Consider the following 72,089-nt stretch of genomic DNA (forward strand, 5'->3'; position numbering starts at 1 on the left):
CCAGTCTAATTGTGTAGGTGCTTCATTTCCGACGACACATTCTTTTAATACGACGAATGCACATAAGTATGGCGCCTGCAGATTAAACTGTGAATCATCTTCATCATCATTATGATAATCACCACCACTGTCATCACCGCCACCATCACCTCCACCATCACTATCATTATAGTACTCATATACCTTTAAGTTGCATACAAAAGAGCTACCAGTCTAACATGTACGTGTTAAAGGCATCGTTTAGCATTGTCAAATCTGAGATGCATGGCCGTACCGTACGTGTTATCAGTGTCTCTGATATGATGTAATATTGAACTTGAGCCCTAAAGAAATTGCGCTTCAAAATGATCATGAAGTGCCTCAAAAAAGTAAAATATCTTTGAGTGACCATTTTCTCCAATAGACTGTAGTGTTACAAAAACCGTTATGAAAAGGCAAAATCTGATTTCAATTTCCAATTATAAATATCTTGATAATCAGACAGGCGATCGGCTTGTAAAAGTCATGGGGATCGATCCTGACTGACCTAAGGGTTTACAATTATTATAGTAATGCTGTGAATCATCCGCTTCATCATCGTCGCCGTCGTCAACACCATCATCAGAGTTGTCGTCATCGTCATCAACATCATTTCCATAATTATCATTATCATCATCATGGTAAACCTAACTTTGTGGAGGTGGGATGGCTCAGTGGTAGAGCAGTGGTCTCGTAACCTAGTATCCCGGTTCAAAGCCATGCGAGTCGATGCGCTATATAGTGCCCTTTGGTAAGGAATGAATCCTCATTCCTTGGAAAGGGTTTAAAGCTGTCGTTCCCCTGATTGCTTACTTACAAGCATTATACACATGCTTCCCTAGTTCCTTAGCAGTTGGTAAAACAAAGCATTAAACGTACATCTATGTTGTATGCAACAGTGCTACCAGAATATGTGTTGCGCAGAAATTCCGACTACATACCCCTTTAATACGAGGAATGCGCATCCTGTCACGTCTTTAAGCTCCTGTCGTCGGAGTGCATAGGATTGGTGACATTAAGTTTGACCTCATTATACGTATCTTCTCTTGACCTCTCACTGTGAAGCATGCTTTCTTCAAGGTTCTACATGTATGTGGAAAGCGCGGGGGTGCTTTCTTATATGTGAAAGGGACTACCGGATGATATCTTCGAGATTATGTGTGAACGGAACTACGGGATGTATTCTAAGGTTATATGTGAACGGGAATACGGGATGCTTTCTTCATGGTAATTCTTACAGAATGGTACACCTTCTTTAAGGTTATATGTATAAACTGGACTCCGGGATGCTATCTTTAAGTGTATATGTTAATGGTACTGCGGGATGGAGTTCCTTTTATCTTCAAGATGCAATTAACTGTGATTTCCAGAAGCTGGGCCTTTGTATGTGTTAACTTAAAGAATATAGGTAGTCATCAAGGGGTTTCAAAGAATCAACTGCCGTTCAAAGTTACATGTTTATGAATGGAAAATAAATTAAATAATCCATTTTAAACTGTAGGTAAATGTGTTGATATATTTACATACAGTTCACTGTTCAATAGCAAATGTACATTTAATGTTGTTATATAAAGAGTGCAAAGGTTTGTCAACTAAATATTATTTAAATACTTCTTGGTGGTATCTTGAAGTGCTTTACACTTTTCTGACACTCCTTTTAAGTGTAAACAGAAAGTATTTATAACCGTTTAATAAATAATGTATACAGTTTATCTTAGTTTTCATTATTGATGACTAACAATTGATAATAGATTTAAATCTTATCGGAACAATTAAACTGAAAAAAGTGGAATGAACTAAGAAATAAAATGCGCTCACCTTCGTGAACTTGATAGACCTTTAATATATAGGGGTGCATAATCCATCAAGTCTACTGGGAACATTAGCTTTATCCTTGAATGTGAGAGAGCTAGTGAGAGAGCCTGACCCTGTACAAGCAGCTGCACGGACACGTTATATACGAGGTCCTAAGTTATACGTAATGTAAAAGAAAGATATGAACATGATTAACGCGAGTCGATTGGTATAGTCTGATCCTTGAGATGTAGGTAGCCATTGTCCTTAATGATGTCAGTAGTTCAGGGATTTGATGAGGGTAATGGGATAAGAGGTAACGAGAGAGAAGTGTAAGAGAGAGGGAGAGAGAGAGAGAGAGAGAGAGAGAGAGAGAAAGAAAGATAGAGGAGGCAAGGGTAGAGAAGAGTGATGGCGAGAGAGAGAGAGAGATAGAGATTGAAACGGAGAGAGAGAGAGAGAGAGAGTGTGTGTGTGTGTGTGTGAGAGAGAGAGAGAGAGAGAGAGAGAGTAAGAGTGAGAGAGAGAGAGAAAAGCAGGAAAAGAAATGAGAGGGGAAAACAGGAATGTCGACAGAACGCTATGGAAAGAGAGAAAGTCCAACGAGATCACTGAAATAAAATTTCACGTATAGCTCGAATAGAAAACATTTTGACAAGGACATTAATCATAACGAAGCTATTTCTTTTATCCTTCAATGTTGTTAAAGCTAATCTTGAGCTCTGGCATAAGAATCGTATTTTGAGAGCAAATAGTAGGTTTTTGCGTTTGTTTCTAAAAACAAAAACTTACTGGGCATCATCTTCTTTGCTCATTACTCAGCCACTTCACATTTTCTACCACTATTGTTTCGCGCATGTCAATTATTTGTAATCTTGAACATCCAGCGTAAGTTTCGTTGGATTCCAGTAAGAATTTATTTTCCATATTTACCAAAACTTAAGTCAAAATAAAGGAAGGGATGCTTCTGAATGCTTAAACTTTTTTTTAAATTTAAATCATGTTAATGGTATTTATTTCTTACATAATAAAACTTCACCCACCATCAATTTCCACCAATGAAACTAACCTGATCTGTAAAACGGATACACCTCTGTTAACGTAATCGCGTATGGGATCATGAGTTCAGGCGAGAACAGAATATTATAGACGAACGAGGGGGGGGGGGGGGGGGGGGGGTAAGGGCAGCCTCCCGATAAATTCGAAAATTCCAATATTGCAACTGTCACGAAATTTTTGGAGTCGAAATGGTCTGTCTATTTTGTCGATTTTTGATGATATGCGTGATCACGATACTACATCCCCAGAAAATTAAAAAGAGGAAAGCTGATATTCTGGCAGGAGGGGTCAGCCCCCGGGGTCAGCCCCCGGGGTCAGCCCTCTGCAAAGATTGTGCCCGTACGTCTATGAAGTAGTTCTGCTAAAGAATGAACAGATAATTAGAATCGCTATCTAAAGCTGATGTGAATGTTGAGTCTGTCCGTTTGTTTTAGTTTGTGTTGTTTTGTTTTGTTTTATTTGTTGTTCGAACCTGGAGAGATTCTGTTCCATATGACAAATAATAAGAACATTTACTGCCCTTAACCTATGAATCAGTAATTCCACAAGAGAACTACTGCTCGAGGCGACTATCACATCTAATCTACCCATTAAGTTATGGCCTGTGGGTAAGTCTTCCTTCTTACGGAGACAGTTATCAAATAATGGCCCCTGTCCCTTTTCAAACCTCAACCTCCTCCCAAAGAAGACGTCGTGATAGGGCAAGAATTTGCTTTAATGATCTCAAATCAACGGCAAAAGGCCACCGTGTCAACACCGGTATATCACAAGAAATCGTTCTTCCAAAGCCAAACATCTCTCACTCATGTCAATAGTCATTTATATGACCCGCCAGCTTGCTCTCGTTCTTTAGGAGATTTTCAATTGGAGGTGGAGTTATCATCATCAGAATTCCATCTCTTCTGCGTAGGCGTCAACGCTCAATTGGTGGAGGCATACCCTTACTTTGAAAGGGGTTGAAAGGGGACGAATCATGAATAATATTTGATGCCGATATTTAACATTGACAGATATAAACAAAAACCAAGAAAAACATGGCCGAGTGTGGCTGCTTCCTGGCTTGATCTGCATTCACGTTTTTGTTTTTTTTAACGCGCGCAGTCCTGTTGTCGCTTCTAACGATTCTACTTCAGCTGCATGCCTTGGCCTGACGTGATTGTCAATACTTTCGATAATACAACAGAAAGCATTAAATCTGTAAAAAAAAACCTTGTGCGTGATCTTTTGAAATTTGACAATGCCACAATATGTAATCTGAACATGGTTTCTGTAGGCGATACAGTACGGTCTTGATATTACCCGTAATTTGATTCTTTGCAAGTCGATCTTTGTGGATGTGTTTTCATCAGCTTCTGTTAACACTTTTGTCTGGCGATATTGAAAAGAAATCAAAATCCCACTGTAAATGAGTTACAGTAAAATCAACTTGTCTTATGAAAATGATAATATTCAGATGTCATACATGGTTTAACGACTATTTGAAATTAAAGGGACTCTATTTTATAATCATGAACAAACCTATCCTTTTTTTTCAACAAACCTAACGGCAATTAAATTGTTTTCCTCATGTACCCCTCCTCGTCAATTTTAACTGTCTTGTCGCTCCTATACTATTGTCACAAGATTGTATGTCTACCTTACCTTTAAATGATGAACGAGTTTACGCAAAGTCTGTAGCTACCGATGCGAAATCCATTACCCCAGTAATAGCAGTGTTCACCAAGATTTCACTCGACATTCCCGATGTCATGTATGAACCACGCTTGAAATTCCATGCGTTAGAGGCTAGACCGAATGTTATGTTCATAATTTCGTAATGTTGGTAAATGGATTAGGCCAAACTTATCTGAATATAGAAGGTTGATGACCGCACAGCTTTAATTGTTAGCGGATTTCAAGCAGATCAATAATTTTAACTAAACGATCCTCTACAACAACCGATTCGATTGTTTTAAGTTAGTATACTGAAATTTAAAACAATGAGGCTCTTGTCTTAAGTCCCATTTGCAGACCGAAAAATGAAAAGGTTAAATTCCAATGGCATTCGAAAGACACTTTTAATTTAGAACTTCCCTAAAAACTACATTAAAATGGCTTTTAGTGGCAAAATAATGACCATTAGTAAGTTGTCGAATCGACTTAAGGGATTGCAATCACCTAAGTAATAGTCTGATTTTCGGACCCCTTTACCGAATAGTCGTACGTTTTGTGCACAACGATTCAATCACTTTAACTTTGACAATTCAAGTAGTGGGTTATTGATGTAGACAAATGCTCGTGTACCCTTTCCAGTTCATGTTATGTATGTTATTACCAAAGAAAAAAAAAATGTTAGTCAGTCACTTAATATTAGGGACTTTTAGATTCGCACGAAGACAATGGGGATTGCTACGATCGACGTCCTTTTAATGCACTGCCTTGAATGGCGTCACACGTATCAGTCCACGCAAATCTAAAAGTCCCTATTGTCTGACAGTCAGTTTGGAAGGTAAATGGGTTCCCTTGCAAAATTTGAATACGAGGACACTGCTGATATTTAATTTTACAGATAGGACATACATGACAAATTCATAATTCCTGCAAAGTTCTACAGAATTTAATGTGTGCTGCAAAAGGGACATAGTATCTTTAATTAATCATGTATATACTTTTATCTTTTGTTTTTCAGATAAATAAGTCCTCGTCACCATGGCTTCCATCCCCATCATCAACCTTCCCGACGATGATGACGATTCACCCGTTGTCTCCCCTCCTTGCCTACCAAGCATCACTTTCGACGGCGATGACGACGATGTCACCATGCCGACATCGATGAGAGAACGGACCAGGACATCATTGACTACGGTTAAGATAATTTCGGATAACATCATTTCGACTGGAGACGTAAAACGTAGACAATCTATAATCGAGATCGAAGAAACTACCGTTACCCAGCAGTCCTTTGCGATCGTACCCAAGCTACTTTCGGACGACTATGGCCTTGTAGTCCCACCTGTATCAAATCGACGTCGTATTTCGGTCGTTCAGTGGAGGGATATCAACTCATCACTCTTCGATAACAGGATCAAGTTTGAAGATATTAGTTCTGATGATGATAAGATGACGAATAGCGTCATCAGACCAGGATTACGTAACATCGAGGATACTTTCTGGGATGGCAAGAGGGCATTGATTCCTGACTATGACGTCATGGAAAGACTTGATCAGATTGTGATAAATGTAAGATGATATTTTTAATAGACCTAGGTACCCTCCCGCCCCCCCCCTTTTTTTTTAAATCTTGGAGGAGTCTACTTTTCATGGATAAAATTTGTATCCTTAAGTGTATAACGGATGATCGGGCAGCATGAGAAGAAGAAAACACTGATAAGAAATGCAGTCGGTGATTCGACACATTCTCCGAGCTTTATATCATCGCCCAGTGTACAATATTAGGATCATGGTTGTGATTAGGTCGTAGTTTAGGTTTTGGTTTAGAGTTACGTTTAGTGTTTTGGTCCGTGGGCAATTAAAATTAAGAATTCGGTTAGTACATGTGTTAAAAATTGGCCACGGAGCAGTTGGACAAGTGTGTCGTACAAGTGCAGTTTCCGCCAAAGACTACGAAACATCCATATTCTAACTATGAAGACGTCTATTTACACCCGCGTATTTCACAGATGAGTTTCATAACAGTTTGTGTGATATTTCAGACGTTCATGTTTGTCACTATTCTTTTACCTTTTATATATTTAAAGGGTCCAAAGATACCACAGACCGATATGCAATCACTTGTTAACAAGCTAACCGATACGGCTACAGGAGAACTTGAGAAGTTCAGAATCATTTTTCGCTGGATCTCACACAACGTAGCTTACGACAGTGTGTTCCTGAACACCGGGACAAGAGCCGATCAGTCTCCAGCTACTGTCTTACAAACAGGTGTAGCCGTATGTGAAGGATTTACAGAGCTGCTCTCCGAAATGTCAAAGTAAGGAAACGAAATAGTATATCGAAATTGCGCTTTCTAGAAATGGATTTTAATTAGCTTCTTGACACATTGGGCCATTTATTTTACTCGACGTAAGGTTTTGTGAGTTTAATCCTAGTATGATCTAGAGTTTATTAAAAGGAGTTGGACCAAATTCGAAGTTCTTCGTTTCTGTTAAACATAATCCACCATCAGAATTAACCGAGTCCGCATTATACTCTGAACGTTGAAGTTATAGTGACGACCCATTGACATGGCTGACAATATTGGCGATATTGATTCCGAGACCTAATTATCAGGATCAAGATCTAGAGAACTATGAGAAATTCAGCGATCAAATGAATTATGAATGATACAATGGACGAGCAGGAGAGTTCCACATGCCTGGGAAAAATATCTTATCTCCTTAGAATAATTTACGATTGGTGACATGTCGTAAAGCGATGATGACTGTTTTAATTCTTATTATTATCATGTGCAGGTTAGCGGGGATTAAATGCGAATCCATTACTGGGGTTTCTAAATCGATCGGGTTCTATCCTGGAGCAACAGACTACCTACTGGAACAAGGAAGACACTCATGGAACAGAGTAATGATAAAAGACCAGTGGTTCTTCTGTGACGCGGCTTGGGCTGCTGGCGTATCAAGTAAGGATAATTATAATCACACATTTGGTCCGGCTTCGAATGCACCGGCTTAATTTGGTCAGTTTTAAGAGTTACTGATTTTTAAGTTAAAAGGGTTAGAGTTAGCGTAAGGAGTTGTGTTTGGTATAAGATAGAAGTTGAGAGTTTTTTAATTATAGAATATTGACTACGGAGCACTTTTCGCTGAAGCGTGAGACGTAGGACCAAAAAGGAATTACCCTGCATTTATACATTATCGGACCAGCTGTCGAAATGCCGTAAATCTGTTCCTGTTTGACGATATCATCATAATACTTGTAATTAATTTAATACCTTTTAAGTTCTAGTTAAACCTTTGTTATTTAAATATCATGGACATTTTCATAGCATATTGCGTCAGTAACATCTTTAATGGAACGAACCCTTTTGCAAACACTGTGTCATTTATGCGTAGATTGATATTAAAGGGTTATTTTGCCAATAAACTTTTTCAGCCATCGTAAATATCACTGATATATTTTAAGTTCACCAACTCTCAATATTCTTCATCTATTTTCCATCCCTTTTACAGATCGAGGTGCAGATGGAGCATATACCTTTGAGCGTCGATGGGGCGAGGGCTTCTTCCTCGCATACCCTGATCAATTTTCCGCCACGCACCTCCCCGTCGAAAACGAATCTCATCCCGACCTGGAGCCTTGGAGCAACAGCATCCAGATCGGTCGTGCCGCATATCAGTTTAAACTCGAGTGTCTTTCACATGACAAGGGTGTCATCAACATCACAGACAACAATGTTCTGATCAAGATCAAGAGCGAGTATCCCCTCAATGCTTTCTGCAGGTTGACTCGAGAGGATCACGCCGGTGAAGAGATTGCAAACAGCATTATCCACTGGTGGGAAGACGGTGTCCTCACATGTCGCATCGAGGTCCAAGAGCCTGGGAAGTATGTCTTCACAGCATACGGCACTTTGCCTCAAAATGAATACATCATCGGTGATGACACCTTCTCCAGCAAAGTTGCAGAGTTCTATGGAACTCGATTGATGTCATTCACCATAATAGCGGAAGGAAAAAGCACAAGTCCAACTGTACCGATTGAGAGCGGTGAGGTCTGGGGTGTTGATCCTCGATGTCTGCAGAAAGGTTTCTCAGCAATATCCCATCTGGAACCGTTCGTAGATGCCATCGATGGGCGCGCAACGATAAGCTTCAAGCAGATCGGAGATCTCGTGCCAGTGGTGTACCATCTCTCTCATCTCGACAACCCGGAAGAAAATCTGGAAGATCACATCTACATAGAGACAGTTGGACAAAGGTATGTTTGTCATATTGCGTGTCCTCGACCTGGAAAGTATACGCTTATCCTGAAGCTAAAGTACTCTGATGCAAAGTTTCACCATGCCGCCTCCTACATGATAACATCAACCAGGGAATTCAAGGGCGGTGACGACGCCCCCATTACGTTTCCAAGAGGACACAATGGAATATGGGGACCCAACGACGAGTTCTTCAACATGGGTTTGACCGTAAGGGGACCAGATTCATCCACAATTTCTGCGAAAGAAGGCGAGTGTTATTTTGTTGTTCGGTGTGATAAATCAAGAGATATGGAGATGAACTTGACACTCAAGGCTGGGGGTTCAGACAATGAGCTTAGAAATGGTCACGCGTTTGTTCAGAGTGCCAAGGGAAAGTCCACGACAACTGCTTCCATTAGTCTGCGTCTTTCTGAAGCAGGCATGTACGAGCTAAAACTATTTGCAAAATTACATCCAGGAACTGACACGTCCTATGTCGGTTCTTGGTTGGTTGTATGCGAAAGGCCCTGTTATAAATCACTCTTCCCGAAAGGGGCTGTAAAGTGCGGTCCAACAGAAGAGTTTAACAAACACGGTCTTGAATCGGACGAGGAGGCTTTGCTGGAAACCAATGAAGGGGAATGCGAGATCGAGGTAACATTAACAGAGGAGGTTTTCCTAACATTTTCGTTGAAGAGCGGAGATTCGGAAAAGGATAGTCATCAGGGAAAGATGTTTGGGGAGATGATTAAACGTGATGGAAAGACGATCGCCACGTTGAAATTCAGACTCCACGAGACAGGTCTCTACGCGTTCCGTCTCTTTGTGAAGAAGACTCCTAAACAGGACAAGGCTACCTACGTAGGAATGTGGCTCATCGATTGTCATGAGGTATCAACAAAGGAGCCGTACCCTCCTCGCAGTGGTCTTTGGGGCCCTAATCAAGTATTCCACAATGCAGGAATGACCCTTGTAGATTTGGAAACAAGTCACATCCGACTTCCGAAAGGTGAAGGACTTCTCTGCATCAAGCACAGCAGCCAGAGGTCTGCGAAGAAGTTGTCCTACCGGTTGGACAAGAACAATACCAAGTACGACGCCACCCGCCTCATCAACGCCGAGACTTGTTGGTCCCAGAATGGTTCCGAGATCCTGACTACCCTTCACTTTCTGTTTGACCAACCCGGTATGTATGCGCTATTGGTCTTTGATGGCTCTAAGCAATCAAACGCCCTTGCCGGTAACTGGTTGATAGAATGCCAAGAGCCAACAAATCAACCTTTGTTCCCTGCACACTCCGGGATGTGGGGGCCTTCGGAACACTTCTTGAAGATGGGAATGGCCATTGAGAACATCGAGACCTCAACGGTCCATACCGATTCAGCAGGAGAGTGCCAACTCGATATCTCCGGATCTATCAACTTTCGCGCCAACTTTCATCTCTTTGAAGATAACAAAGCAAACAGACTGCCCAAGGAACATGTGACAGTAAAGAGCGCCAACAACGGCAGAAACATGGTGCAATGCTGTGTCAAGCTTCCACATCCTGGATCCTTTGCGCTCCAGTTTTACGCGGCAGAGAAGGGCGTCAAGACACTTAATAACTGTGGTATATGGTTGCTAAATTGGTGGAAAACAAGATGATTGTTATATGAAGTTGAGGATCTATTCTGCATTTGTAACAGTATCAAGAAAGCTTATCAACATTGTACATAGTTGTGTGTGTGTGTGTGTGTGTTTCCAGAATATGCAATTTGCGAATGTTTTAAACAAAGATATAAATATGTTTAGGAAGTTTCCCGATGTTAGAAAAATGCATGGCGTGTTCATATACATATATTTTGGTGTTCCGTCCATAAGATATGATGAATTTTTGTGTACCTTTCCAAAGGGAACTCAAATTCGTGTAAAATCACCGTTCTGCCATATCAGAGGTTCATTAACGCTAAATAGTTCTTTTGTACAGATGTATGTAGTACAGTGCAGTCATACAAGTGCGCATATACGATTATAGAAAAATATTTGTTGGGAGCCCTGCCAGTAGGGGGAGGGGGGAGGGGTGGGGATCAACCCCAAGCCCCTTTAGAACCGGTATTGCAAGTGTGTAATAAATCATAGGAATAATGCCGGGGAATAATGTCACACAAAGATTTCCAAAGCTCGTCACTATACCAATTAAAATCGTGAATCCCGTAATCATTTGGACTGTTATTGATCCTCCGCCGACCGACGGTCGTGCTGGAGGAATTATGTTAACGGGGAGTCCGTCCTCGTCTCGCGTTCTCGTTTCCGCGATATCTCAAGAACCGTAATGATAGTAATTAAATATCACCATAGAAAGAAAATCTGATTACATTTGTAACTAGTATGTAGATCAAATGTCAAGGCTTTTAGTTTCATAGAGATATGTCACGAATAACTCCATCCATTTCCTATATTGAATTTAGGGCGGAGGCATACAGGAGACGTAGTCACTTTTGTCTTATTGTTATCATTATTATCCATTTTCAAAAGTTGATTAATATGTTGCAAGTACCCGATTCAACTATTCCTGCCTCTAATATATAATCTGAATAAAATGTTCAATTGAATATTCACAGAGGGAATGTTTATTTGTTATTTGTATGGATACAATTTCATGTCTAATTATGTCCTCCATTTATAGTTTCATTCAGTATATACACTAATCATGAAACGAAATTGAAAGATCAAACAAAAACCACTCATAAACGCACATACGCACACACGCAAAATGTTTTTTTCCTACTAACTGGCCACAACATATATTACTTCAGAGAGAGGAAACAGGATATTTTCACAATATTGACACCATTCACGTTTCCTCCAATCCGGTATTATTGAAAATAACACTTTAGATCAACTTATGCAACTATAGTTTCATGCAGTATATACACTACTCTCTATATTAACTATGAAACGAAATTGAAAGAACAAAGAAAAATCACACATAAACACACATACGCATACACGCAAATTGTTTTTATTCCGACTAACTGGCCACGAAATATATTACGTCAGACGAGTAGAAAGCAGGATATTTTTACAATATTGACACCATTCACGTTTCCTCGTATATATCCAAGTATTATTGATACTAACACTTGAGATCAATGCAACTGTTTTTCCAGTATTTACCTCTTTTCTCACCCGAGCATTTTTTTTTATGGGAAATTCATATAAAGCGAAACTATAGTTGCCTGAAGTGTGCAGAGAAGTAATACTTTAAAAATGTCAAGCCGTCGATCGCGATCAATGGAGACTGCTGATGAATAATGGTCTGCAAACAGTGAGGATAAAAAAAGATCGTAAAATGGAGTTACCGGAGCGAGACACGCACAATGCAGATTTCTACCATGCATGCTGTCGGTGGAGAAGATAAACTTTGTGGTTTCTGCACGCAGGTAGATTCATAACAGTCAGTACTGTGTCTGTCAATCCAGTCGACAACAACATTGTGTGAATATGATTCTGTACGACTCAACATTCTCGTTGGAGTAAATATGTTCAAAATAATGATGAGCGGATCTTCGTAGATTTAGACCAAGTATGTGTCTCTAATTAGTACCGCCAAAAACCGATTGTACAAGGGACAAGAGTGCCTCGGAACTGCAAGACACCGGTATTGCACACGGGCCACTGGAGTTTTTTCGTGATACAGGTGAGTACTGTTGTCACGATGATGATGTCGGATTCTTAATCCTACTTACCTTGGGCTAATGCCTAATGATAGTTAATACGTACAAATATTTCAGTCACTACGCACTGGACTGCTTCGAGACAACCGGAAAATTACACTAAGTCATGCTGATTGAGTTCAGTGTGATACGAATGAATTGTATTAATAAACTATGCCGATAAGCTATACAATTTTCAAAATTCCAATTGCATATTGATTGGGCCTATATGTTCGTGAGTAATGCTAATATAACTATCATTGATTACAACTTTCAAATCTTGCAATGGATAGAACTTTAAATACAAAAAATAGATCACAATTACATGCGACTTTAAGCAGTAATAAAGGTATTTGCGACTTTAAGCAGTAATAAAGGTATTTATTCTCGCTTTCAATCGACAAGAGCTTTTTTTTTTATTTTTTTTTTTATAAATGTATCGTTTCCATGCTCTCGTTCTTTCATAGTCTCATAGATCATAACAATGCAGTTTTAAAATGTTCAAACTTTTCTTTAATTTTGTTAATAAAATATATATCAAAGTAGATCTGAAGAGTATTCGTTATATCGCATTTTCCTTGGAGATAAGAAGCGCTTCACATGGACCGGTTTACTAACATTCAAATTTGACGCGTACTGTTTAAATAAAAGTTGTTATTGACGACCCGAAATTTTGCCCGAGGCTTGTCCGACTTAGCAACAATTAATGGATGCAGACTGAATTCCGTGTACTTTATTTTTTAGTAACAGATCAATTGAATACCTCGTCACTAGGTCCCAAAGAATAAAACATAAATTTGAATACATTAGTAAACTGGTCTAGTTTCTACAAACCCATGCATTGCAACCTTGCATCGATACACTTAGGGAGCCTTCTCTCTCTCTCTCTCTCTCTCCCCCCCCCCCTCCCCTCTCTCTCTCTCTCTCTCTCTCTCCTCCCCCCCCCCCCCCTCTCTCCCTCTCTCCCTCTCTCTCTCTCTCTCTCTCCCCCTCTCTCTCTCTCTCTCTCTTTTTTGCTCTCTCTTTTTCTCTCTCTCTCTCTCTCAGGATGTACAGGAGTGGATTTCCACACTTGGGGAGTCACTTCACTTCGTTTCGTTTCGTTTTGTATAGTTTAAATCCACCTTCAAAAACAATTAAAATCCCCTGAAAATTCTAGCAACCACTACTTTTGAGTGCATTAATTTTAACAAAGTCTAAAATTTTACTGTATTCAACTCCTAAAAAGTGATCCCTATAGTTACTCGTAAAGGAGTGGTTTCAGTCCTCTGCGTAACGGAGTATTTTAATATGTGAAGGCATTTTGGCCTATGAAAATTATGGAAGACACTCGCGAAATTCTCGTGTTATCTGTAAATGATCACCAGTGTTATGAACATCAAAGAACAAGAAGTATCAATAATATAGGAAAAATCATAGAAAATGAAAGAGGAAGTTTAAAATGATATTAAAAGAAATGTCGCTTAGAACTGAAATTGAAACTCTTGTTTTGAGGACAGGTAGGCACGAACTCTGTCAAATGTAACTATTATAGAGTTTCAAAATACTTCACGATTGTATTTCAATAACAATCGCATTTGTTTCAGTTTTATTTTACTCACGGTTGCGGAGAAAAGTACAGAACTCTACAATATATAACACCTCTACAATCAGTTCAAAGCACTTCTTACAACCCTGTCAAACCAATGAGGATCCATATCAGGTTGATAACACACCGTACACAAATTACATTATCTCAATTTTGTTTGTTCTCATAGGTTTTTATTCTCTTCTCTCATAAAAGAAAATGTTACATAATTTATAACATTTTATACAATAATACAAATAATCTTCGCATAGGCCTAAATAACTAAAGTGAACTCTAACATTTCCATACAAGGTTACAAATAAATTCCAAAATAAAATATATTTTTGCAATTGAAGCTACACATTGACAGAAGAAAAATATTTACATAAACAAAATTACAGTTACACATTTTAAACAAATCGCACATAAAGTGTTTTAATTTCCTCGATTAGCTTGCATATAAATTTCCAATTATTTCTTTTCTTTATAATAATAATATGGATATTCATATAGCGCTGGTATCCGCCAGGCTCTGACGCTCATGGCGCTGTACATATTACTTTCACAAAAATATAATTTTCTCAACTAAAATAAAGTAAACTAAAACAACACAAATTATTACGCTACATTGACATGATTAAATAGCACTGTTTAGGAAGAGATGGGGGTTTTTGAGCAATTTTGAAGTCATGAAGGGCAGTTAAATTACGAATACTAAGTGGCAGCTTATTCCAAAGGGATGGACCAGAATGAAAAAATGCTCTATCCTCCCAGGAACTGCGCGTCTTAGGGACAACTAATAAGGAGGATTGAGATGAACAACAATAACAATAATAATAACAATAACAATAATTTTCCATTTTTTCTTTTTCGAATGGCCAAGAATCGATTGGTTCGAAGCCGGTTTTGTGGTGTAACTGAGGTATTCGGACAATTCAAGGTTATTACTTTTAAAAGTGGGATGAGGAGAATTGCCATGAGAATTCTTGTTTTGTTTGTGTGTGACATAGCACAATTCTAACGCTGTGATATTACAGCCACACCAACGAAGGTGACAAAGACCGACTATATGCAAGGACAAACATTGTCGGTATAGACAAGTCGGTCGGGTTGGAGTCGGCTTAGTAGTATGGCTGACGTATAAGCATTAGGCCAGCATAAATATTATCATAAAAGTTTGTAATACCTTACGAGTCCTTGATGATTTGATATATTGCTTGAAAAACAGACCTGGTATTTCGATTTAATACCTTGTCAATTAGACCATCATTTTCTAATCCTTTCAGAATGAATTAGTTTCAAACTCTTATACATGACTTTGACGGAGAAGAAAACTCAACTCAATGCGTTTTCCCCATTCATAATTTCTATTTTATGCTCGAAATTTATACCGTTTCTGGTAATTCTTCAATCTATAAACATTATAAGAATATATTACCTCGCTATAAAGCATTCTTCTGAATATAGTGATTCATGAAAACTAGAGCAGTACAGATCATGACTATAAGTTAGATATAAGTGTATTATACATCGTATATTTATAAACTCATTAGTATGAAACTGCGTAAATAGGATAATCACTTTGTATCCCAGGTTTCTCCCTATCCGTGTTCCTTTCTTTTTCTTTTTACTTTTTCTTATTGCTTATCCATAAAGGGGGCAGGTGCCTCACGAACCTTTTTAGCTACGTCATTGTAAAACCAATATTTAAACTACCACTTATTATCATTACCGTCATTAAAGACACGCACGATCACTTCTTGCCTGGTAAAATCATTCATGCACAATCATTTAGCATTGTAATGAAGAAAAAAGCGTCAATTTATATGAAACACCATTAGCATGCCAATAAAAAAGAACAATGGCGCTTATTTTCAATATACACTAATCAGTATTCATGCATATCATTTGAGCATATAAGAACTTAATTACTTTATTTATTTATTTATTTCTGATATTTAGACAGGGTGACTCATTATCACCAAAATGGTGGTCTTCCATGAGTTTAATTCGCATGATGTAAAATTGATGTGCCATTTACAAAACCGAACAATAGCACTAAACTCCCATATTCAGCATTGGAATATATCAACAAAAAGCGCTGTTCTGAACGGAGTGACTCACGCAGACCAAAGGGGAACAAAACATTAGGTTTTCTTGTTTTTTTAACTGATACGATGTGTACATACATGCGATGAGGGCAAAGTACAAATTTGCATCAATGGGTGTTTTTTTTAAAGGGAAAGTCCACCCCCAAAATAAGTTTGTTTCGATAGAGGCAGAATAATAAGAAAATCAGGTGAGTGAAAGTTTGAGCAAATTCTGAATGAAAACAAGAAAGTTATGAATTATTGAAGTTGTGATCAATCAAATACAAATTGGCAACTCTGTGACTTATTATACGAGCTCTCCTTCATTTGCTTTGTGCATAATATTCCATAAAATCATGTTTTCTTCGTTATTGATGACGGAATATATATTTGTTCCTTGCAGGGGGAGTATAGAAACATATTTGCAATTATTATATTTAGGGTGCATGTATGGTTGAAATTTTTCTTGAGGGAAAATGAAAATTTTAGATTTTTTTAGTACTGAGCAAATGGAAGTTGAGCTCGCATGATACGTCATAGAGTTGCCAATTTGTGTTTGATTGATCATAACTTCAAAAATCGTAACTTCCTTATTTTTAATCGGAATTTGCTCAAACTTTCACTGACTTGTTTCTCTCATTTTTCTACTCCTATTAAAACTAACTTAATTTCAGGGTGGACTTCCCCTTTTTAAAGTCCAGAGCAGTGTTTCACGAAACCGCTTTAAAGTACAAGGTCATTGATTTCCCTTTGAAGCGCGTACAAGGTCATTTACACGCGTTTTCATGAGATACTCTAAAACTGAAATGTTAAATCACCATTTAAAAGGGTTGAGGAGTGACCACTCTTTCAATATGTCATATTGATACTTTTTACCTGCTAGATTCAACCTTTATAGTGTTGGATCCAGCATGTTCAAAGTGGTAATCTACCATTTTGAAAAAGGGTTCACTCCTCAGCCCTTTTAAGTAGTGATTGAACATTTCTATTTTTAGAGTGTAAACTTTACACAAAATATCGGTTTCTTAGTCACAATAGACGACCCGCTTTTCTTACTCACAATACCCGTGATATGCTATTCTTCCTGCTTCACACTTATTTTCTTTTATTCAAAAGACGGAATGTTGTGAGGTATCACTTCCCGGATTACAATTTCCCCTTGAAATGACGACATATGTCAACAACCCAGTACAATTAACTCTTATACTAATATCTCCAGGACGCTTTATGATAGTAACCATTGGACAATTAATTACAACCATGACAAAAATTATCGAACGATCAATCCATATGACACAACTTTCGGACAAGTACCCCTTTATTATAATATCCACAAATCAGGACAATTACCATCCATGGCAGTGATACTCGGACAACCAACCCATAATTATGACAATAAACCTTCAGACAATTTCCCCTGTGAAAATAAACCTGGACCATTACGCCTAACAACAACGACCCTCGGTCAAAAAACACATATGGCAATAAACCTCGGACAACTAGCCCCACACGACTACTCCGAATTCAGAGTACTAGTGTATTTCTTCCAATAGAAAGTGAATTACACTGTATCGTAAATGAATCTTGTAAATCCATTACAAGAAGCTAATTTTACTGCCCTTAATTAATATCATTTACAATCTAATAACGCGTGAATGTCTGGTTAATACTTGAACTATAATAATTATACAAGGACAGGTTTCGGGTAGCTGAAATGTTGGTTAATAGATAATTGACTTCCAACACATTATGTACGTGTACGTAATGCTTCTCAAATTAAATACGTATTTCGATGTATTCTATCCACACATTTCGGACTAACCATTGAGTTTACACTTGGCAATTACCCAACAACCAGACGAATTTGATTAGGCCCCACCAAATACTTCCCTTTTCATACCATAATATTACACCTATGTAAACTGCGATTTGTGGCGAATTAAAGGGATAAACTGGATTTCCTGCAAATTAAATTGTACAACATTGTGCGCTCACAAGAGCCATACGAATAACCACAATGCAATGATATGTGGTAGTGGTGGTTATTTTACCTGACTGCTAGGAAAGCATAAATGCTTGTGTTAGTAAGCAACCAGACATCGGGAACTAAGTGTGACGTCATCGTGCCGGAGGTGGCTGACTTTCGGAAAAATTCTGAAAATAAGTTATTTTATATCCATCAGTGTCATTATCTTAGATCAGAATCATACAAAATAAAAAGTTTTAACACTACTATAAGCTTTCTGAACTATTATATTCTTTTATAAATTTCATTTTCAACACAAATGCAGGTTTCTCGGCTGTTCGCTGGCTTTTATAAACAAGAAGAACATACTAGCCTAATTTAAGCCTCGGTCACAAATGCCGTTACGAACTGCTACGAACGCCATACGAACTATTTTCAGAAAATGGAAATTCGGGAAGACAATGGAAAAACAGGGAGATTCGTACGAAATTATCGCTCGTACGAACCTTTGTGACCGTAGCATAAGAAACGATGAATATACAAATCGACAAGAGAAGAAGGTGAATAACCCACAAATAGAAAGTACGAATTATGAAATTAATCATCTCGGAGAAAATTTACATGTAGGTATCGTAGTGTAAATACCACAGCAAGATCATGTCTTTGAAAAAATTAAGATTGATCCAATTTGATTGCACGTCCTCCGATCAATGTACGGAGTTGCAATTGATATCAAACTCACGTTACGTTTGGATCAATTTTTGATCAATTTCAAATCTGGCTGGCTGGAGTTGTCCGACATTGCAACACAATGAATCGTGACTTTTGAAATCAGGTGAGTGAATTAATTGGATGCAAAGCTGTTGCGGTGTACGAGCGACAAAAATTGGGAATAGATATCTGGTGAACAGGTCTATTCATAGAATGTTGGGTGCATGAGGAGTGATAATCTATTTGTCATCTCTTTGTTCATTTAGGCAGATTGATAGATATAATTATCTTCCACCGGCAAATTCTAAAATGTTTTATCTCTTTGTTGATTTACGCGGATTGGCAGGTATCATCATTTGAAAGGACATTCCGAAAGTGTTCCATTTCTTTGGTGGTTTATGCAGAATGGTCATTTTCTAAAAGCATCTTCTAAAGGTACTTCATAATATTTGTTGATTGACAGGCGCAGATTGACAGAAGTCTGAAAGCAATGATTTTTTGTTGGACGCCCTCTTTCTACCTGTATATCAATGGACAGTGAGAACGTGTTGGGTGAGGTAACAAGTGCGTCTTCATCTTCAAAGTCAGAAGGTAGGTTTGTATAAATGCATTGCCACAATTTCTTAGATACCCTTCAAAAATCTACATTAGTGATGAACATTTTCCAAGAATGTTTTCAAAACGAATATTTAATGTGGTAGAACTGTGTCTGTAAATCGTGAATTTCATACATGTGCATGTACAATATGAAAAAGAAAAAAGTGGAGATTTTGAAGCAAAACGAGCAATATGGTTGGGTAATGATATCGTATTAAGTGTCTGAGAAATTGTCTGCTGTTCTGTAGTTTACGCGATGGTTCAGTGGTAGAGCAGTGAACTCTAAACCGCTAGGTCCTTGGTTCATGACCCAGTGATGCGCTATAGTGTATCTTGATGCTTACAGCATAAATCCTATTTTTCCAATTTTCACAGATAGGACTTCAACTTCAAGAAGAAGGTCCAAGAAAGTATTAAAGTATGAGCCAGTTCACGGTTGCAGTCTGAGCATGAGCAGACAAAGGTCATTGCAGAACAAATGTTGAAATACACGGATACAAAATACTGGATACGTGCTCATGAATACGTGGATACGTGCTCACTCCTAGTAATTATTGTGTGAAAACAAAGACTTCATGACAAAAAATATTACCTCAGGCAACTCCAATAGCCTTTGCCTTTGAAACATTTACATCAAAGTGCCGGTATTACGTGATCCAGTGAAGAATACTGTAGGATATGCAACAGTCCAAATATATAGAAATTAACCGTGAGTAGATTTCTTGAAAGCCTTAGCGATCGCGTTAAGTATTCATTATTAATACATATTTGTTCATTCTTCAGGACCCCTTGATAGCACCACACCCATCCCAAGTATGGACAACACAGCAGTAACTGCCAGCGTTACAGTGGTATGCTTGATCCTGGTAGCTGTGGGTATCACAATCCTGCTCTTCTGCTTGTATCGGAGAAGAAAACAGGCCAGTAACCAGAAAGGTAAGTGGACAGCTAGAATTGGAATGATAAGTGGTGAAATACGGGGGGGGGGGGCGGTCGGGTACCTGACCCCTCCCCCATCAAGTAGCAAAAATAAAAGGGAATAGAGAGAGAGAGAGAGGGGGGGGGTATAGAGATACGAGGAAGGGGAGAGAGGGGCGGATGGGGAGTGAGCGAGAGAGAGAGAGAGAGAGAGAGGGGGAGAGAAAGAGAGAGAGGGGGAGGAGAGAGGGGAAGAGAAATATGTGGGAAAGAGAGGGGAAGGGAGAGAGAGAGAGAGAGAGAGGGGAGGGGATACAGTGGCAATGTGAAAAGAAGGAGTGTTTTGTTGGCATTTCCGTGGCAGAAATCAACTTAAAATCAGAATGCTTTGAATAATAAGTTAAAAGAGCTGCAGATCATACAAAACAACCTCACAACCTCACAATCAAATCAATGGACCTTGAAATAGAATCACATAATAGCAATTTTTGTTTACCTTACACTAATATTAGCTTATGAACGTGTAAACAATAACACAAGATATTACAAACACAACTATATTTCAGAGGGACCTTGAAACAATGAACACGGAAATTTCTAACAATCGATTGGTGAAGAAAAACAAATATGATGGAAATAATACATTGCCGAATAAAAACCCATTTCATTCGTAGGGTAACTATTATTATACAGGCATGCAATGACATGTAGGTCCTTTTCATAGGCTTTACACCCGACAATAGTTTTTTTGTTTGTAAAAAGGTCTCGAAACAGTGCAATCAACATTATTAAAACCTTTTCAAAGTTTGAAGAACCAGCAAAGATTTTGTATTCATAAGTGCAGAAGCAAAATGTCTCGTAATCCATTGGTAATATTTGGTTTAATATTTACAGGGCTGAAGGAGGACGACCTAAAAGTGGCCATGGATCTAGTACAATGCGATCAGGTATACACAAGTTAATTGATTTGAATTTGTTTAAAAGGTACGATCAGTACTTGTAGTAGTTGTAGTAGTAGTAGTTGTAGCAGCAGCAGCAGCAGTAGAACAGTAGTAGAAGCAGGATTTTATTGATGTTAGTATTAAACTTTTTAGAGTTGGAGTACAGGATGTAGTATATATCAAGTAGCCCTACAGTCTTGATATCTATGTACCTTTCCATAATTCTGAAAAATGAAGAGCATTTTTTTTTTAATGCACTTCCTGCTATTGCATTGCCTTTCCGGAACCGATATGAAGAAAATTACACTTAAACTTCCTCTGATATATGTATGTTTTAAAAAATGCACAGGAAACTAGTCATGTAGTGTATCTGATTAAATAGGATCAATTTAGAAAACCGATGAATAATTTGGTAAGACCCCAAAATATTCGTCAGATTTCTCTCATTTTTGGTCTATCATGACTGCAAAGAATTGGAACAAGGGAAATCTTTATTACTCTATATCTTTGTAACTCATGTTTCTCCTTTCTAGAAAGAGTTTTCCAATATGCAACATTTTTTTTAACTTGTCACATCCCTACGTACACAATTATTTCCTTGTTATCTCGACTTTTGGCATTATTACAGTACTGTATACATGGTCTTCTATTTGTACATGATGATAGAATCGAAATATTCGAACCAAACCAAAAAACATCGGCAATTTTGAAGAGAAACAGCGTTTCATGTAATTTGCCTTACTGCGGTCTGACTGCGCCGGGTTAGCGCATGATCGCAGTGCGGTTTACTGTTATAGTTTCCAGCGGCGAAGTATGGGTCTATATAGGCATTTAGGGCACATTGGCAGGGAAGGGGGTAGCGGCGCCTGTCCTACGCGTTGGGAAAAATGCAAATAACAATGACACTGAAGAGAAGGGTGCGGGACGGGTCCTTTCATCTTTTGTCACGTTCCCTTCTCTCCCATCTCTCTCTCTCTCTCTCTCTCTCTTCCTCCCTCTCTGTTCCCTTTCTTTTTATTTGCCATTGGGGGGGGGGGGCACGTTTCTCTGTCTCCCCTTGCCCCTATAGCTATGCCACTGGTTGGTTGGTTCGATTTAATTCAAGTCTTAGTTTATTCCCTCATAAAATTACATTCTTTCATACATTATAAAAACTTTCACCCTGTTTATTTACTTTCTTTGTTTACTTACCTTTAAAATGTTCGCAAAGATTTTTACGAATCAACCCTCGGCCTCGTTGAAATGTGCGAGAATGAAAATGCGAATATGATTTTCTATAAGAAGGACAATACAGTTTTGTTAGTTATGGATTACTGGATAGTCTTTAAGATCATGTTGTCGAATCTTTATGCCATCTCGTTATTTGTGTTTTGGTTTGCAGATAAAAGTGATCACCACTATGAGTTCCCATCCTCGCCTCCGAACCTTAAAGCTGACCCTAAATCCTCAAATCCGGGTGATGCTCAAAGTAGCGACCCCTACGTAACGCTCGCGGGACAGTCCTTACCCCACCACTACCAAGGGCTGGGTCAGAAGTCCCCACTCCCAGACGACTCGGACTACGATCTACTCATGGTGTCGACGGAAAAAACCAACAGCGACTACTATTTCAAGCTCGAACCAGGGTCACTGAACAATACCGGACTTCGAACCGGAGTTCAGTCAGGGGTTCGACCAAGGGTTGACCCGACGTCGACGGATCCCGAAGATGCGTATGATCTGGTCCAAATCATGAACACGACGGGAAACAATGCAAACCAAAATCAAAATGAAGATGACGTGACTAACCGCAAAGACTCAGGCGAAGGTGATGATGATAACCCGTATTATTTTAAGGTGGGGGGATCTAAAGGAGGAAGCTTCCATACCGCTCAAGTATCCTTCCGTGATGCTAAGCAGCCTCATGGTAAGGGTCTTCCTTCAGAGAAAGGCGACGAGGCAAACCGGAGGCCAGCAATCGCTGCTAAACCCGATTTTACCACGAAACCGAAGGGTTCCGTCGATGAAAGCGCCAGCTACGACAAACTCGATCGATCGGCCATCCCAACGCCAAACTCGGAAGACATCAATGCGAACGAATACAACAAACTTTTACCGCGGTTGGCCGTCCAGTCAAACAACTCGGATCCGACGTCGAGTGACGGTTATCTGAAGGTGAAAGTAGGGAATGGCACAACTAGCGTCCACGATGAAGCCGACGATTATGACAGTCTCAGGGAGGTCGACGACTACAATAAGCTGGACAGGGGAGTGGAGAGAGAATTTGACAGTCAAGTCGTTTCGGACAAGAACTCGTCATCCGCCTAGAACAGACTGCCATGATGATCGACACACTGGTTAAAGACGCACTATCATTATTTAGCATGCTATGATCAGTACTCAATGTTGACGGTGTGGTAAAAAAATATATTCAGGAACTTGAAACATGTATGCATGTGTTATGAACAGTACTTATCATTTAAATAGGGAGACGTTTGTGGCCTGAATTTGCCGGTGTCACTAATTTTATATTGTAAAGTTGTTCTGGGGATCTGCGGAAATATTAGGCACTTGTTGCTACTACTTTCACTTTTCCTGCTTGTCATTATTATTTATTCATATGTAAACTTGACACAATCGTAAAGGCTTTCGAGAGATCATCCCGAGGGTAATTTCAGTACTCTATTTTATACCCTACATAAATCATGTATGCAAAGTAAATTTCATCCATAGAAATATCATTTTGCAAATCATATAAGTCAAATAGTTGGTATCCAAATGCTCGGGCGAAATACATGCTTTAAATAAAATACTTTAATAAGCATGCTTGCTCCAAGTTGTTTTCGAAAGTTTTGCGACCATGATTTGTATAGTTGCCTTAGATTTCTTTGTTCCTATTATGGCGGTTTAATTGCCGCATTACAATAATGTGTAATATATGAACAAGGCTTACGAGGTAGCAATTAAGTCTTTTATGCTTGTTGTTTAGGGTGATTTCTTCGTGACGGGCTCTTATCTTGCCATAGTTACAGTGTCTCTTTTACATATACTTACATGTATTTTAAGCTAACGTTCGGCCGGGTGTGGCGGCCAAATGATATTTTTAGAGTTTGAAAGGCGAGCTGAGGAGAAATTTCGATTCTTTTTAACCAAGCCGACAAGGGCTCTGGCGGGGAGGCACTCATGCCTCGGGTAACCATCTAACTCTTCACCTTTTCTCCATTGTTCACTTACTTGACTTTAAATCTAGTATATATGCATAAAAATTATTTAAAAAACAGTTTTCTGCGAGAGTATTGTGTATCGGATTCTACCCCCCAAAACAAAGGCTTGTACTTATGTCCTTAGTTGCGCATTAGCTGGGCACTAATACGTCCTTTGGCTAGATATTTACCCGCATTTAGCTTGCATTTATCTCGCTTTACTTTAATACAGTGGCGGATCCAGAGGGGGGGGGGGGGGGGGGCCCGCCCCCCCCCCCCCTTGAGAAAAAAAATCATGTAAAATCACGTCATTTTAACTTTTGGGGGGGGGGGTTGGGCCCCCCCTGGCGCTCAAGGGGGGGGGGGGGCAAATTGAAATTTTTTTTGAGGATAAAAAAAAAAAAAATGTGCTCACTACCCCCCCCCCCCCCCCCCCCCCCCCCCCCCCCCCCCCCCCACTGAGCGAAATTTTGGCCGGCGCGTTTTTCAAATTTTCGGGAGCAAAAAAAAAAAGTGCTCTGTACCCCGGCCCCCCCACACCACTGAGCGACTTTTCGGCCGGCGCGATTTTCAAATTTTCGGGAGCAAAAAAAAAAAAAAGTTGGGCCCCCTCCCCTAAGAAATCCTGGATCCGCGCCTGCTTTAATATTGCTATTATATTTTTGTATACTTGAATCTCTTTTACTAAATAAAGTATAATCATTGCATTTTATAAATTTGAATAAAATATATCCTTGCATCTATAAAAGCTGTGTGACAATGTTTTTGTAATTTAATATCATTTAAATGGGTTATTACGAATTGAAATGGTAAGTGTGGTAGTGCAAATTAAAAAATGAAAGCATGGCTCAAGTAAGATACACATCGAAATGAAACATCTGTTTTGGAATGACACGAAAAATATCGGTTTTAGGGAAAGCGTGTGTGTGTGGGTTTGTGCGGATGTATGAAAGCGAGAGAGGAGGATGGAGGGGGCATTCGGATATTGAGGGGGGATGGGAACTGAGAGGCGGAGGGGGTAGCAAGGAACACCATTGAGAGAGAGAGAGAGAGATAGAGAGAGAGAGAGAGAGAGAGAGAGAGAGAGAGAGAGAGGGGGTACATTTGAAATATTTTCATGAGTTTAAATATTAACATTCTATTCAACGAGGTGTCAGCCTCGTTGAATATAATTTACGTTAATCTTTCAACGAATGAAAATATTCGCACTATTGAACGAATGAAAACATTCATTATTAGTTTTATACAACATCGAAAAAGATCTAATAGAACGTTAATCAACAAAAATCTATGTTTTACTCCTTATATCAAAGATAAATTAAAGTTGGAGTCAAGCCTCCTCGATTACATTCAGATTGCCTTCGCGTCAGATTCACGTAGGGATACGCGCACGGCAGAGAGGTACTAGTATGCAGTCTGCATAATTTTTATAACCAAAAATACACGGCGAATATAACCAAAAATGCACGCCCGTGCAATACTAACATCTATTGAATATCAAGTCACCAACAATCCTCCAATCAAATGACAAGGACCCATGCAGGTGTTGTATAATAAAACATATTATTTATCGTATCATAGGCATACCATGAATCTGTTAGTAACTTTCACTTTTTTGTTACCCAAACTCTCTATTATGATGTAAGTTTTAGGGGTTAGCGCCTAGTAAAAGCATTCCTTTTTTGTTAGCAAGCGCCCCCCCCCCCCCACCCAATTTTCGTAGTTAGGTCAACACTGTTTCGTTATCATTTTTAGTTCTTCAATGATTCTATTTTGTCAGTTTATACCTGTATTGTTTTATGTCAATATTAAATGTATATGTACTTTGTACATGAATTATGTTCATATTGAAAAGAATAAATCGAATCAAATCAAATTAAATTACAATAATTTGTCAATGATTGTTTATCGAGTTGTTGGCGACAATGACTCCAAGGTCAACCCTCAACTTTCGCACCGTAAGGTATCTATACCCTCACCCTAAATCTAAATAAAAACAACAATTGCAACCAGGCGCGTACGCAGGGGGATGGTTTTGGGGTGTAACCTCCCCCCTCAATTTTTTTTTATTATGTGTGTGTGTTTTGGAGGAACCCCCCCCCCTTTAATAAAATAAAAAAGGGGGTGACAAAAAAGTGACCTTACCACCCCCCCCCCCCCCCCCCCTACTGAACGAAGTATCGGTCGACATAATTTGTAGCCTCTTGTCGATGCACTCGCGCTGTTGGAGTCTCTAAATTCTGGCGAGCAAAGCGAGTCAGAGAAACCGAGGCGCTTGCGCAAGCGCCTCGGTTTCTCTGACTCGCCTCGGTTTCTCTGACTCGCTTCGCTCGTCAGAATTTAGAGACTCCAACAGCGCGAGGGCATCAACAAGAGGCTACATAATTTGCCAAATTCCGGGACAAAAAAAAGAAGAAAAAAAGTGCTCTTAACCCCCTCCCCCCCCCCCCCCCCCCCCCGCTTATTCAGGGGCTGGCTGAGTCGAGTCGTCGAAGAATTTTCGGCGCGATTTTCATATTTTAACACCCCCCCCCCCCCCCCATCCTCGAAAAAAAAATCCTGCGTACGCTACTGACTGCAACCATCAAGTTGACACTGTACTATGACCTTTGGAGAGTAAAAAAGGGATATCTTCCGGAGCAACTTATTTAACTTGATAGTTGCTGTATAGTATCGGTCGGCATAATTTGCCCAAAAAAATGTGCTCTAATTTGTCAACATTATTTTGTAACACAAGTCTTGGATGTTTATTTGCTCGCTTCTAAATTGAATGAAATTCATTTTGCATGTCATTCGCGACTTGTTATGTATATAAATACAAATTATGATGTACTATAGGTTTTCCCGGCCAGTTTCGTAAAAGCAGCAGTCAATTTCATTAACGTGCACTCATGTTCGAGCAAATTTTCTCCACTAGTTGCTCCCCTGTTTCATTTTTAAACTTGTTGCATTCAATTTCGTTTCGAGTCACCGAATTTTCTAAACATGCACATTCAAATTAAAGCTTGGTTCAGTCAATTTGGAAATGCGTAAGGGTCGTTCAATTTCGCCAATGATGCGTGGGAGGTGAATTCTTTGGCGAATTGCGGTTTCATATTCGTCTATGGGCAACCTCTTTCGCAATCGGGTCATTCAAATTAAAACTAGACCTCATAATCAAAGTATAAGGCTGGATGTTCATTCGGATATTCATTTGTTTATTCTTTTTCTCTTTGATCTTTTCTGACATGATTTCAAATCATACAATCTTCTTATTTGTCTGATATATTTATATTGTATTTTACGTTTTCTCTTTCTTTCGATATTCTTTATTTTTGTTGAAACATCTCTTTATTCATATCTTCATATTTTTCATTATAACTGCCTTAGGGGTTATTTTTAAATGGTTTGTATTGATCAATCTTGATTGAGTAGGTGATCTTTCTTTCTTTTCATTTAACATCTTTTTCTTTATTCATCATTGTATTTTGTTTCCATCATGTCAGTGTCTATTAAACCTGAACTCTACCTACAAGATCTGTTTATAGCTTGTGCTTAGAAGAGAAGTCACAAATTGTGCACCTTCTCTGGGGACAGTTATTTGTGTAATGACAGAACAAATACGCATGTCATTCCTCCAAGTAAACTTTGCATAAAACTATTCAAACAGAAGTATATTAAGTGACAAATTAACGTCAAATGAAAAGTATTGCACAAATGTCACATATGTATGCCTAATCACGAAATTGAATGCATGAAGACATACCACCGTCTGTCCGGCGCGAATTTGAATGCTCTTTGCACGCTTTTCTAAATTGAATGCTCGTTTTTCACGTCTCCTTGGCAAGAGTATGAAATCGCATGGTACTAAATCAAATTGAATGACGCAATTAGCTTTTTGAATGTTGATCTACATAGTCATTCAATTTCGCACGAACTTGAATGAACGTAACGTTAATTCGGATGCTAAGTTTACGAAGTTGGGCGGGAAAACCTATATTATTCTTATCATCATTTTCATATCCATCATCATCATCACCTGATCACCATCATATCATGGTTTGCTTCAACATCACTATAGGCTTAATATGGCCCCCACCCTGCGTACGCCACACAATAATATTTGAGAAATGAAAACATTGAGAGACGAATTACTATTTTTGTGTTTGTCATCTAGTATACTACTACGGCTAAATTCAAACTAAAATGCTTCAGAAAGGAGGTGGGCCGTGTTCGACTGAACGCTAAAAAAGGATAAGGTCGATTGAAACCATGTAATAATTAACATGCGTGTTTTCTCTGAAGTGTTTGGAAGTAATTTGCTGATCGAAATGTATCCTGACATCTTCTCTGTTTCTACAATTTGTTTGTGTTTTTTTTTTTTTAAAGGCAAATAATTTATATATTTTAATAATTTTGGAGGGGTTTATAATTGGGGGCTTTTAAGGGGTTCGTGCATCTATTTTTGTCATTGCACTATATCCGGGTTATTATTAGTGAAATTTTGATCTTTATTATTAATAATCCCATTATCATTATTATCATTATCATTATTATCAATATTTTATTATTATCACTAATAATTTTGGTTCATATAGATCCATGTTCAACCAACAGAAATTTGGCCGAACTATTGACAATTCCCCTTCTTTGTATGCGATGAAATTTAGGCCGAGGTAGCTTGATTGGAGTAATAAACGTGCTAGAGTTTTTGAAACTTGTACAACTCGTTCTTGTAATGTTCGCGTTCTTGTAATGTTCGTCAGTAAATCAATATTTACTGACGATTGTTTAGAGAAAGAAAGCCAAAACGAGGATAGACTAAAAGAAAACTATTTTAAGGTAACGCGCGTTACACCTGAAAAGCAAGCGATAGCAAGAATAATTCAGCCAAACCTCAAAGATGAAAACATTTCTCTTTTTCAAGAATTTGAAGAAAAGTTTAAAATTAAAGGTCTTCATTTTTTACACCTCAATGTGAGGTCTATTCTAAACAAGATATCGGAACTTAGAATTCTTTTTAAAAGAAAAAGGCTGTCTATTATTGCTTTCACTGAAACATGGTTAAACAATTCCATAAATGATGAAGAAATTGAAATAGACGGATATAAAATCATACGCCATGATCGATCCTCTGGCTCTGGAGGTGGTGTATGTTTCTATATCAAAAATGATATTGCATTTAATATTATGGATGCTATAAGTACTGGAGATACGGAATCCCTGTGGATAAATTTGCTTATACCAAGATCAAAACCAATTGTTGTTGGCGTTCTGTATCGACCTCCGAAAAACAATTTGTTTATCGAGAAATTGTCCAATATTCTTGATACATTAAAAAAGGATGACGAAATAATTCTTTTAGGAGACATGAATATTTGTCTTCTTCGCAAATCGCCACTGGCTAAAAAATATATTGACTTGTTGAGTCTTCATGGGTTTAGTCAACTCATTAAAGAGGCAACACGCGTTACACCTACATGTTCTTCTCTATTGGATCATATTGGTTGTACCAAAGAAAATAAAATAAGTCAAAGTGGTGTCATTGATCTAGGTATTAGCGACCATTATTTTACTTTCTGTACACGGAAAAATGTTAGACTGGCTATAGGTCATCACAGGACTAATGATATCAGATCCATGAAAAAATATACAGAAGAGTCTTTCAATCTTCAACTATCTGTTGTTGATTGGTCACGAATAACTGACTGTACAGATGTAAATGAGGCATGGTCAATATTTCAACATGTTTTTATCTCAAATTTGAATATGATAGCGCCACTGAAACGGATAAGAATAAAACAAAGATCAGAAACTTGGGTGACTAAAGATATTCTTTCCCTAATTCAAGAGAGAAATATAGTATACAAAAAATGGAGGAAAAAAGCAAAAGATGAGAAGCTCTATAAAAGATACAGAGTATTAAGAAATATGGTCCAAAGAGAGGTGAAAAAGGCTAAACTCGTTTACTTACAAAACAAGATAGAAGAAAATAAACAAGATTCGAAAAAACTTTGGCAGAATCTAAAAAGCTTAGGATTGAAAAATAAGAAGCGAAAAGAACAAGAATCTGTCATTAAAATTGATGGGGAATTATGTCATGATAAGATGGCCATCGCTGATGAATTCAATTCTCATTTCACAAATGTGGCTGCCAAATTAGTAGACAAACTCCCCCCTTCCAAAGACTTTTTCAGCGCAGACAATGATTGTATTCGTGACTTTTACGAAAGAAAAGGTGTACGTGAAAACAGCTTCGAGTTATTACCAATCAGTGAACAATTTGTTTTCAAAGAGTTACGTAAGTTGAATGTATCAAAAAGTACTGGGTTAGACTTGATTCCAGCTAAATTTCTAAAAGATGGTGCGAAGGTTTTATTTAAGCCTCTAAGTTACTTAATGAACCTATCTATCTTGACGAGTACTTTTCCAGAGGATATGAAAATAGCAAAAGTGACTCCACTTTATAAAAAGAAAGATAAAACTGATGTTAGCAACTATAGACCTATTAGTGTTTTAAGCGTAGCATCAAAGATTCTAGAAAAATCGGTCTGTGTTCAAATTGAAAGATACTTCAAAGAAAATGATATAATTTATGAATTTCAATCTGGTTTTCGACATGATTATTCGACTGAAACATGTCTAATTCATTTGACTGATTATTTGAGGAGAGAAACTTCCCAAGGGCGCTTTGTTGGTATGGTGCTCCTTGATCTGCAAAAAGCTTTTGATACAGTTAATCATTGCGTCTTATTGAAGAAGTTACAACTAATGGGTTTTGATAAGGCAAGTTTAGATTGGTTTAGATCCTACTTATCTAATCGGCACCAAGTAGTGGCCATTCATGATATTCGTTCCAAACTAATGCCTATAACTTGCGGTGTTCCTCAGGGAAGCATTTTAGGCCCAATTCTATTTTCAAGTTATATAAATGATATGTGTATTTGTATAAAAGACTTCAAACTATTATTGTACGCAGATGACAGCGTACTACTCTATTCAAATCCTGATCCTAAATATATTGAGGAAAAGCTCAGTGAACAGCTGTCTACGTGTGTCGATTGGATGACTGATAATAAGCTTTCTTTACACTTGGGAAAAACAGAAAGCATTTTATTTTGTTCTAAAAGTAGTTCTAAAAAGTCATTTGAATTCAAAGTGACACACAATAATCAAGCAATCAAGAGAAAAGAGTCTGTGAAGTATTTAGGCATTGAGTTGGCTAGCGCAATTTCATTTTCATCTTTAGTAGAATCAGTTGTAAAAAAAGCAAATTCTCGTCTGAAATTTTTGTACAGATATCAAAGTTGTATGGATTTAAAAGCAAGACGTACACTCTGTTTTGCTCTTATTCAATGTTTATTTGACTATGCTAACCCTGCATGGTATAGTAACATAAACAAGTCAGATCAAAAGAAGTTGAAGATTATACAGAACAAAATGGTGAGATTTATCAACTGTTCTGGTCCAAGAACTCATGTTGGCTACAGCGAACTTTCTAAAGCTGGTTTTCTTGAAGTCGACCAAAGATCAAAACAACTCGTATTGCATCATGTGCATAAAATATACCATACTAGGTCGAATCATTATATTCGATCCAACTTCGATCTTGTTACTGACGTACATGATTATAATACAAGAAATAGACGATTCAACTTTAACTTACCTGAAAGAGTAGGTAGTATTGGAAATTCGTTTTATTACAATGCCATAAAACATTGGAATTCCCTTCCCAATGGTGTAAAAGAAATAGGAAACTATGATCATTTTAAGAGGAAATTAAAGGAATACCTAATACTTGACAGTCAGAGAAGAGAAGTGAATGACATGTTATATGATTGAAATTTTTATTCTTCTGTCGGTTCATACTTTTTCATGTTGTATATACTTATGTTTTCGTACGTTATAGAATTTCTACAAATTCATCATTATTTTCCTCTTCTTCCTTCTCCTCTTTTTCTTCTTCTCCTTCTTCTTTTTCTTCTTGTACTTAATATCATTTCTATCATCAGTTTAAATGTTGTTATTATTATCTTTAATAAGTAGTTCTTTTAATTTTCTTATCTGTCTGTAAATATTACTATTTTAACTTATTAATTTTATACATGTCTGTAAGGGACCCCACTGGAAATAAGCTCTCGAGCTTTCGTGGGTTATCCTGTTCAAGCTGACTTTTTTTGATCTGTTATTATTGTATATTGTTGTATGTTGGAAGCTTGTCGAATAAAAATCAATCAATCAATCAATCACTAATACAGAACACACAGAGGGCATGACTGGTATTTTTATATTCGTACCATGTACCACGCCATTGTTGATCGTACGGACAACGCAACGTAACGTCATAATTATTCTGAGGAAAATCCGTATTTTAGTAAGTTATTAATTCACGTTTTTAATATCTGTGTTGTACCTAGGTTCTTGAATGAATGGGAAGAATTGATTTACATGAACTTCATGATTTTAACGTGTTGACAATTTTCGTAATGCCGATCAGAACTTGGGACTGTGATGTTATTTTGCTTTACTCAGTCCCATTAGTTCGAATCGGTGTAGGCTACCATTGTAGTAGACCGAAAGCTTAAGTCTCTATAATCGTCGGTTGTTCCACTGAGACTACGTCTGGCTCCACTAGACCTCCGGTTATAGAGACTGAATGACCGCCTATGCCATCGTATGTTGAAGATATCACGGCTAGATTTTAGCCGTTAGGCCCCTCCCACAAACATGACAAACTTGCCACGGCCGTATTGTTATGCCCCCAAAATCCCCCAAAATGTCATTTTACCTCGTGCATATCCAATTTTAAATTAGGCTGTGATAACGCCATTACGAACGTGTAGATGGCGCACAGTTTTTCCTTCATAATCATTTTGCCTTCGGCGTAGACTAGAAGGGATGAGATTGACGGCAGCGAGAATTTAACACGGCTTGCAAGATTTTCAACATGGATGTCGATTTTGACCCATAATTTCCTTAAAAGGGACCATTAAACGGATTATTTCAATCAAGTTAGTAAGTGGAACCGATGTATTATAGCCTAGGCCTAATTTAAAATTGGATATGCACGAGGTAAAATGACATTTTGGGGGATTTTGGGGGCATAACAATACGGCCGTGGCAAGTTTGTCATGTTTGTGGGAGGGGCCTAATGGCTAAAATCTAGCCGTGATATCTTCAACATACGATGGCATAGGCGGTCATTCAGTCTCTATAACCGGAGGTCTAGTGGAGCCAGACGTAGTCTCAGTGGAACAACCGACGATTATAGAGACTGAAGCTTTCGGTCTACCATTGTAGATGAAGCTCGCTCTTACTACTGAAATACTAGACTCTATATTCTCAGTCATACATGGCTTCATATTCGTGTCAAATCACCCAAAATCTAGTGAGTTCTGCACTGCTATTATGGGTTTCATGGATCAGGTTGAAAAAGGCGCCCAATGCTTTTCCTTCTTGTTTCCCTTTTCTTCTTCAATGTTCTTCTTCTTCAACAACTTGCTCTTGAAACATGACGTTCTTCTCTTCTTCTTCTTCCAGTCTCCAGTTCCTTTTCTTCTTCTTCTTCTTCTTCTTCTTCTTCTTCTTCTTCTTCTTCTTCTTCTTCTTCTTCTTCTTCTTATTATTATTCTTCCAGTCTCCGGTTCTTTTTCTTCTTCTTCTTCTTCTTCTTCTTCTTCTTCTTCTTCTTCTTCTTCTTCTTCTTCTTCTCCTTCTCCTTCTCCTTCTCCTTCTCCTCCTTCTCCTCCTTCTCCTCCTCCTCCTCCTTCTCCTTCTCCCCCTCCCCCTCCCCCTCCCCCTCCCCTCCCCTCCCCTCCCCTCCCCTCCCCTCCCCTCCCCCTCCCCCTCCCCCTCCCCCTCCCCCTCCCCCTCCCCCTCCCCCTCCCCCCTGTTCTGTTGTAAATCGTTGAGCCAATATTAAAAATGAAGAGACAATTCAGAGATGTTATCTTTTGTTCCAGATTGACAAATACCATATTTGAAGGTATAGGAAGTTAGGAACTGAGGTTAACTTCCTGGGCAGTTGTTCTGTGACGCCATTGTTTGAGATGGCTCTTGTAAAAGCAGATGACAAATCCCTGGTTGTTGTGCCACCTAAAGCAGCGTGGGAGAAGCAGAGGAAACCAGATAAAAGAAAAGTTCTGGATGAAGAGGTGTTTGTTAGTGTAAGTATTCCAGTCATTTCTTCTCCTTCAAGTAATCTTGAAAGGGCTATGCATGCTATCACAAAGATGATCTAAAGATTGCAAGCATTGTAAGGAAGAAAAGTGAGGTTTAATGGGATAAGGGTATTAGATCTCTCAGGAGTAGTACCTGGAGTCTGGAAGTTCTCTGGACTGCCAGTGTGCACTGCATTTGCTGGAAGGATTTTCTGTTCTGGAATCTAATCTCATTCACTCACCATTCCAACAGGAATTTTTTGTTAAAGTCCAGGATATGTTTTAAATCTGTAAAGTATGATTAGGAACGAGCTAAAATGTAATTGATACAAACAACTGAGGAATACATCACAAGAAGAATTAAACACTCAACTTGTGATTTTTCTAAATTGGAGGTGTTCAAGAATGACATTTCCTGTTTTAAGTGTCTTCTACATGTATGTGCATGTAAATAATAAGATAAAGTAAATGTTTGACCTGCCAACTCTTACAAACTCTCTACTGTATCTTCATGCTGAAAGATCTTCTTTGTATACATTGCCTTTGAATACTTGTACCTCCATCAAAATTCTTGAGCTTTAAAGGCACACTGCCATACTTGTAGCTACTTGCTCCCTCTATATAGAAAACTTCCCCAATCGGTGCCTGTTGGTCCCCCATGATCCTCTTTTTCTTATGTTAAATGAGAGCTGAGTTAATGAGATAGCCACCTGTCACAGTGACCTCGATGGCTCTCTGTGTGGTCTAATCCCTTCTGGCCCAGTAGTGGTGACGGTCTTTAAAAGAATTAATATCCGCACCTTCTCAAAAAAAATATCTAAGAAATGGTTATCAGTGCAAGTCATTAAAGGCACACTGTCCTACTTGTAGCTACTTGCTCCCTCTATATAGAAAACTTCCCCAATCGGTGCCTGTTGGTCCCCCTGATCCTCGTTTTCTTATGTTAAATGAGAGCTGAGTTAATGAGATAGCCACCTGTCACAGTGACCTCGCTGGCTCGCTGGGCGGTCTAATCCCTTCTTGCTGAAGTAGTAAAGCCTACCTTTAATAGTTCTTTATTTAAAAAGCCACTTTGAAGGATTGAATAAGATCATACCGCACAACTTCTTCCCAGACCTTATGAAGTTGAAGGCTCAGCAGGGAAATGAGATACATAATTATTCCACCAATTTTTTATTTCGTTAACAAACATTGTCTCTTTCTTTCCCCAAAATATACATATTTTGTGATAAATTTGTGCTTAGTTTTAATGGCAAGTTCATATCGATATCAATCACTTTGAAGGACTTGGAAAATATCATCCAGCGCGACTTCTTCCCGGACCTTAAGAAGTTGAAGGCTCAGCATGAATACATGGAAGCGATGGAGCGGAACGATCTGGTCAAGATGCGAGAGCTGGCCATCAAGTATGCGTCCACCTGCCGGACATCCAGACCGGGAACATCTTCTCTCACTCCCATGCAAGGTATGATAATCCTCCCTGATGTCATTAAATGTACTATGTGTTCAGTTTTTCTTCCATTTACTATTTTTTCTTTCCCATCAGCATTCTGTTATACAATAATGTAATTTTCATAATAATATTTATAATGCTCTCTCAGTAACTGTGTTAACTTATTATAGGCGTTCCCAACTCAAGCTATGCTTTTCGGGTTTTCACCTCCTTCTGTTATCTGAATTATTTACTGTATACTCTATGATGAAGTCATTGTTACAATTTATATATACATTGTGTTTCATATTGTACCGTTGAGGAGGAAATAAATGTTACCAGTAATAATAATAAATATGTGTACATGAACATGTACATTGTTTGTTTTAACAAACTCTAGTTTAGTTTGAATTGAAAACAACAAGTCAATTTGTGTTCTTAATAGAAAATATACATTTTTAATTAGTACTGTATGATATTTATTTGATTGTTCAATGTAAAATGTATTTTTAGATTATGGGTAATTCCATAAATTAGTGACCCAATTTGTGACATTTTTGGTGACCCACTTACATAAGGAACCCACCCATATTTGTGGCTCTGAGTAAAGGCTTAATTAGTGGAGTTTGATTGTTAAGTGACACATGTTCTATTAATAGAATCAGGTAAATACCATCAAAATAAAGGAAAGACAGTATTCCTAATTGAAATTTGTAATGTCATCAATACATTTTAGTTTCATTCTTTGATGATGTGTTTTTTTTTCACCAACAGAGGGAGAACAAACCCCATCAACGTTTGAAACCCCCGTACTGGGACAGTTCAACGCACAGGACACCCCGGGGACTACAGCAGATGAATACAAGAACGAGGATATGCCCCCAAGAGACACGGACTTGACCAAATTGGAGAAACGTAAGTCTCTGAAGGGTTTCATTGACCGTGGAATAAGTACCAGAAATAGTCACTCATACATTCAGTACAGGAAAAAAAGAATTAAAACATTTTGGGGGCTACTTTTCAAGTGTGCTTGCATGAAAATAATACTCTTTAATTTGTTTTGCATTGAACTCTATGCAAATATTTTGGGGCTCTTTAATGACTTTCGGGGGCTCTTTTTTTCTTTATTTCAGGGGTAATTCACCCTGAGCCCCTGTGTATATTTTCCCCCTGATTCAGTACAGGATGGTAAAAAGTACAGAAGCGGCAAAAGAGCGAATTGTGAGGAAGGACATGCCTCCATTTACCCTTACAGGAAATGAGCATAGCAGTAGTTGATTAAAAAAACAAGAGGGCAAAATAGACCCCTACTCGGTAGGTTCTATACCAAACAAATAAACAAATGAATAAGTACAAGTTCACCAACATGCCTTGTGTTAAAGGGAGGCTTTACTACTTCAGCAAGAAGGGATTAGACCACCCAGTGAGCCATCGAGGTCATTGTGACAGGTGGCTATCTCATTAACTCAGCTCTCATTTAACATAAGAAAAAGAGGATCATGGGGGACCAACAGGCACCGATTTGGGAAGTTTTCTATATAGAGGGAGCAAGTAGCTACAAGTAGGACAGTGTGCCTTTAAGTTTAGTGCACAGGTTTCAGTGGGCTTTCAGCAAACTTGTGCTCATGATGGTTTCGTGAAACACTGCCCAGATCAAATTATAATTCAAACAGTATGATTAAGTCATGCATTTGAATTGATTACTTTCTATCATCTTATGTTAATATCTAGCTGAGAGCGATACATCGGTAACCCTGGACAAGTATCTCACCAAGTACACCAGCGAAGACAACGCATCGTTCCGGGACATTATGGCCAAGGCGGAGGACAAGCATCGACACAAGCATGCCTGGCTGTACGAAGCAGAGCTCAACCATGCAGCACAGAATGAGGACATGCTGAAACTGAAGAGCGCCGAGCAGCTCACCATCGATTCCAGGAGCAACAATGTGATTGGGTGGAAGTATGAGGCCAAGAATGCCCTCATGTATGTGCCTGAAGGTATGTACATGAATCAAGAGTGCAAGCTCATCTAAAGCCTAAGTCACACTAGAGTGGCAACAACCGCTTGGCCGACAATGCTCGTAGAGCTCCATGTAGAAAGGCTTTTGGCAGTTTTCTGCATGTTTTTCAATGGTCGTAACTGGTTCCTCAAGGTTTTTGTCAGTCACCTGATACTCCTAGGTTGAAATTTTATGTAGTTGGTGTCAAACATTCGTAAGACAAGGCTCACAACATAAACAACAAATTATAAGTGGATTCTGATACCCCTGGCTCTTACAGTATGTGGCTAGTTTATAAGTCATAAATGAACCTTCAGGGATTTAACAATTTTGACTTAAAATTATTGCTTTTGTGCTTTTATTGAAACCAACTGTCAAGGTTGACTTTCCCATTCATATGCAAGAGGGCTCCAGTAAAGCCTGAACACACTAGAGCTGATAACTGTTGGCGTTAGATGTACTAAGAAAAAGAATAGCCCTCCAAGCGGCTTCATTAATTTTCCTCCTTTAGAACACTACGTTTACAAATTTGAAAATTGAAAAAAAATTGTACATTTGCATATATATATCACAGTACTTCCACAAAATTGCACAAAAGCTGAACCTGTGATCCCTTTCATGTTCCTGGGACCTGTTTCACAAAGCCTTTTTTTAATGACAAATGACAAAAATCAGTGACAAATCTGTTGATTCCCAATCAGAAGCAAGGATTCCAGTAGCTTATAACAAAAACTGTCATTTGTCACTGATGACAAATTAACACCCCCCAGGTGTCGAAGCGAGCCTCGCCGAGAAGATCCTGCAGAAACCCGAGACGGAGATCGCCCACACCAACACTCGATTGACCTCTGACCCCTTCACGAGACCCGAGAGCCTGTCTGGTCTAGCAGGACCAAGCAGACACAATGGCAGGGTCGGATCGGACGGGAAAGAGCTGACCCCTGCGGACGGTCCTAAGGTCAACGGGTATGGCTTTGTGGCTACTCCATCTCCGGCACCTGGTGAGTTGTGAGAGGTCTGGAACCTTCCCTTTTTCCCCCACTTTTTCCTTTTCCATATACAGAGCTGCCAACTGTTACGAAAAATTTGTATTTGTTACGAAAATCCGAAGGGAATACGAAAATACGAAAATGCCTTCCAAAAGTCTGAATTCATGAGAAATATCGTCTGCTAACTTTACCATGTAGTAATTCAACTATGTTCGCTGCTACCGAATTCTACGTAAAAGCAAACAAAATAAGGAGCAGCGAAAGATTAGCTCAGCAGCGCGCATACCTTGCAGCTGCATGCGATATGACTAACGGGACTTCACTGCGGACCAGCCCGGCGGTCCCGGCGCCGCGATGTGTGAGCGGCCGCCGGAGTTGAAGATAGTCAAGTCGCGCAGTGGAACATCGAAGGACCATTTCGGCGTATAATGCGTGGATATTGACACAGAATGGCGGGAAATCAGCAAAAGAAGACCAAGAAAAGTTCACAAAAGTACTATAAGACCGAATCCAGTATCCAGTACCTGTGTATTCAGAAGTCTGAAAGAGAAATTCATCTTGCATGTTGCAGCTGCATGCGATATGCCTACTGGGATTTCACTGCAGATTAGGCCGGCGGTCCCGACCGCGCGATGTGTGAGCGGACGCTGGAATTGAAGATAGTCGAGTCTCGAGGTAGAACATGAAAGGACTATTCAAAGTTTCAAACAATGCGTGGATATTGACAAGGAATAGCATAATCAACAAAAGAAGACCAAGAAATGGTCTCAGAAGTACATGTATAAGACCGAATACAGTATCCAGTAGACCTGCTGTAGTCTAGTAGATCTATTTTGAAGTCTGAAAGAGGTATTCATCATGCATTTTGTACAATTTGTATGTTTTTTTTTTATTTTATGGGAATTGTTTAACTAATTACACATGTAAAATGCTCCAAAATAAGGCTCATATTGCACCAGAGAGCATCTAGAACCCCAGAGCTTCCAGGGCCCTAAGGCGGGCCCTGGACCCCGGCCGCATAGTCGGGCGCTCCGCGCTCGAGATCTGCGCTCAGCGCACATTATTTGGTGTCGTTTTCAAATCCTCCCTATTTCTGATTTCCAAAAGTTGGCATCTCTGGTGTTGGTATGTCTGATATATTCCACAGTTTGCAACAGTATTTATCCTCTTTCTTTCTTCTGGGTTAATTTTTGGTGTTTTAATTGGTGTGTTTCACATCAAATGTATCTCTAAAATATGGTCTTTATGGTATGCATTTGCGCCTCGTTACGACATCCATAGGTTTTTAATAGGTGAAAGGAAGGCCGGTTGAAAAATACTAATTTTGATGGTAAAATACTAATTTTGGAGGTGCTGAGTACTAATTTGTACTTCCAAAGGTTGGCAGCTCTGCATATATTATGCCAATTGTCTGACATCATGCGATTGGAAAATTGGCAGCTAGCTTCAGTTTGTCAATACACTTCTAAAGAAGATGTCCGGACACAGACACCGAAACCCCCACAAGTGATTAAATATGGATATGTCATAGAAATCTTTTCTGGGTGGTGTTTCACAAAGATTCTAAAGTCAAACTTAAGTCTAAGTTAAACTTTAAACATTTATGGAGAGCCATTTGTAGGCCCAATTTAAAATATATTCAAAAGCATGAATTAAAGTATTTTAGACTTTTATGAATTCCACGTTAAGAACATGAAATCTCCTTCATAATAGAAAATATGAATAATTTGATTATCAACACTTTATGCCTTTTAAGATAAATTTTACAAAATATTTTCATAGATGCTAACAGCTTTCCACAATTGTTAAAGGTAAAGACCAGTATTGGAAATGCCCCAATTTCAAAAAATGAAATGGAAGCTCTTATTACCAATCATGTGAAAGAGTATGTTTTGAATATTACATGATGATAAAAATGTTGCCGGGAAACCGCCTACTAATTGATATATTTGGTAAATTAGTGTATCTCTTGCCTGTTGAGAGATATGAAATGCATGTGTCGTGCACGTGTGTGTAGTCCCATATACATCTTTCTGTGTACAGTGCTACTAACTTTATGAAGACTTGGCCAAATTTCTTATCATTTTGATGATTCCAGAACCTTGCAGTACATCTATGCTAGATGATCAACCTTTTCTGATCGATTTCACAACGTTTCTTTCACAATGCAGTCGCATGACCATAACTGGTGTTTAGCTTTAAGTCCAACTAAGAGATAAGTTCAACTTAGGATCTTTGTGAAACACCCCCCCCCCCCCCCCCCCCCCCCGCCCCCCTAAAATGCATTGTCTGTGAAGTTTGCCCACTTTTCACCTAACCAATGTTTGTTCTCGCTATGCCAGGTGTGAACGAATCTCCAATGATGACCTGGGGTGAGATAGAAGGATCGCCTTTCAGATTGGACGGAGGTGACACACCCGTACAAATAGTCAGAGGACCACAGTTCAAGGTATGCATATCCTTGAGATATATTTCAATTTTCTCCTCAGATTTGTTATTCTTCTAATATGTTAACCATCATAATAATAATAATAATGATGTTTGGATTCATAAAGGATTGGAAGGGACCACATAAAATATTATTAAATCACTTAATTATCTTATTGAAGAGATACATTTATATTCAGAAATGCAGGAATTTAGTAGTAAGTTTCATAGGTTTTGAAACGTTTATTTGCAAAATCAGACATATAGAATTGGTAATTGCTAAACAAAAGCACAAAGAAAACATGCACTATAGAAAATGGTCCCCTATTGAGAATTTATTTTAATTATCCATAATTATATTTTGATAATGATACAGTTCAAACCACCCGAGACTGATTTTTTAGTTTTTACATCAGGTCTGTTTGTTTGTTTGTTTGATTGTTGTTGGTTTTTTTTTGGTAATTGTTACAGTGATTCGCATTTGATTATTGTTCTTTTAATGGTATACAATTATTTAATTCTTGTATGATTGTTGTTTTTGTAATGTTACAAAAAATTTCGAAAATCAATAAAAATTTGAAGAAAAAAAAAAAATAATAATAATAATAATGGAAAGTGCTTTACATATATATGCACATAATAATTTGTAGAATTTGTGTTTTACTTTTTTGTTTGTTAACCAATAATACATTTAGAACGTACATTGTATCAGAACAATGAATACATGGATATCCCGGCCCCCCCCCCCCCACTCAGGGTTCGAAATGACCGCATGCGTGTTGCCAAAATGTCCGGTAAAGGGGTACTTTTCGTGCGACAAAGTCCGGCCCGAGAATTGTAAAAAAAAGGGGTGTATTTGACTTTTCACCCGGAGATTTCTTTAAAAAGGGGGTGTGTTTTTCTTTTTCTCTCTCATCTCTTTGCACTCCTAAGAAATTATTCCGAATTAAGGGGGGTACATTGACCATTTTTCATGATTTAGGGGGGTCTCCAAGGCAGGAAAAGCCCGCGAAAAGCCCGCGAAAGGGGGGGGTTCGGAAATGTTGGCAGTCCTCAGATAGGGGGTGCTTTCAAAAAGAGGGAACGAGCATATGCGTACCCTAAATAACACTGAGTGGGGGGGCCGGGATGGATTATAGGAGCAATTCAACCAGATAATAATAGCTTAATAGAAGCAATATAATAATCGGGGCAGCGCCAGTGTAAATTGATATCTGTATCACTTGAATAGCTGCGATAGGAAATTAGGTGCAGGCGTGTAATTACTGCAGATACTTATCACCCGACTTATGTAATATGGTACCTTTTGTGGACACTTATTTAGCCACTGGTTATTTAATTGTGATAAATCTTTTTGCACTAGTAATCTTATATTTGTATCTTTTTATGTTACCTGCCTTGCATGGACCATTAATCAACCGGTCAAGACCTGGGCTTTTTTAATTATATTCTCCTTTCCTTTATATGCCTTTTGTCATAATGTCTCTGCTCTTTTATTGCTGAAGTATCAATAAAGTGATGTACCAACAAAAAGGATATTAACATGTTGAAACAAAGGGTGGTATTCTCGAAAGTGGACTAACTTTAGTCCATGGTTTAATCCTCCGACTAAGTATGGAATGCCAAATGACCATATGAATATGTTTTTGAATAATTTAATCTGTCACTAAATTAAAATAAAATGTAATAACATAATTGATAAACAACAATATAACTATGAAATAGTTATGTTATCATGGTAATTTAGGGACATATTAAATTTTTCAAAAATATATTCATATGGACACTTAGCATTCCATACTTAGTCGGAGGATTAAACCGTGGAGTAAAGTTAGTCCGCTTTCGAGAATACCACCCTAAGTATTTTTGTGTCATTCAGTTACAGTGACACTTCCTGTGAATGATATTTCTCTGTTTTGATGTGTGTAGATGCCTGGTGTTCCGAGGAAGGAGAAGCTTGGTCTATCACTGGTCGATAAGGTCACCAAGAAGAATCGAGCCAAGAAGGAAGAAGCCTTGAAGAGAGTCACCAAGAACATTGTCAGGTAGGCTGCGTGGTCAGATTTCATGTATCTATGTACGTTCTTCACCTGAAGTAAACGAGGAAGAGAGAGAGAGGGACAGAGAGAGAGAGAGGGGGAGAGAGAGGGAGGGAGAGAGAGACAGACAGAGAGGGAGGGAGAGACAGACAGACAGACAGACAGAGAGTGAGAGAGGGGGAGGAAGAGAGAGATAAGCAAAGAGAGGAAAAGGTCTAGATGACCAATGCAATGTAGATGTAGATAAATACCTGTTATGTTGGCTAAGATTAAAAGAAAGAAAAATGAGAAGTTTATAGTAATCTACCCTAGTAGAGGCAGAACTTCTCACCATCCGAGCTTCAGATATACATGTAATTCCTTTTTCTTTCCTGGGCACAACAGTCTCATGAAATCAGAATGTTGTTCTACCGTTGCACTGTATTTCCTAGTATTTTGTGCATCAGAGCAGCATTATACCACAATGATAAAGAAGATTAAGTCTTTATTGGGCAATTCCACGGTAACGCCGGAAGGAAGTCCGGAAGGACACTCAGACAAGATTTTTGAACTTCAGGTTCATACTAAAAGAACTGTTTTATTAGTATAAGATGTGAAACAGTACAGATATAATACCTATATAAGTGCCTTTAATTCTCCCCAAAAAAATTGTCATTATAATTAAGTAGTTTAAGAATGTGCATATTAATTATCTCGGTAACGGAAGGACATAAAAATGGACATGGTTTTTCCAGTTAATTAGTGTTTATCCAAACTTTGTGAAGTTGATGAAGCTTTCCACTTGACTGAAACACATTTTGTTCCCCATAGTTTAATACATACTAATAAAACATTTCTTTTAGTATGAACCTGAAGTTCAAAAATCTTGTCCTTCCGTTACCGTGGAATTGCCCTATTGTCTTTGCCCTGTGCAGCCCGTCACCCAGTCGATTCGGTTCAGCGAGCCCAATGGAACGGATACGATCGCTGTCATCAGCGGCGCAGAAGCTCGTCCAAAAAAGCGTCGGTCCTGCGGACAAGGCACTCAGGGCAAGCTACACACCATCTCCCCAACGCTCGGTCGGTAGTAGGACACCCTCTCTTGGTGGGACCCCCAACAGGACGCCCGGCTCGACCCCCGGGAAGTCACCGGCCTCAAGGCGCGGTCAGTCGGTCAACGCAAGTCCAGCATCCTCAAGAAGTCACTCAGAACCACCCAGTTTGACGGACAATTTGCTCAATTTACCAAAAAGGACTGCTCCTGATAGACAAAAAGCTACAGATTTTTTCTGATGTCTGCATGGTTTTATGCAACAGACAATGAGCTCTATTGGTATCTATTTTCTACAGTATATGAACCAAGGCAAGAGCATTTTAAATTTTGATATGAAAATGGGCCAGCAGACGGAAGCTGAATTCGTTGACAATGACCGATGTGGGTCGAAAGGAAAACTATATATTCTCACTCATACATGCTGTGCATGTATATTGAGATGTCACTCTTTGAGAGAGTGTATCACTTTTGTAACACTGTCATGCTGGACCAGTTAAACAAACGAACATCGTCTAACCTGCAGTGAAGAGACACTGCTGAGCTGATCCATCATTTAAGAAATAGGCATGTTCGTATTAAAGGTCTAGACCATTTTGGAAAACGCCCCCCTCTCAAAAAATGAAATGGAATCTCTTATTACCAACCATGTGAAAGAATATGTTTTGACTAATATGTGATGATACAAATTTTGCCGGGAAACCGCCTTCTAATTGATATATGTGGTAAATTATATCTATCCGGACTGGATAGATATCACGTAGTCCCATATACGGTACATCTTTCTGTGTACAGTGCTTGTAACTTTACCAAGACTGGGGCAAATTTCTTATCATTTTGATGATTCCACAACGTTGCAGTACACACCAATACTTATATGCTAGATGATCAACCTTTTCTGATCGATGCAACAATGTTTCTTTCACAATGCAATCGTATGACCAGAACTGGTCTATACCTCTAACATGTGTAACTAAAGGTGCTTCTGAACTTTGTAATAACTTTTGAATCCTATTTCAACTTCCAAATGGTTTTGAAATGATTTGCATAGAAATATTCTTAATAGCCTTGACAGTACATGTACATATAATAATAATAATAATAATAGTGGGTTCTTGTATAGCGCTCATGTCAGTCAGATTTGACCCTCCTGGCGCTCCCGATTATTACCCTGGCTTTAGCACGGCTGCCATACGGCGCTCTAGCATTTCAAGGAATAAATTCCTACCAGGTACCCATTTACTTCACCTGGGTGGAGTGTGGCAAATGTAGATTAATGTCTGTTTTCAAACAAAATTTCTATGTTAATGTCCTTAGGCCTACACATTGTCTCTATATTCGGCTAACACAAAGGAAGAGAAATAATCATTATAACATAGTAAACCTGAGTTTTCTTCATGTTTTATATGATGCCAAGTGTATTGAGATGCAAGTCTCCATAATGTTTCTGTATTGTTAGTCTAAAGTGGACCTGGAGTTAAAACATGAAGGATATAATTGTGCAATCGTAGAGTCATTTTTACTCATGTACACATACTTATAATGAAAAAACTGTAACCATGAATCATCATTCATTATATACAGGAAAGCCTGGTTTTCTTTTTAAATGTACCCTATGGACCTGTTGAACTACATGTATCAGTAAGATGAAAAATGATCAAGACAAAATGCTTCAAAGGGCTGGTCCCATTTTTTGTCTCATAAAAATAAATAATACTGTAAATTGATCTTTTGAAGTTTATGTGTAAAAGGTATCAGATATGCTACTGATCAGGAAAAAAATTGTGGTGAAGGCGTATATGGATAGCATCAGTGAAAAGGGAACCAATACCTTTTTTTACATTATGTTCCAGAGAGTGATTGTTTATCACTATAGTCCTTGTCATCATAGACCATTTATATCGATAACCTAGTAAAATGTTCCCCAGGGAGTGGAAAAAGTGCCTTGTAAGTGCAGAACTATTGAATATGATGACTGGTGTATCAGCATGTTGTAAAGCATGGCATTCAATACTTTTATCATCACTTAGATAAGTAATAAAAACAATTATAAAATGGGTTAAAAAATGTAGCCAATGAGAAGCGTTGAAATGAATCATGTGTGCGTGCGTTAATTTTGACCATATGCGCAGGAGTGCATTTTGGTGATAACAGCCGTGCGAAAAAGGTGCAACAAAAAGTCATAATGCACGCCTGTGTGAAATTCAATGCATGTTTACGAGAAGTCGCACCATGCACTACACAGTCTGTTTACAAGGCCACTGCTGCCGTGATCGTGTGGACACAATATTTGTTATAAAGGTTTCAGGGTTACATTGTTATCGCCCTGTTAAGATTTGATAGTAGACCCATTTTATAAAACAGATAATACACAGGTTTTTGTTTGTGACATTATGGCAAATATGCGGCGCTATTCAGGTATTCGCAGTGGCACAAAATGCACTTGGCTGCGCCTTATGCATTTTATTGCACCAGTGTGAATCACCTAATGTGCCGCATTGCCATAACGCACTCACGCTTGTGTATTATTTGTATATTTCTGGTACCTCCCACAATCAGTTTTTTTCCATAAGTTTTCAACAATTTCTTAATGTATATTTTGTTATCATAACACATTAGCTACATCTTTATTGTATGCTTATTTCATTTGCCAGGTTGAAAAATAAAGTATGAAATTAAAACAAATAATTTTAGATGGTTTTTTCAGTTTCCTTAGTGTAAAAGTATCGGTTTTTGTTATTGTCTTATTTTTAATCAATTCAGGACTGCACAGTTTAACACTGAGTATTGAAAAAGAAAGTACCCTGGTGAAGTTTGATTGTAAATTGTCATATCTGCCATCAGTAAATTTATGAGTAATGTGATATATATATATATATACATATATTATGCTGTAACTGACAAGAAAAAAAAGTCAAGTTCGGGTTTGGTTTCGCTAACTTTTTAAGTTCTTTTCAGGGATTAGGAGTTTTGGACTGGTCTGGTAACTCATTTATGAACACACATCAGTCCTTTTGACACTAATTTTGACACTAAAAAACACATTTTCTTTTCCTTACAGTACATTGTTTGGTTAAATTGCAACACATACATGTACTACCCTTTTAAAAATATTCTAAGGAAATGTGTAGACATCAGACTTGGAATAATAATAATAATAATAAGATCGGATATTTATATAGCGCACATATCCACCATGCAAGGTGCTCAAGTTACACTGTCTGACATATTTTTTTCTTAGAGTTGAGATGATAATAAACATGAAATGTGAAGGAGCATTTGCAGACATTTTTTTAACAAAGTGAACTTCATCTTGTTATCTGTCTATCCAGTAATCTATTTAGCTGTCTGTGTATCTGTATTTCTGTCTGTCTAAATGTAAATATATCGGTTTGTCCATTCATCAATTGATCTCTCTGTCTATTAGTGGCTTCTCATGATACACCACCTGCAGTCTAAATGCATTTTTTTGGAGGGGGTGGGGAGGGAGGGGGAGGGGTCCCAGCCAAGTACCAAATATCTCTGACTCTACATTTCTTACTATCAATCTGCAATCTGTCTTTTATCTTTGTTTTTAAGGTCTCTCTCTCTCTCTCTCTCTCTCTCTCTCTCTCTCTTTCTCTCTTTCTTTCTTTCTCTCTCTGTCTCTCTCTCTCTCTCTCACTCTGTCTCTCTGTGTAGCTTTCAATGTTATTTTGTAGTACATGTATTTATCTTGAAAAGATAGAAAAGGAAGAGAGAGAGAGAGAGAGGGAGCTCTGTGTTGTTGTTTTGGGGGTAATTTTTTATTCACTTCATGCAATACATGTACATGTATATCATACAAATACAAATTATTTCAAATTACATTACAATAACAAATTTACACAACTCAATTATTTTGAATGAAAAAAATATTTTCATGATAACCCCCTTTCCCAAATTAAAACGCAAAACAATGACGAATCTTACCCAAAACAAATATATATTAAAAAATTTAAAAGCCCACCCCCCCCCCCCCCCCAAAAAAAAAAAAAAAAAAAAAAAAAAAACGTGAGCAGTCCATGGCAGTCGATAGCGGTAAATCACACATAAATGCGAACTGAGCGGATCCCGGTTTATTGGGTAGACTATGGCTGGCAAAAACGGTCAAGAAATCCCCCAGCTATGATCTTTCTACACATTTACTTAAATAGGAAGTTATCCCTTCCGGTCCGCATCCATTCAATGTTCTTGTTTATTATCACCGTTTATAATGGAGTGTCAATATTTTTCGTTCAGTAGAAGTCTTTCTATCTTATTGTTCGCTTTTAATTAATTTTCCCTTTATTTCCTCGATGCTTGGAGGCTTTTTTTTCTTCCTCCCTACTTACAAATATCATATATCTGATTAATAACACAACGTGATTAAATATTTGCCTATCTTTATTTACTTCATCCAATCCAATTTGAACTTCCTTCCAGCTCATTTCGTTAAGAATAGGAGGATCCAGGATATCACTACGTTGTTCCCATATAATCATCTCACTACAAGCATTAAACAAATATGTGCATATATGTTTTCTCATCCTCATCTCATCACAGAATGAGCATTATTTTATCACTTGAAATGAATTTAAACCGTAAACAGCGATTAATAATAATAATAATATTTATTTTTTATATAGTGCTTAATACAAATGTCTCTAAGCGCTTTACAAATATACTATTACCCCGGTCATTGGATCCAGTGCTTGCCCGCACACACTGTGTGCACAATCTCCACTCCCTGGGGAGCATTCCAGCCGGGCGTTACTTGACGCTCACAAGCTGTTTGACCAACAATGACGGTCGCATCCTACCGGGTACCCATTTAACACCTGGGTGGAGTGTAGCAAGTGCAGGTTAATATCTTGCCAAAGGATTAACATAAACATTACGATTAACATAAATAATTGTATAAAGCAGTTTGAACTAAAATTGTCTTAGTTTATCATCTAATGTGCTGATTCTCGGACGGACAAAAACCATTTCAATTTCTTTAATCGACAGATTATATGATGATTGTAAATTATGAAAACTGATGGGGAAGTCAGGCAGTTTTAGTATGCAGGCCCTTTACAAATTCTTTGAACAGACCGATTCAAATTGCATAGTTTTCTTTGTAAACATAAATTCTATTTTTTGACTATCAAATGAAATTTGCCTCTTCGTTAAATCGATTTTCCATTCTACAGGTATATATTAGCGTAGATTTCTTCAAGAATTGATATTTTCCTCTTCCTCTTATTCCGATACATCCAGGCGCGTACACAGGGGGGGTGTTTGGGGGGTTAAACCCCCCCCCCCTTTGGTAATTTTTTGTGTGTAAACCCCCCCCCCCTAAATTTCTCTAAAACCCCCCCCCCCCCTTTGGTTTTTTTTTTTTTTTTTATTAAAAAAAAAAAAAAAAAAAAAAATCCCATGGTTGACCTAAAAAAGCTGACCTTACCCCCCCCCCCCCCAACGGAGCAAAATGTCAAATTTTCAAATTTCGAAACCCCCCCCCCCAAAAAAAAGTGACCTCTTACCCCCCCCCCCCCCCCCCCCCCCCCCCCCCCATTTGCCCGATTTATAAATGTTAAAACCCCCCCCTTGAAAAAATCCTGCGTACGCGCCTGGATACATCTGAAATAAGTGTTGGACTTTAATGATCCTTTTCCATCTATTATATGATACAACCTGTAAGTATTTTTTAAGAAAAGGTTTTCATTTAAGTATGTTTTTTCTCTTTTACTATAAATAAACAAAATCTAATTCTCTGGATAATAGTTATGCTATCGTGCATATTTCCTCAGTATAAAAACCTTCTCATTACAAATCATATTGTATACAACCTTGACCAGGCGCGTACGCAGGATTTTTTCAGGGGGGGGGGGTTAACATTTATAAATCGGTTAGAAAATTTCGCAACGACTCAGCCAGCCGCTGAATAAGCGGGGGGGGGGGGGGGGTAAGAGGACACTTTTTTTTGGGGGGGGGTTTCGAAATTTGGAAATTTGACATTTTGCTCAGTTGGGGGGGGGTGGTAAGGTCAACTATTTTAGGTCGGTCAAAAGGGGGGGGTTTAGGTTTTTTAGGGGGGTTTACATACATAAATTTACCAAAGGGGGGGGTTAACCCCCCCCCCCCCCTGCGTACGCGCCTGACCTTGACTAATTGATGTGAACGTACCCTTGTCTTATGTTTGATAGGTGTGTGAAGTGTTTAAATGCTTTTAGGTTAGAGGGCATGTAATTCCTACATTTTTTTTTTTTTTTTGTGAGGCGGTGGTATATAGAGCTGCTTATGATACGTTCCCGTCGGTTTTAACAAAAATATAAACAAATAAAACCGTTTTTTAGAGAGAAAAAAATATTAAAGCATTCAAAACTGAGAAATATCAGCCCAAAGAGGGCGAAAAAAGTTAATAAAAAAAGAAGATTTCCGACATGCTACCATGCTGCCCTACTATTTGTTAAACTGAAATGCTTCAAGGTTAATGATATTATCTTCCTCCACCAAATTGCCATATTAATGTTCCGTTTCAATATCAAATTGTTATCTACTTCATTATCTTCGATGTTCTAACCTAACATGGTTCACTCATATTCAACAAGGCAGTTATCGAATTTACATGTCGTCAATCCTCGTACTACATTAGCCTAGAAATCAATCAGACACAGGGGTCCAGATGTATGGAATTCTCTACCTTACAATATCTGAAATATAAAACCTCCAAACTCCTTTAAGAGAGCACTCAAATGTCTTATCATTTCACAGATATATATATTACTTATATAAATCTATATATAAGTTCTCATTGAATACTAGGACACTGCTAATGTTTGAATGTCACAGATAGGACATACATGACATATTCATAATTCCTGCAAAGTTCTACAGAATTAAATGTTGGTTTCAAAAGGGACATATTATCTTTAAACTGTAATGGATATCTCAGATTTTCACACATAATATACTTTTGAACTGTTTTATTATTTGTATAAGCATGAAGCATCCTCTTGCATTTAATAAATGAGCCCTCAATCGCACATCTCCCTTTTTTGTTGGGAAGTGTTAAAGTGCATCTGTGGTCGATCTTCTGAATATGGAAATGGCTTCATGAGAAAGATAAGGTATGGATACCTGCGTAATAGAGATGAGATGAGAAAGAGAGAGAGAGAAAAAACAACATTAATAGCATTTGTTAGGGTAGGGAAGGGCATCCTATAGAGCATAGCCAAATAAAAATGTATTTACTATTTTGCATAATGCTGTGATTATTTTATTATCTGTCAAAGCAAACAGGGTGTACACTAGAAATACAATTTTTGTTACAATTTACCTTACAATAGACTTTATATTCATGTTTATAACAAGGTACAAGTTACATAACAAACCATGTTACCTTCATTTTTAGATAAATAAACGTATACAATAGGTATATATGATTTAAAGTCTAGGCCGCCGAAAATTTTAAAAAGATAGATGTTAGTGGCGCCACCAAATTGTGTACATGCATTTACAATTTGTAAATATATACTTTGCTTTAAATTGTTCAAATGTAATTGTATAGGTTGTTTGAATCCTAGAATATTGCTAACATATATGCAACACACTCAATACCTGGTAGTAACCTAGTGCAATCAATCTCTTACACTTTATTTGCTATTTTGTCTGCAAAACAAAATCCTTTATATTATTTTCTCAGTTTTTTTCTGGCCACCGAAAATATTAACACATGTATTCAAGTATTTGTTGGGCCATTAGAAAAGAAATACTAATGAGTACTCATTTTTTATAGCTGCAGATTTTGCTTTTTTGGTGTGATATAACCTGGGAGTACTTAAAAAAAACACGTTTGTGGCTATTGCCTGACAAACTTATTTACACAATTACAGTCTATTACGTGAAAACGATTTAGGGTGTAACATGTAAGGAAGTCGGGGAGGAATATGTACTATGTTTTTATGTAACGGGCAATTTGGATTCTACAACATTAATAGTCGTAGGGTTAATTTACATTTACATTAATTTGAATTCAAAGTACCTCATCTAAAAGGTTCATCCTCAGATACCTCAAGTCCACCAATCCAGATTCGATTTTTGAGTCCTCTGCCTGGATGCCGGGCTTTTTCTAGCACCTCTTCCACCTCTGTGGAAAGAGAAAGTGGTAGAATGATAAAAACAAAGAATATCATAATTCAGATTCAGATTCAGATACATTTTATTAGTCCATTTGGAAATTCAGTTGTTGGCATTACATAAAGCACATAAACAATATACAATAGAGAATAATATACACAAATAGATAACACAAAGTAGCAAATGTACAATGACATATTCAAGAGAAAGTGATAGAAGAAAGAAACAAAGAAGAATAATAAAAACAAAGAATATCATAAGAGAAGGTGATAGAAGGAAGAAACAAAGAAGAAGAATACAAACAAGGAATAACATAAGAGAAGGTGATAGAAGGAAGAAACAAAGAAGAAATTATACAAACAAAGAATATCATAAAAGAAGGTGATAAAAGGAAGAAACAAAGAAGAATGATTAAAAAAAAATAACATAAGAGAAGGTGATAGAAGAAAGAAACAAAAAAAGAATGATAAAAACAAAGAATAACATAAGAGAAGGTGATAGAAGAAAGAAACAACCTGCCTGGTTCTGCTGTTTGGTCTCATTACACCTCCATCACCAGGTGTTGCTCTTGCTGCAGAAGCTTGAAATCTTGCATTTGCAGATGCAAGTCCGATATCTTCACTGGAATGGAAACAAATATTTAAAAAAATGTTTAACAGTTTTTTTAAATAAAAAACAAAGAAATGTTACTTGTTAGTGTTCCTATCTCTGGAATCCAAGCCTGCAATCAATACAATTATTAAAGCCTATCTGCACTAGTTTGGCCAAGAGGGACTATACCTCCCTGCGTGGTCACTGGTAGGTGGTTATAATTATCTCATCAAATCAGCTCTCAATTAACATAAGAAAAAGATGATCGTGGGGGACCAACGGGTACCGTTTATAGGCATTGTTGTCTATATAGAGGGCGCAAGTAGCTACAAGTAGTGCAGTCCCGCATTATACAATGACCATTATTAACAATTCAACGAAAAGCGTAACATCCCCTCGCCGGGCACAAATGGCCTATGTGTAGCAATTTTTCGCATATTTAATGAGCTATGACCTTCGAACTTTGACCGACATACTCCAAAATCGAACTTAGGCTGTATTTTACTATTATGTACCGTCATATAAAAAATCCAACAAATTCGTCAAACATTTTTTGTATAATTAGCTTTTTTTCGCATATTCAATGACCTTGGACCTTGGACCTATATACTCCGAAATCGAACTTAGGCTGTGTTTTGATACCGTGTACATTCATATCAAATTTCATGAAAGGGATTGGGTAATTTTGCCTCTGCTTCTACACAAAATCCTGGATTAAATTTAGCTCATGCTGCAATCATAATTATAATCCTTTAGGTCAGGAATCCCGTGACTTTTACAAGCCGATCGCCTGTCTGATTTACCAAGATATATATGATTGGAATTAGAGATGTCAAAAACTTTTTGCCAAACGGTTGTGAACAGTTTTTTTATAACACTACAGTCAATCGGGGAAATGATTACCGGTATGGTAAAACCGGTAACTCAAAGATTGTTACTTTTTTAAAGCACTTCATGATCATTTTTAACCGCAATTTGTTTTGGGTTTCAATATTACACCATTATACCACAGACACTGATAACACGTAGGGCCATGCATCTCAGATTTGTACAACTGGAAACATTGTTAAACGATATGCCTTTAAAGCCCCTTTGAACTAGTTTAGCCAGGAGGGATTAGACCTCCCAGAATAACATGAGATAAGGTGATGGAAGGAAGAAACAAAGGAAAGCGTAAAGAAAAATAGGAAGAGGAAATAATAGAATAATACGAACAAAGAATAACATACGAGAAGGTGATAGAAGGAAGAAACAAAGAATAAAAACAGGAAAGACAGAAAAGGAAAGTGATAGAATGATAAAAACAAAGAATATCATAAGTGAAGGTGATAGAAGGAAGAAACAAAGAAGAATGATAATAACAAAGAATAACATACGAGAAGGTGATAGGAGAAAAAACGGCCTGCCTGGTTCTGCTGTTTGGTCTATATACTCCATCACCAGGTGTTGCTCTTGCTACAGAAGCTAGATATCTTGCATTTGCAGATGCAACTCCGCCATCTTCACTGGGATGGAAAAAATAAAAAAAATGATTAAACAATTTGTTTTTATATTTAAAAAAAAATTAATTGTTAGTGTTCCTATCTCTGGAATCCAAGCCAGCAATTAATACATTTATTAAAGCTATATCTGCACTAGTTTGGCCATGAGGGAATAGACCTCCCTGCTAGACATCCATCCACGTACAGAGTCAACACATGTTTCTAGAAGTGAGTCACATCGCTTTTTAGCATGTTCATCAGGTCTGAATGATACATAAAGCTGTGTGTCATCTGCATAGCAGTGGCATGATATCTCGGGAAAATTTTGTTTGAACTTTTGAAATGAGATTATCAGTATACAGAGTAAATAACAAAGGACCCAGCCGAGAACCTTGTGGAACTCCAAAATGCAATTATTATTATCATTATAATTATTATTATTATTACTACTACTATAATTGTAAACTTCAATAGATTTTAAAAATGTAAGTAATATATAGTGATTGAATTTAAATAGCTACACATGGGTAATGTTAAAGGGATAGTCGAGTTCTGTTTTCAGACCGCAAATGCCTTCAAAGTGCATGGTTATTGCTCTCATTCTCTTATCTATGATATATCTAGGGCCCTTTTAGGACCTAAAATTGCTATGAAGTTAATTTTAGACCCCAAAATGTGTGAAATTTAGCCAATACGGTCATACCAATTCAGCTCCACTTTCAAAAAAATACGGTGACCGTTAATAAAAAAATTAATTAGAAATAACAATACATGAGCTGGTTGGTTGTGCGTAATATAACCAACAAAAAAAAAGCCGACGTCGGTATTGGCTAAAATACAGCCCATTCATCAATAAGAAGTGTCTTCCATGGGGCCCTCACTGAATACGGCCGTCTCTGAACCGATTTTGATCAAACAAAGATGATTTTGTCATTTAAATTGTATGTTCTTTCAAATTTGACACTCAGTTTTTCATTATGTCACCCCAAAAAATTATGTTGTGTAGCGCCCTCTGTAACAGAACTCAACTATCCCTTTAATTATAACCAATACTTTTTGCATAATGATTGTAACAAATGAAATATAATGTTACTATGTAATGGAGCTCATGTACACGTAAACATGCTCAAATTCAGCATTTTGGCTGCGAGGCATTGTTTGGTAATAAAACCATTATTGAATTGAATTTTATTTCTCTCAGGCTTCCTAATCTTGTAATCGAAGACAAAGTTCTGGACATGCTTTTGCTCGCTAGTGTACTCATCAATGCTGACCAAACCTTCACCGTGATTCAACGTGGCTATCAGGATTGTATTCCCTTGAGACATAGCAGCTAATCTAGGTAATCCCCTGTTTTCGTTAATTCATATTCTACAACACCTTGTTTGTCAATCAATCGTATTGTATGACCAGATACAATGATCAGATAATCATTTTAACTAGTAATCTGCTTAGGTGTATACCGATCACATGGTATCTCCCTGATCGCCTAATTCCCGCCTGCTGGTGAGAATACTTAGATCTTTCGAGCTTTCATGTAGCTAACATAGACCTGACCATCCCCGTCTACAATGACAATCCTCCTTCATCATCACTTAGGGTCTCAAACATTACATTCGACTTTGTGTACTCTATAGTGTGTACAGTGTAATATTGTTTGAGTAATCTAGTACATTAGTACAACATACCTATCATCAGAGGATTCAGCGAGGTCTACTCGAACATTCTCGACGCCACCTCCACGACATCCCACTGCCATCCTACCGTCTGGTGTACTAACCATGGCATAATTCATGCTATCCTTAGTAGGCAAAGAGATGTTCTTTGCAACTGCGTTCACGATCTTACCGAGAGATAGCTCGTCCATTCCAATGTTCCTCTTAAAACTGACACTTTTTCCTTTCTTGCTCGATTGCCTCGGCTTCTCGTAGTCAGGATCTTCTTGTTTCAAAGCCTCTTGCAAGTCTTGACATAGAGTGTCGTGTGCAGCCAAAGCATCCATATCTACCGGTATCTTTGTTCAGGCGCGGATCCAGGATTTCTTAGGGGAGGGGGCCCAACTTTTTTTTTTTTTTTGCTCCCGAAAATTTGAAATTCGCGTCGGCCGAAAAGTCGCTCAGTGGGGGGGGGGGGGGGGGGGGGGGGGGTACAGAGCACAATTTTTTTTTTTTTTTTTTTTTTTTTTTTTTTTTTTGCTCCCGAAAATTTGAAAAACGCGCCGGCCAAAAATTCGCTCAGTGGGGGGGGGGGGGGGGGGGGGGGGGGGGGGGGGGGGGGGGGGGGGGGGGGGGGGGGGGGGGGGGTAGTGAGCACATTTTTTTTTTTTGATCCTCAAAAAAATTTCAATTTGCACCCCCCCCTTGAGCGCCAGGGGGGGGGGCCCAACCCCCCAAAATCGTAAAAATCACGTGATTTTACATGATTTTTTTCTCAAGGGGGGGGGCCCGGGCCCCCCGGGCCCCCCCCTGGATCCGCCACTGTCTTTGTTCTAGTGGTTATCAAGTCATCTACGGTGATCAAGTGAGTGATGTGCTCCTGAGCCGATTTCTTCATTTCGTCCAGTTCTTTCTTTACTGCTTCAGTCCTACCCTTGACTTCAACAATGAGGACTTCTTTCTTCTCTGTCAGCTGCCTGACTGATTCTTCATATGCTTTGTTGATACTATCTGTACACTGCTTTTGAACATCGCTCACACGCTCCTTCTGTTCATCAATGAAATCAACGTATTTCTGAAAGCAAGAGCGTTTCTTGTCCGTCTTGAATTTGAGGTCTTCGATACTCTTCATATGGTTGCTTTCATAAACAGCTGCCTCGATGACCCCATGTCCTTCCTTTGTGTGCTCCATGACAACACATCTGAAGCAGGCGAATCTCCTGCAGTCGGAACAGAAGCACTCCTCGTCCTCTTTGGGGTGTTTTCTGCATTTACGATACCTACGTACTGACGCCTTCCCTGATAGGATATCACTCATGGCAAAGACCTCATGACCGAGGAAGTTTTTCCACTGAGAGTGTTTGTTGTGGCAAGTGATACAGAAATACATGCCACAGTCTTGACAGTAGACAACAGCTTGGGGTTTGTCCTCGGATTCACAATTCGTACAAAACTGATATTGATTCTTCACGTCATCTATGAGAGACTTCAAAGCTAGATTAGCCGGTAATTTGCTGACATCTTGGTTTGGGACCTGGGTTTCAGCTCTGCAGACAGGGCATCGGAGCATCTGATCGTTACCATGGCATTCCAAGAGGTTGTCCAGACAGGTCTTGCAGTAGGTGTGAGAACAAGACAGGATCTTGGGGTCGGTGAAGGTATTCAGACATACAGGACACTCCAGACTCTGAGCAATGGCACTCTTTAATGCATCAGCCATGATTCGAATTCTACAGGAATACGAGATAAAAGAAAAGGAATAAAAAGCATGATGATAATAATAATAATATTCAGTTCTCGTAAAGCGTATCACATTATATAACGTCCATAATTATGCGCTTCCAAAGAGCTTTGAAAATCATTACCCTAGCTGTAGCTCCGGCAGCCGTTATCAGCGCCCTAGTGCATTTCAAATAATAATCCTACCTGCATGTATAAATATAGATTAATGTATTGCCAAAGGATATTAGCGCCGCGGCGGGACTCGATCCGCAGGCCTTGCGATCCACATTCCGATGACATATCCACTCGACCACGACACCTTCGATTCGATTCATCTTGGGGGTGTTTGACAAAGACTAAGATCGATATTAAGTAGGACTTAACTATGGCAGGCCTTTCGTGCCACTGGTTGATCTTTAGATAATACTATCAAAAAAGGTAAATTCTGTAGATTTGTGACCACGATTTGTACGTCCCTTGATAAACCAATGCCAGGAATAGTTAGAGGAACTAGTGGCATGAATGGCCTACCATAGTTAAATCCAACTTAAAGTCGATCTTAGTCTTTGTGAAACACCCCCTTATCGTATTAATATAACGCGCACAAAAATATTATATTTCGTAATATCTTAAAGGCATAGGCGCCGGAAGTGGGGGGGGGGGGGGCAGGGGGGGGGGGGCAAAACGCCCCCCCCCCCCTCAAAAAAAAAAAAAAAAAGCAGTAAAGAAGTAAACATGGTTTGTATTTTTAACCCAAAAGAACATAACAATAATAAAAACCTGAATTAAATCACATAATAATTCCATTCAAAGAAAAGGAAAGTTCACAGGAATTTAATTTCTTAAACATTGCGCATGCCACCTATACGGTATTGATCAATGGAGGTCTGTATAATAGCGATACGCGCATATCGTTGACATATTGTGCGAGAATGGGAAAACGTGTCTGTTTTTTGTTGTTATAGGGGTGAGAAGACATGAGCCCCTGAACGCTGGCGTAATGATGGGGGGGGGGGGGGTATTTCTTATTCGATACCAGTGATTTACAAATGTTGCTGTTCTGACATGATTTTCCGGTATTTTTTCTCCATTTTTATGTAAGTCACACCTTTTTATGCTTTTGTTGGCAAATAAGAAATTCCCAAATTACAGTCGGACGAAAAATACGCTTATTTAGAAGGCTTTATGTCATGGTCTGCAAAGTGGCTGGGCTCGAGCTTTAAAACAGTAAAATGGCTCTTATTTTAAAATTACTCAGTAAATAAAACCCAAAACTTCAGTGATATCAGAAAAAATATGTTATATGTTACTAATAATTAAAAAAGATGTATAGACATTGTTAAAGGGTCGCATTTTACGATAAAAGACACCGATTTAGCGAAGATGACGTCATTAGTGCGCTTGCATCAGGGAATTCAAGGTCAAAAGGCCAATTCAGACGCTGATAAGATATTGGTCGAGCCTTTTTGTTTCCTTTATTCCGACAAAATTATATAATCAATCAAAACAAGTTTAATACCAGAAGAAAGCTAACGATTAGTATTTTCTTTAACCGCTTGCCCCAAAGCCGCTTGACCCCAGTGAAACGAGTGAGAGCTTGCGAGAGCGGCCAAAGTTTGATTGAAACTCGCTATTTGCTCTTCTCCAACGCAAAAAGAGACGACATTGTGCTGGATAAATGTATTTTTTCCGACAAAAGTACAGAAAATTTGCATATGGTCTTTTTATATTATACTTTATGAAATGCTACCCGAGTGACTTCCGGGCGCCCCAATGCTGGAAAGAAACGCACATTTTAGAAAACTTCACTTTTTCATGGAAAAATGCTCATTTGTTCTATGCACGCAAGTCAGATTGAGCGGATGATACAACGTTTCCATATGCCACCAAGGGCCCTAAGGCGGGCCCCTTGGTGCTCATCTGACCGTAATTAAATACCTAAAAACCCCTGAGCTTCCGGGGGCTCTGCCCCCGGAACCCCAACAAGGGCCCTAAGGCGGGCCCCTGGATGCTCATCTGACCCTAATTAAATACCTAAAACCCCTGAGCTTTCGGGGGCTCTGCCCCCTGGAACACGTCAATGGCCTTAAAGAGGGCCCCTGGATGCTCATCTGACCGTAATTAAATACCTAAAACCCCTGAGCTTCCGGGGGCTCAGCCCCTTGACCCCCTGCCGAGGCTCATGCCCTGGACCCCACGCCAATTTACGCTCTACCTGATCGTTAATACTCCACTTTGAAAAACGTTCCGCGGGACCTGCAAGTAACGTGTTAGACTGGTGGTGATTCAGATTTTTCGTCTGCCCCCCCCCCCTTCCGAACGTTTTTTTTCATTACGTCACTGCCCCTGGAAGGTGAGCCCCATGGAATGTTTGCCCCCCCCCCCCCAATCCCAAACTGCTTCCGGCGCGCCTGCTTAAAGGTACTATGTCCCTTTTGCAGCCAACCTCAAATTCTGTAGAACTTTGCAGGGATTATGAATATGTCATGTATGTCCTATCTGTGAAATTTAAACGTTAGCAGTGTCCTAATATTCAAATTATGCAAGGAAACCCGCTTACTTGCTAGACTTCACTGTCAGACACTATTGAGTGACTGACTGGCTTTTTTTCTTCTTTGGTAATAACATACATAAAATGAGCTGTAAAGGGTACATGAGCATTTGTCTACATCAATAACCCACTTCTTGTGATGGCAAAAATTAAACTGATTGAATCTTTGCGCAGCATAAAACGTATGACCATTCGGTTATTGTCTGAAAATCAAGACTATTACTTATTGGCTCTATAGCTCCTAAGTCGATTTGACAACTAATAGTCGTTGTTTTCCCACTTGAAGACATTTTCAAGCCCCACCTTTTTTAGGGAGTTCTAAATTAGTATTATCTTTCAAATGCCGTTGAAATTTAACCTTTTCATTTTTGTTGGCCCCCAAATGGAACATAGTACCTTTAATAAAAAATAATTATTGTTATTTATCAATTAGATGTAGTTATGAATAATGAATTTGGAAAAGACTGTTTCCTTGGTCGCTCTTCAGTTAATGAACAGTATAATCATCATGATAATATTAACGCAAATAAATATCACAATAATAATAGCCTAATAATAATGATACTGATAGTAATATTAATAATTAATAATAATAATAATAGTAATAATGACAATAATAATAATCATGCCTTGTTAACCCAGCTAGCCTTATCGTTATTTACTCCTGTTTTCCATGATGGCCCTGCAATCATATTATAACCTCGGTTTTAGCTAACCTACCACGAAAAGGCGCTGATAATCATTCACGGAATTTTTTTCTACCAGGTACCAATTCAGTTCACTATACACCTGGTTTGGGTGGAAAATGACCAATGTAAAGTACTGTCTTGTCAATGGACATTAGTGCCGTAGTGGGACTCGAACCGCGAACCACGTGTTTCACAATCAAGCAACCAATCCACTATAAATATGATAAACCACAACACCTCTAGGCCTACATGTATCGCAACTAGTTATGCTAGGACAAATGTTGTGACGTATGTCATAATACATTCCAACACTTGATGCTCATGGTTTAAGGTAAACCATAAGGCATAGAAAACAAAACAACAGCTTTAAACAAAAGTCTCAGAAATTTTTACCATTCACATTCAGCATTTTGGCATTGGAAAAAAGAGTCATTACAAAATCTAGTATCAGAAATTCGTGACCTTTGAACGAAAACAAATATGATCCGTGATCTAACTTCAGATATAAAGATAAAAAAACCTTATAACTTAAAGATAAAGGTGAGTTCTGGTCATCTGCCCATCATCTGATTGCATTGTGAAAGAAAACGTGTGGAATGGATACGAAAAAGATGATCATGTAGCATGTGTTTGTGTGTACTTCAAAGTTCTGGGGGGTGTTTCACAAAGATCCTAAGTTGAACTTAACTCTAAGTTGGACTTAACAATTATGGAAAGCCGTTAGCATCGTTGAAAAAAATTTGTAAAAATTATTTTACAAGGCATAAAATGTTGATTCAAATCAATCATATTTTCCATCATTATGAAAGATTTCACGTTCTTGATGTGGAATTCATAAAAAGTCTAAAATACTTGAATTTCTGCTTTTGAATATATTTCATTTTAAGACTCCAATGGCTGTCCATAATTTTTAAGTCCAACTTAGAGTTAAGTTCTACTTAGGATCTTTGTGAAACACCCCCAGGAGTCATGAAAATCACCATAAATTTGGCCCAGTCTTGGTAAAGTAACAAGCATTGTACACAGAAAGATGTATAATGGGACTACACAAATGGTGTCAGGCCTACGTACCTTAATTTCCTAATCTTTCTATGCTTATTACTCAGCCAGTATATGATTCTGTGAGAATTCATTTTCTATTCTTTTTACCAGAGCTCACCCTTTATCTTTATCATTGAGTTTAGGCTTTGACCAACTCTAAAACTTAGTAGGCAACATTTCGTACCAACATTTAATGCCGATGAAGTATCAAAAGCAGTACTATATACATGTACTAATGCGCACTGAAATATACTATATTCATAAAAGGAATATCATGTTTATATAGGGATCAAATTATATAGACTGCTCTGATTAAGCAGAATCACTAGCTAAAATGTTATCTATGTTCAAGCCTTCTCGATTACATGCAGATTGCCTTCGCGTCAGATACACGCAGGGATACGCGCACATGCAGCAGAGAGGTACGCAGTCTGCATATAACCAAAAATGCACGGCGCATATAACCAAAAATGCACGACCGTGCAATATACCATCTATTGAATATCATGTGATCAACAACCGTCCAATCAAATGACAAGGATCCACGTAGGTGTTGTATAACATGCAATATTAGATAGCTTAGACAGATACCGAGATGTAATTGGTCCAGAGCTCGTCACGTGATATCATTTGCGAGGATCCAAATTGTTATATTTTCCTGGCCGGTTATATTTTACCAGCTGGTGAAATGAAAATATTTTTAATCAATACATGTCGCCCTTTTGAGGACTGTTTGTCACCAATTACACCATTACCGAGGGTCATTTTATTTTTTCTCAATAATTTTTTTTCATGAATTTTTTTTTCCACGTTTATTTTTTCCCCAACTTTTTTTTTTCAACTTTTTTTTTTCCCCAGAAATGCTTTTTTGGGCAAATTTTTTGTTCTCCCCTGAAAATTAGTTTTCCATTTTTGTTTTGTTATGATTTTTTTTTTTTTTGCTCTTATTTTTCTAAAATGTTGATTGTCCCCGAAAAAAAATTAAAAATAAATTTCGGGCCAAAAAAATATGGACCCCCCCCCCCCCCCCAAACAAAAACAAAAAAATCAAGGCTATCTAATATAACAGTTATTGACTGGCAGGGGGTATATAACATTCTTTAGACCTGAAGCTCGTGACCATATTTCCCCTCAGCGCTGCGCGCTTTGGGAAAATATAACCACTCGGGAAATATAACTCCCTTAAGTAGTCCAAATAATGTTATATTACACCCCCTGCCAGTCAATAACTGTATAATATTTACCATGTGCATTTATATATTTATACTTGGTTTAATTCTTGGCCTGAGCTCAATCGCTCTTCATGTATCACCTCAAAGACATCTAAGCCCAGTCTTAACTATTTCAGTCTATTAGGAAAATTATGACTATATAAAGCAGAACTGATCGAAACAAAGCACTTGGGATTCACCCTTATACATTTACATACAATTAACAATGTAAAACGAAAATATAGAAAAACGTCTCTGCATTATTTTCTTTTGGAAATGACGCATACATTTAAACTCACTAAATGACACATATTTTTCCGCCATTATACTTCATCAGTCTTGGTGTTTATCAGTGTACATGTATACTCTTTGTTTTTTACAATGTAGTATTGCAATGATCATAATTACTGTATACATGCATGAATTAAGTTTTTCAGTCATTTTTTAGGAACTGGTACTACGAACTACGTATATATCTAGGTGCTATATGCAATCAGTAAACATATTTGCTTTTAAAATATATTGATGCACTAATCGTAGGTTTTTACTGTAAAGTCTGTACACGTACATGTATGAAATAGTGTGGCAGTCTATTTTTAGGTACTGGGAATTCCCACCGGCCTTTGAAAACAAGTAGATTGAGGTTTATAGTCCTAAAGGTGATTGCAATATAAGAATTCAATGTCATTTTGTCACGGCTTCTGTAGAGCAAATATATGCCCGTGTCAAACTTGAATTATATTTCTGTTACTCCCCCCCCTCCCCCAACCAATACAAAAACCTCTAAAGTTAGATTCAAATTACTGTTGCCAAAGTCTCGTGGAACGGTCCTCCTTCCAGATTACAATTGGAAATGTTTTCCATGTGCAATTATATAAACATAAAATGTGAGAATAATAATAATTGATATATTTCTTATTCAAATCACAATAACTTACCCAAATTTCTCCCCACGACAAACAAACACTGAGAAGTTGTACGTATAAATGAATGCTATGAATGAGATCATAATCCTTCTAACACGATTACTTCCGGGTTCACGATCAAGGACACGAGACTCTTATGGTCTCGTTTCAAAGCTCTGTTTTTTTTAGATATGTTTTTGCAGAGTGTAATTTCATGGTTTACCAAATTGATATCATTTCATAAACACCCGTTATTATCTTCTTGGTCTGAGCTCAATTGCCTCCGTTTATCACCTTACAGATATCTAGTCATTCTATATAGGCCAGACCAAACTAATTCAGTTTAAGAAAAATGGAGCTATAATAAACAAGATACCAACAAAACCGCAAAAGTGTCTGGGAATCAGCCTAATATAATTATATACGACTATGTCAAACGAAAAAAATCACACACTATTTCTTTTGTAAATGACAAATAATTTAATTCACTTACCTCATTTTCCGTCACTACGTATCGGTCATGGTGTTACATAAAATCAGTAGACATATACTCTTTGCATATACAATTTAATGGTGCACTGATCATAATTAGTAGTATGTGTTTAGTTTGTCGATCTCTTTTTAGGTAGATCTACTGGTAAGCATAGAGTCAATGCTAATGCGTATTGACCTTTAGCGCTGCATAACGTGCTAATAGGCAGCAATTGCACACATGAATAGTCAATACACAAATAACACATATATACACACAACGATGCCGATGTGGCTGTAAACAAGTTTGACAGTAGACTCACGATTTTTGTACAGATTGTTAGTGAAATCAGTTGAGTTTTGTACAGTGGTGTTTGAAATGTTGAGAATCAATGGAACAGGTTTTTACACAGCCAGGATAGTAATGCAGCTATATAATTATATGCGGAAATTCCCACTTACCTTTGACAGATAAGCAGATTGAGGTTTTAATCGTCCTAAAAGTGATCGCCCGATAAAAACTCGACCTCGTTTTGTCTAGCGTCTGTAGAGCAATTATGATTGTATGCCCGTGTCAAACTTGAATTCTAATTCCCACTAACATTTGACAGATAAGCAGATTGAGGTTTTAATGATTGTATGCCCGTGTCAAACTTGAATTCTATTTCTGTTGCTCCCCCCCCCCCCCCCCCCCCCCCCCATTACAAAGAAATTCTCAAGTTAGAGCCAAATAACGGTCCTTTTTCGAGATAACAGTTTTATTGTTGTAGATGGCGCTAAACATCTATTAACCATTATTATAGTTTCGGATACGTTAAAGGTACTATGTCCCTTTTGCAGGCCAAAAAAATGAAAAGGTTAAATTCCAATGGCATTTGAAAGATAATACTAATTTAGAACTCCCCTTTAAAAAATGGGGCTTGAAAATGTCTTTAAGTGGGAAAATAACGACTATTAGATGTCAAATCGACTTAGGAGCTATAGAGCCAATGGGCCGTATGCATAAAAAGTAGCAATTGCTTGCAAGCAATTGCTTCAAGCACAAGCAATTGCTTGTCAAGCAAAAGATCAAGCTCAAGCAATTGCTTAAATTCATATGCATAACATTTTGCTTGTGCTCAAACCTTTTGCTTGCCTCCAGCAAGCAATTGCTTACGATCTCAACAATAGCGACGTCACGCCGGTGCGAACATCATTCATGGGAGAACAAAGGCGGGTTTCGCATACTAGTAGTGTATTCAAATGTCATGCGTGTGGGGTAGCCTTTCCTGACATGGCAGTATAACATTCCAGGATGACATATTTCAGAACAAAATGAAAAAAAAAAACCGATACATGCACACACAAGTGCACACCCAAATACACATACTCTGCGAAGACAGGTTGAAATAAAAATAAACGTTAATCTGCAAGTTGAAGAAAAAAAAATCAATTGTTTTCTTGTCTTTATTTCGCCAGTAGTTCCAGTTTATTTACGACTGTTATTCATTGGTCGCGTCTCTCGTATATATGGTTGGCGATTTCATCACGCTTTTGTTGACCTCGCTGCCGCAGTATCCGAGGTCCTTGTTCTACAACTCCACCATGGTTGCCATTGTCGCCAGCGATTTCTCCATCCTCGTCATCGCCACGCAAGTCGTCGTCCGGGTCATGGAGGAAGCGTGACACGTTGTGAAGCACAAAACATGCTACGATGCACTTGGGAATATTCTCGAGCTTCAGGCGAACCCCATACCTGAGGATCGGGGATCGCCGTTTGAGTTGCCCAAAAGCCTGCTCGATGACGACACGGTTTCTTGTGTGAGCCCTGTTAAAAGACCTCTTGACCGGCGTGTCTGGATCAGCGAAGGGCGTCATCATGTATGGTGATATCCCATATCCAGAGTCCCCCAGAAGGCAGCCGCGAACATTTCTTGAAACGACATCGCGCAGGTCCGACGTTTGAAAAATCCGGGAGTCGTAAACCGATCCGGGCCAGCCAACGTCAACACTAGTGAAGATATAGTTCTCATCGCATGTTGCCTGGACGTTAAAGGAAGGGTAGTTTTTGCGGTTGATGAACTCATCTCCGAACTGGCCGCGCGGTTTGTCAATCCGCACATGGGTGCAGTCAATCGCCCCGATAGTGAAAGGAAACCCCAGTTTTTCAGCCCATCGTTCCTTTGCATGTGTCACGTCTGCGTTTGAAGTGGGAAACTTGATCCAGGTAGGGTGCTGCGCTGCGATGAGGTCAATGTTTTTAGCCACATGTCGAGAAACAGTGGTCTGGCTGATCCCCATCACTTCCCCCACTGTTGTTTGGTAACCCAGATCCGCCAAGTAGTGGAGCGTGGCCTCCATGCTCTCCACCGTTGTCAGACATCCTCCCCGTTTTTCATCATGTTCAGGTATGAACCTGTGTGCTAACCACTCAACGTTCTCTTTGTCGAAACGGAATAGTTTCCGATAGGTCTCGGGAGCAATTTCTTCTCGATTTATTCTACTCCTGTACAACTTTGGTTTTTCTCTAACGAGCATAAACATGATGCTTAACCGCGAACGTCCCGATTAAGCAAGAGCTCAAGCTGCTATGACGGAGCTTGAAAAAACGTAAGCAATTGCTTATAAGAACAAGCAAAAGGTTCGTTTTATGCATACGTTTTTTAAGCAATTGCTTGATCTTTAAGCAATTGCTTGCGGACATCAAGCAATTGCTTGTGCTTGCTAGCAAAAGCATTTGCTAGCAAGCAATTGCTTATGTTTATGCATACGGATTCAAGTAAAAGGCTAGCACAAGCAATTGCTACTTTTTATGCATACGGCCCAATAAGTAATAGTCTTGATTTTTAGATCATTGTACCGCATGTTCGTACGTTTTATGCTGCGCAAAGGTTCAATCAGTTTAATTTTGGCCATTACAAGAAGTGGGTTATTGTAGTAGACAAATCCTTTACAGCTCAGTTTATGTAAGTTATTACCAAAGAAGAAGAAAAAGCCAGTCAGTCACTCAATACTGACAATAGTGTCTGACAGTGAAGTCTAGCAAGTAAACGGGTTTCCTTGCATAATTTGAATATAAGGACACTGCTAACGTTTGAATTTCATAGATAGGATATACATGACATATTCATAATTCCTGCAAAGTTCTACATAATTTGAGGTTGGCTGCAAAAGGGACATAGTATCTTTAAGGTAAAAAAATAACATTGGACTGAGCATTGTACCAACAATAAATTTTCGGAATCCCTGAATGGACTGAGTATAATATATGTCAAGGTTTAGGGATGCTGATCGTCGCAGTGGCGAAGTGCCGTGGTCACGGGGCGGACAATTGGGCTCAAGATTGCACCCTGGAATCGAGATAAAGAGCGAGAGAGGGGAGTGTCCCGGGGGTAGTCGTCCTAGAGAGTTGTTGCCCTAGGGAGTAGGCTAGTTGTCCAGAACGTCGAGAACGGTTCAACGATTCGTCTTCTTTCTCTAATAATTTAATGAAACGTCAAAACTTCCGCGCTTCGCATGGAAGGGGGAAAACTCCCCCCCTTCCCTGCACCCCCCTTGAAAATCAAGCACTGCCATGTCTGTGGTGATACTTAGACAAAAATATCACCACAGACATGGCAGTGCTTGATTTTTCAAAGGCTTTGCCGATGATTGTTTACTTTACCGTCCCATCAAATCTGCTGAAGATGAGAAAGCTCTTCAACAAGACCTAGATACTATGGTCCAGTGGTCCAAGACTTGGGGCATGCATTTCAATCCCTCTAAATGCAAAACCATACGTGTTTCAAAAAAGAGAACACCGGGTACTAAATCCCACAAAATCCTTGATGTTACCCTGGAGGAAACGAACCAGACCCTATACCTTGGCATCAATATCCAGAAAGACCTATGCTGGAATGGCCAGACTCATTACGCAACCGGCAAAGCCTCAAGGGTCCTTAACTTCCCAAGGCGCAACTTCCATCACTGCTCATCTAATGTTAAAGAAAAGTTGTATCTTACTCTTGTACGTCCACACCTTGACTACGCCACTGCAGCCGTACATATACTACGTGCATGTTCTGTAATATTTACATGACTTATTCACATAATTACGACTTAATTAATATTTTCCTATTGACATTACTGTTTAGTAGGTTAATGATATATGTTTATTTTGCAAACGAGTATTATTTTTGTAACTGTTCTGTATAAATGTTATAAACGATGTAAATAGGTTCATTCAGGGCCCCATGGAAGACCACTACTTGTTGGTGAATGGGCTACCCTGTCAAAAGATTAGAAATAAATAAATAAATAAATAAATTCTCATGCTCAGTATTGGTCTGCTTGTATGTACGATAATTCGCATTGTGTTAACAATCGAATCTTCAAACATTCTTTATGTTTAGAAAGATACTTAATCGATCTCATTAAAAGAGATCGGACAATATTAAGTCGTTTTCGCTGTGGCAATCATTACCTGCCGATTGTGGCTGGTAGATATTCAAATACTCTAAGGGAAATGAGGCTATGTACGCTGTGCAATTTGCAATCGCTTGGGGATGAGTTTCATTACTTATTTGTATGCCCTACCTTTCGTTCAGATAGAAAATTGTTCATCGATAAATATTTTATTGAAAGATCAAATACACTTAAAATGGATCAGCTTTTTAACTCCAATAACGTTTGAACTTAGTAAAATTCTGTCGAAAAATAATGCTTCGTTTTCATTAATTTAAGTATGTGCAAAAAACATGTTATGAGTTCAATATTAGCTTCATGTTTCTCTTTTTTGTCTCATATCAATTTATTAAATTGATATCAAGAATATTTTCAGTAATTCATTAATTCAGATATCAATTTACTGGTGCCAGTAAAATTATCGTTTTTAATTAATATTATCGTTTTGTTTTTTATTATTATTATTATTATCATCATCAATATTGTTATTATCATTATCATCATAATTTTTCTCACTATTGTCGATAGTGTTATTTTGTATGGATTAACATTAATTATATTTGTATTGTATATGTTACAGTGTTAAATTGACAAATTCAAACTGACTGTAAACTTCTCCAATACCCCAATGTGGGTGACATGAGAATAAATTGTCATTGTCATTGTCATTGTCATTGTGCTCACTACCGCACCCACTAAAATAAAATCCTGGCTACGCGCTTGGGTAACATAAACTTCTCTGGAAATATGTCATTTGATGAGATGTGTCGAATAGCTTAGTGCCTTTTGAATGAAATTCTAGAGTTAATTTGACTGCGTTTACTTGTCAATTTTTTTGTTTTTTTTGTTTACATGATACCTAAGTTTTTTAAGCTCATAAAACACTGCAGGATTTTTTGTCTCAAAAAGTGGGTTTGAGTCAGTACATTTAGAAGTACAGCTTTTTAAAGAAAACAATATTGAGCTTGGGAATTGACAATTTTCATCTTTTGCCAACAAAACTATATCATTTTACATGGGCTTATATGACACTGGACATACTATACAATTACCCCCAAGAATATTTTAGTTTTAATTATTATGCCCAAAGCAATTTTACACCCCATAAAGACAAAGATAGAAAAATGAAAAATCCACCGGCGGTCATACGATTGCCTCAGATGCCCTCACGAATGGCCCGATATGGCTCGATGTGTTGACGATCAGAGCCGAATTTGGAATTTTCCTTCATCGTGTGTCCATCTTATCTCAACTTCGGGACAGTGTGACGCGGGCATAAATAATCCGTAAACACATCGTTCACAACAATTGTTACGAGTCATTTACGGATTCTTGCGAGCAGTTTAAGGATGGTTACGTGTTGTTGCGAGCGCTTTACGATACTTACGGATTGTTACGAGCTATTTACGAGCTATTTAAAGAAAAATCAATCAGCGGACAATCATAAGAAGATTTTTGACATGTCATCAAATTTGCCTCTCCTTTCACGGATCCTAAAGATTGTCTACGAGTTGTCGCGAGCTGTGATGAGTTATTTACGGACCCCAGTGGGATATTTACGGATGCTTACGACTGACTACGAGTTGGCGATCCGTAAGGACTCGTAAGAAACATCCGTGTATGTGAAGGGGGTATAAGGCAAGAGTTAAGCCAACAATGCGACGGTGCTGTTCTGCATGGTACCGTTTGATCCTGGCTTGAACATTTGTGTACTTTCTGCTTGTACGGAGATGCATGGGATGAGTTGTATCATTGATTCGGAACAATTTGGAGTACCTTAATTTGCGACTGCATGCGCACAACAAAAAGGAAACAGGCGGTCTGTGTGAGTATGCACAAAGAATATTTTCGTCAGATAATGTGACTGTGCCCCCTCTCCATTTAATCCTCCCGTATACTCCAAAGAGTTCATATCCTGTTTTGCAAATACATGTAAGAAATCTATTTGTACAATGTAAAACGTGGTATCAATAACTAAAGTTTTGTTTCAAGTCAATTAAATCAAGGAGTTACTACAGTGTAGTAACTCCTTGATTAAATCCACCATTGTTATTTAAGAATAAAAAACATACGCTTGTACATGGAATAACACATTGATTGATTGATTGATTTTTATTCGCCAAGCTTCCAACATACAACACCATACAATAATAAAAGATCAAAATTAAGTCAGCTTGAACAGGATAACCCACGAAAGCTCGAGAGCTTAATATTTCCAGTGGGGTCCCCTACAGACATGTACACAATTAATAAGTTGAAATAGTAATATTTACAGACAGATAAGAAAAAGAAAAAATTATTTATCAAAGATAATAATAATAACAACATTAAATTGATGATTGAATTGATAATAAGTACAAGAAGAAAAAGAAGAAGGAGAAGAAGAAAAAGAGGAGGAGGAGGAGGAAGAGGAAAATAATGATGAATTTGTAGAATTTCTATAACGTACAAATACACGTATATATACATACAAAATAGAAAAGTATGAACCGGCAGAAGAATACAAATTTCAATCATATAACATGTCACGAATGGCCACTACTTGGTGTCGATTAGATAAGTAGGCTCTGAAACACTCTAAAATTGCTTTATTAAAACCCATAAGTTGTAACTTCTTCAATAAGACGCAATGGTTAATTGTATCAAAAGTTTTTTGCAGATCAAGGAGCACCATACAAACAAAGTGCCCTTGGGAATTGTCTGTCCTCAAATAATCAGTCAAATGAATAG

General features: G+C 38.2%; 4 protein-coding genes and 1 long non-coding RNA gene across 5 annotated transcripts; 3 read left to right on the plus strand and 2 right to left on the minus strand.

The window, feature by feature from the left end:
• The first annotated feature begins 12,035 nt into the window (after positions 1–12,035).
• On the plus strand, positions 12,036–20,316 carry LOC115926803. Its single transcript, XR_004065272.1, has 3 exons — positions 12,036–12,449; positions 19,263–19,390; positions 20,180–20,316. It is a non-coding gene; the product is annotated as an uncharacterized LOC115926803 (long non-coding RNA).
• Positions 20,317–21,212: 896 nt separating this feature from the next.
• On the plus strand, positions 21,213–23,592 carry LOC115926804. Its single transcript, XM_030992185.1, has 2 exons — positions 21,213–21,261; positions 22,637–23,592. Exons 1-2 carry the CDS (start codon positions 21,252–21,254, stop codon positions 23,560–23,562), a joined length of 936 nt encoding a protein of 311 aa, XP_030848045.1. The 5' UTR covers positions 21,213–21,251; the 3' UTR covers positions 23,563–23,592.
• A 9,142-nt stretch (positions 23,593–32,734) lies between these two features.
• LOC115926805 (splicing factor ESS-2 homolog) lies at positions 32,735–45,197 on the plus strand. The gene is made up of 9 exons (XM_030992186.1): positions 32,735–32,790; positions 34,379–34,582; positions 35,861–36,041; positions 36,783–36,923; positions 37,740–38,009; positions 38,782–39,012; positions 41,343–41,449; positions 43,357–43,472; positions 44,381–45,197. The coding sequence occupies exons 2-9, from the start codon at positions 34,466–34,468 to the stop codon at positions 44,736–44,738; spliced, it is 1,521 nt and encodes a 506-aa protein (XP_030848046.1). The 5' UTR covers positions 32,735–32,790; positions 34,379–34,465; the 3' UTR covers positions 44,739–45,197.
• Positions 45,198–52,612: 7,415 nt separating this feature from the next.
• On the minus strand, positions 52,613–58,067 carry LOC115926471 (E3 ubiquitin-protein ligase TRIM33-like). Its single transcript, XM_030991211.1, has 4 exons — positions 57,281–58,067; positions 56,381–56,630; positions 53,136–53,241; positions 52,613–52,630 (listed from the first exon to the last, which is right to left on the minus strand). Exons 1-4 carry the CDS (start codon positions 58,065–58,067, stop codon positions 52,613–52,615), a joined length of 1,161 nt encoding a protein of 386 aa, XP_030847071.1.
• An 8,355-nt stretch (positions 58,068–66,422) lies between these two features.
• Positions 66,423–67,460, minus strand: LOC100893054 (putative nuclease HARBI1). The gene has a single exon (XM_003724820.3). It carries the CDS (start codon positions 67,458–67,460, stop codon positions 66,423–66,425), a length of 1,038 nt encoding a protein of 345 aa, XP_003724868.3.
• Between the last annotated feature and the right edge of the window lie 4,629 nt (positions 67,461–72,089).

This window comes from Strongylocentrotus purpuratus, unplaced genomic scaffold, assembly GCF_000002235.5.
Source record: "Strongylocentrotus purpuratus isolate Spur 01 unplaced genomic scaffold, Spur_5.0 spur5_scaffold_2, whole genome shotgun sequence".
Lineage (NCBI taxonomy): Eukaryota > Metazoa > Echinodermata > Echinoidea > Camarodonta > Strongylocentrotidae > Strongylocentrotus > Strongylocentrotus purpuratus.

Bases quoted from the DNA above. Each gene is read 5' to 3' on its own strand.
- LOC115926805 (XM_030992186.1), top strand. From the start codon at position 34,466: ATGGCTCTTGTAAAAGCAGATGACAAATCCCTGGTTGTTGTGCCACCT. The intron at 39,013-41,342 runs GTGAGTTGTGAG...TCGCTATGCCAG, and splicing joins TACTCCATCTCCGGCACCTG to GTGTGAACGAATCTCCAATG. The intron at 41,450-43,356 runs GTATGCATATCC...TGATGTGTGTAG, and splicing joins TCAGAGGACCACAGTTCAAG to ATGCCTGGTGTTCCGAGGAA.
- LOC115926471 (XM_030991211.1), bottom strand. From the start codon at position 58,067: ATGGCTGATGCATTAAAGAGTGCCATTGCTCAGAGTCTGGAGTGTCCT. The intron at 56,631-57,280 runs GTAGGACTGAAG...TGAAACAAGAAG, and splicing joins CCTCATTGTTGAAGTCAAGG to ATCCTGACTACGAGAAGCCG. The intron at 53,242-56,380 runs GTATGTTGTACT...TTTCCATTCCAG, and splicing joins GCTGAATCCTCTGATGATAG to TGAAGATATCGGACTTGCAT.
- LOC100893054 (XM_003724820.3), bottom strand. From the start codon at position 67,460: ATGTTTATGCTCGTTAGAGAAAAACCAAAGTTGTACAGGAGTAGAATA.